The 71,896-nt window shown below is 42.8% G+C and overlaps 4 protein-coding genes across 5 annotated transcripts; 1 reads left to right on the top strand and 3 right to left on the bottom strand.

The window, feature by feature from the left end:
- Nucleotides 1–21,148: 21,148 nt before the first annotated feature.
- On the bottom strand, nt 21,149–33,997 carry jpt1a (Jupiter microtubule associated homolog 1a). 2 transcript variants are annotated; one of them, XM_060046963.1, is made up of 11 exons: nt 33,776–33,997; nt 31,753–31,895; nt 29,267–29,364; nt 28,870–28,897; nt 25,784–27,433; nt 24,995–25,085; nt 24,558–24,887; nt 24,138–24,236; nt 23,456–23,560; nt 22,507–22,551; nt 21,149–22,021 (listed from the first exon to the last, which is right to left on the bottom strand). In XM_060046963.1, exons 1-5 carry the CDS (start codon nt 33,829–33,831, stop codon nt 27,300–27,302), a joined length of 459 nt encoding a protein of 152 aa, XP_059902946.1. In that variant the 5' UTR covers nt 33,832–33,997; the 3' UTR covers nt 21,149–22,021; nt 22,507–22,551; nt 23,456–23,560; nt 24,138–24,236; nt 24,558–24,887; nt 24,995–25,085; nt 25,784–27,299. The 2 variants fall into 2 exon arrangements, with proteins under 2 accessions (XP_059902946.1, XP_059902948.1); XM_060046965.1 differs by lacking the exon at nt 28,870–28,897 and having other exon boundaries at nt 25,784–27,456; nt 29,262–29,364.
- A 337-nt stretch (nt 33,998–34,334) lies between these two features.
- Nucleotides 34,335–39,509, bottom strand: sumo2a (small ubiquitin like modifier 2a). Its single transcript, XM_060046966.1, has 4 exons — nt 39,368–39,509; nt 38,569–38,700; nt 38,298–38,369; nt 34,335–34,842 (listed from the first exon to the last, which is right to left on the bottom strand). The coding sequence occupies exons 1-4, from the start codon at nt 39,386–39,388 to the stop codon at nt 34,777–34,779; spliced, it is 291 nt and encodes a 96-aa protein (XP_059902949.1). The 5' UTR covers nt 39,389–39,509; the 3' UTR covers nt 34,335–34,776.
- Nucleotides 39,510–39,737: 228 nt separating this feature from the next.
- On the bottom strand, nt 39,738–50,050 carry LOC132453886 (ADP-ribosylation factor-binding protein GGA3-like). Its single transcript, XM_060046947.1, has 17 exons — nt 49,913–50,050; nt 49,083–49,167; nt 48,759–48,834; nt 48,330–48,428; nt 47,537–47,660; nt 47,294–47,397; nt 46,860–46,940; nt 45,350–45,487; nt 44,209–44,290; nt 43,967–44,071; nt 43,543–43,758; nt 43,341–43,423; nt 42,793–43,208; nt 42,345–42,592; nt 41,888–42,057; nt 41,665–41,775; nt 39,738–41,193 (listed from the first exon to the last, which is right to left on the bottom strand). The coding sequence occupies exons 1-17, from the start codon at nt 49,947–49,949 to the stop codon at nt 41,083–41,085; spliced, it is 2,286 nt and encodes a 761-aa protein (XP_059902930.1). The 5' UTR covers nt 49,950–50,050; the 3' UTR covers nt 39,738–41,082.
- A 14,492-nt stretch (nt 50,051–64,542) lies between these two features.
- Nucleotides 64,543–69,423, top strand: mchr1a (melanin-concentrating hormone receptor 1a). Its single transcript, XM_060046656.1, has 2 exons — nt 64,543–64,973; nt 66,108–69,423. Exons 1-2 carry the CDS (start codon nt 64,913–64,915, stop codon nt 67,175–67,177), a joined length of 1,131 nt encoding a protein of 376 aa, XP_059902639.1. The 5' UTR covers nt 64,543–64,912; the 3' UTR covers nt 67,178–69,423.
- The last annotated feature ends 2,473 nt before the right edge of the window (nt 69,424–71,896 follow it).

Here is a 71,896-nt window from a genome sequence, read left to right as displayed (position 1 = left end):
TGTTTAGCATTCAGAAATGTCAGCTGATTTGTTTTTACCTAAAGAACTAATTAACAGAAACTGATTTCACTGTGACATTGTGTTTGTGTTTTTGTTTAAAGACTGATATCACAATGTGAGTATTTACAATTAATATTATACAAATGTATTTAGTTTTAGTATTAAATATTTGTATAAGATAGTTAAGTTAGCAAGCCGTGTCAACACACCCTCGGGATGTGAGCAGTGCTATAAAGGCTGGACACTTTGAAATTAGTTAGTTGAGTAGAAGTCTCTTTGGATGCATGACTGATGAATTTAGTTTTGTTTTCAACATTCAACAGAAACTCTCACTCTAAGTTTGGCACAGTGCCTCAGACCTGGTTTGGTTGATGTTTGCTTGTAAAGAGCACATATATTAAATCACAACACACCCCAGCTCCACTCATAATCATCGATGGATTCCCAGTACCCTTCTCCTCCAAAGTCAAGAGCCTCGGTGTCATCCTGGACAACACCCTCTCATTCGCACCCCATATTCACAACATCACCCGGACTGCATTCTTCCACCTCTGCATCATCGCCAGACTCCGCCCATCACTGACCCAATCCAGCACTGAAATCCTAGTTCACTCATTTGTCACATCACGCATAGACTACTGCAACGCCCTCCTCACCGGACTCCCCACCAAACTCATCAACAGACTGCAGATCATTCAGAACTCAGCCGCCCGGATCATCACCCGCACCAAATCATCCGACCACATCACCCCTGTCCTCATCCAACTTCACTGGCTCCCAGTACACTACCGCATCCAATACAAAACCCTACTCCTCACCTACAAAGCTCTCCACAACCTAGCCCCCAGTTACCTCTGCGACCTCCTCCAAGAATACACTCCCTGCCGCTCCCTCGGCTCAACCTCTGCTGGACTACTATGTATCCCCACATCACGACTCACTACAATGGGTGCCCGGTCATTCAGCTGTTCAGCACCCAGGCTCTGGAACTCCCTCCCCCCACACATAAAACAGTCAGACACCATTACAACCTTCAAGTCACAACTCAAAACTCACCTGTTCAAACTCGCACACAACGTCTAACTGATCACTGTTTTGATTGTTTGTTTGTTTTGTTTTGTCTTGTTTTTGTTTTATTTATTTTTTATTTTTTATTTATTTATTATGTTTATTTATTTATTACTTTTTTTCCACAATGTCTTGTTTTTTTAAACGATTTATGATGACTATATGCTCTGTAAGGTGACCTTGGGTGTCTTGAAAGGCGCCTCTAAATTAAATGTATTTTTATTATTATATGTCAGAGCAAATATTCAATCATTAATCCTGTTTAGATGAACAAGGCAGCTAGTCTGGCTTTCTATGTTGTTAAGTAATATAAACCAATACTACCGGCAGTGATGCAATTCATCATCTCCCAAATGGCGGTTGATACCAGTTGGGTAGCATTCAGGCTAAACCACAGCCTCCCTTTTAGAACAATGCTATACTAACTGCACAATAGAATATTTTTTCCACTGCTGAAAGTGAATGACAGCATCTGCAGAAAGATTCGCCCATTGATCTGCCAAATCCATTGATTAAGAAGATAAGGTTGTTGTTTCTACAATAAATTATTTTATTGTTTGTACAATGACGTTTTTTATTGTTTGTGCCTCAATACTTCCAACCATCTGAGCTATATTGTATGCCTACTGTGCGTGACATGCGCTCATCTTGTATTGTATGAATGAAGTATTAGTGAGGTCTTTAAACACTATGTAATACACATGTAATACCCGGCAGCCAACAAGGAGCATTGGATTGTCTTTGCTACCACACAGCACAATTGAAAAAAACAAAAATAACTTTCTCTATCTCCTGTTTCTGTGATGAAGCACTTGGCTTATTCGAGGAATTGTATGTACTCGCATGATTCTGAACATTTTTGGGTAGTATCTTCATGGTTGAATGTACTTGTAGTGAATGTAACGTATATAACAATTCTCACATAATTCACTTATGTTGTTAAGTGTTGTTCTACACACTGTTGTATGCATATCGTTTACTGTCTTGGTTGTTCAAGGATTGCTGTCCCTTTAGACTGCAACGGACAATACAGGCTGTGGAGAGGATCATTGCAGCTGAACTTCCCACCATCGAGGACCTGTACCAGTCCAGGGTAAGGAAAAGGGAAGCAATAATCGCCCTAGATCCGTCACATCCTGGTCACAAACTGTTCAACCTCCTTCACTGATTTGCCAAAAACCAGCTTACACAAAGTCAGCTTCTTTCCCAAAGCATTGACTCTGTTGAACGCTCAGAAGTAGCCCCCACCCTTTCACTGAACAAGGGCTATCAACCCTGTTCTGCATCTACCTCATGCCCAATGCACTGAACTGCCTTGCACTATGTTTATATTTATATTGAAATCCTAAATCTTCTTCTCTTATATTGTTATTGCATAATTTATTTAGCAAATTAGTATATTATATTGTATTGTTATGCTGTATACTGTAAACAGTATATTTATATTTCGTACTGTTCTTTCTGTTTTGCGTTATCTTTTTTATATATTAACAGTTGGTTAAATGTTGAGTGTTGTACTTTGAGAGCAAAGGGTTACCCAAAGTCTAATTCCTTGTTTGTTGCGCAAACCTGGCCAATAAAGATTAATCTGTATCTGAATTTAAATGTTAGGAACATCTCATGACGACGTAGAGCCCCTTGCAGGGTTTGTTAACATGCAGCCTGTTTTCTCTTCCTGGTTTTCTAACTAAATAAACAAGTTACGCATTTGGTGTGCTCAACATGAGAAATGTTCTCTTTCCATTTAATGCAATTTCCAGATATAATTGAGTCTGTGTATTATCAGTATCATATGCAACGAAGAATCTGTTTACCAAATGCTAGGAAATTAGATTATAATAGTTTGTGTAAGAACAAGTATGAATTCTGTCCCAGGCGGCCCCTCATAGAGCGCTGCATGCAACACTCACCTAATGAATGCACAATATTTGTGAGAAATTTCAGTGACCCTTCAGATAATTGACCAGAACCCCCGTTACAGGTTTATAAAGATGTTTTGAAGACCCTTTATCAGGCATTACATAAAATGTACTCTGCCACGATTTTGAGTCTAACAAATTAATCACAGAAATAATCTCTGCATATATACCATAAAATCCAAATGACCCCTAACATGTCATAGAAGTAAATATTTTATGGCATAAATCTTTTGTTTTGGTAAACAACCCGCCTATCTGCTGTTATTGAGACTAGTCTCAATGCTTTTCTCATGGCAGACAACCAATAACAGGAACAAAGAACTTCTGCTTTGGCTCTGCAGTGTCGCCATACAGGTTTTTAAGGTTAATCAGCAGACAAAAGAATGTGTTCCTTGTTTTCCATTCCAACCCACAGATGCATTCCTCGATTTGGGTTTCATTTGTATTTTGCTTAGAAAGACAAATCGCAAATATATGCAAAGAATACAATACATGGCTCTAAAAAAAAAAATATATATAGCCACTATTAAGAGGAAATTTACTTGTTTCAAGCAAAATTATCTGCCAGTGGATCATGATAATTCCACTTGTTAAGTTTTCTTGAAACAAGAAAAAAATATCTGAGAAACAAGAAACCTAAAAATCTTATTATAAGCAGGAAATACTTATATTTAGTGTTCTTGTCAAGGTTTACTTGTCTTATTTTAAGATATGTGTTTGTTTTGGAGAATTATTGCTTAGAAACCAACTGGGTTAGACCCATGCTTGCTCAAAACTAGTCAGCAAGAAGATTAAAACTAGATGAATTATCTTGTATTGTTTTAAAAGTCAGAAATAGGTAGAAAACAAGAAGAATTTGCTTGTATCAAGTGCATTAAATATCACATAATAAGTAAAACCAATCTTAGATTAGGAAGTCTTGTTTTAAGAAATGGTCTAGTTTTAGGTATATTATACAAACACATTAATATATTTACTGCAAAATCTTGGCAAACCACAACCTTTGGCATCATCACAAAACACATCAGTAAGATCAATAACTGTTTATTTTATTGACAAACGTTCATCCTGTGCCAACTGTAATTCAGTCACAATTATCCCATACACAGGTCTCAGTGTGCGGTCAAACTGACTCGACACATTGTAACATACAGTTAGTTGCCTACAGGGCAGCACAAAGAGACCAACATAAAACAAAAGTGCAAAGAAAGGAAAGAAATTGCGCATCAACAACCCTACCCCCAACATGTCTCCCATCCCCTGCCCCCACTGCCCTAGAACCTTCTGCGCAAAGATTGGTCTCATCAGTCACCTGCGCACCCACCGCTAATCCCAGCTCCCCCTTATTCCTGTTGACTAAGTGGTCCTCATTACATGTGATGGACGAACAGATAAGATGGCACAACAAGCTGTTGGTATAACTTGACAAGAAAATCGCAAACAGTCTTTTAGTCTACTTTTGAAGAACATTAGTTTTGTTTGTCTGTGTGTGTTTATCTCTGTGTGTGTGTGTGTGCGCGTGCGTGCGTGCGTGCGTGCGTGCGTGCGTGCGTGCGTGCGTGCGTGCGTGCGTGCGTGCGTGCGTGCGTGCTGCTTCTGCTTGCTTCTTTCTGCTTTCAGCTACGGCCACCGGCTAGCCTCTGTTTGGGGTGAAAAGAGGAGCAGAGAGCGTAAGTCTCCTCCTGCCGGTACATAGCCTCTCCACCACCAAGACTCCTACAGTGCCTCCTCGTGGCCTCACACGGTAACTGGGTACCTCGTGGTCCCAGGCTAAACTGTAGGAGATCTCGCAGCAGCAGTGGGCCCCAGAGAGAAGGCGTGCAGGCCCACCGGTATGTGGACACGCCCTGGCACCTCTCAACCACTGCCCCAGCCTATGGGTAAATAGCATGGGCAGATGGGGCTCATAGCCATGGCAGGCAACCCATCTAGGAGAAGGCCACTCCGATCAAGAACCTGTGGAGATAACCCACATTAGGCAGTCACCAACAGACCGGTGTTCTGGCAGTCTTCTGCAACTCCCTTCCACTGAAGGTCGTCGTGCTTTGCATGCCACTGGAGTATGTCGGGGGGAGCCAAGACAGTGAGGTCAGAGACTGCGCACCACTGCCTTCACTATAATCTATTCTTCTGCGCAGGCCTGCTCCAAATACCCCACCCCACCCCATCCCCCATCCCCAAAAGAAGTCCTGCGGCGTTGGGGAAGGGCGGCAGGTACAGGTCAGGATGTGACTGGGAGTATCTAGCCCAACCCTGCACGCTAGGCGGCGTGAGAAAGATGGTCGCCGAGGAGTGGGATGGAACAGCGCTCCTCTCCGGCAGCTCCTCACGCGACTGAGCAGCTCCTCCCTGCTCACCCTGAGAGGGAAGGGCCTAGAAAAGGTGGCCTAAAAAAGGTCTGTTCCGTTTAACCCGGGCAGCCTGCCACAGCTGCCGGGTCATCCCTCCACGCGGTCGAAAATATAAGAATAAGAAAACCCACATGAAGCTCACCATTGCAACTTGGAACGTCCGCACACTTTTGGATTTGCCCGTTGACTGCTCTCGTCCCCAAAGAAGAACAGCGCTGGTTGCACACGAGCTGCAGAGATACAACATTGATATCGCAGCTCTTAGCGAAACCCGCTTCCATGGCGAGGATTCTATAACAGAGGTGGGAGAAGGCTACACCTTCTTCTGGAGGGGGCTTCCAGAAGGCTCCCGCCGCCTCCATGGTGTAGGTTTTGCTGTGCGGTCAAGCCTACTTCAGAGGATCCCAGAATCCCCAGTCGGCATCAGTGAAAGACTGATGACCTGGCGCATTCCCCTCACCAACAACCGTCATGCCACCCTCATCAGTGCATATGCCCCAACACTGGATGCTGACCCCGAGTGCAATGAACTCTTCTATGCCTCCCTGCACTCCGCCATAAATAAAACACCCTCCACCGACAAGCTCATTCTCCTCGGGGACTTTAACGCGAGAGTGGGCTCTGACGGTGTGTTATGGAAGGATGTGCTTGGGCAGCACGGTGTTGGTAAACTCAATGAAAATGGTCTTCGCCTCCTCACTCTCTGCTCTGAGTATCAGTTGGTCATCACCAACACCTTGTTCCAACTGAAGAACAAATTTAAGACCTCCTGGCAACACCCCCGCTCCAAACACTGGCACCTCCTTGATTACATCATTGTCCGCCAAGCTGACAGGAAGGAGGTGCAAGTTACCAGAGCCATGCGTGGAGCAGACTGTTGGACAGATCACTGCCTGATCAGAGCCAAATTCACCCTGGAACTCCGTCCACCACTGAGGAAAACACCACCCTGCAGGAAGCTCAACTGTGATGCATTGAAGTCCCCGCACTCAGTCAACCAGCTCAGGGAACAGATCGCCTTACAGCTGTCCAAGATCCCTGAAACACCAGCTGATCCGGACGTGAACACCACCTGGAGCACCCTACGCACCGCTATTCACCGGGCTGCAGTAGAGTCTGTAGGGTACACCAGACGGAGACACCAAGACTGGTTCGACAACAGTGCACCAGGTATCCACAACCTACTTCAGGCAAAACACAAGGCCCTTGCAGCTCACCTTTCCAACCCCCAATCCACCTCACTGAAGGCCCGCTTTAACAACATCCGGGCTGAAACACAGCGTACCCTCAGAGCCATGAAGAATGACAAAGAAAGCCCACGAGATACAGCATCACGCGGACACCAACAACTCCCACGCTTTCTATGACTCCATCAAGGCTATTTATGGCCCACAGAGGAAGAACATAACCCCGGTCAGATCAGCAGATGGTACCATCCTGCACAAGGACAAACAACAGATCCTGGACAGATGGGCTGAGCATTTCAACACCCTGCTGAACACCTCATATCCAACTAGGATGGACACACTTGCCGACCTCCCATGCCTGCCAACCGTCACTGATCTGGACTCCTCCCCCAGCTTTGCTGAGGTACGAAAAGCCATCGCTGGCCTGAAGAACAACAAGAGCCCAGGCCTTGATGGAGTCCCGGCAGAAATCCTGAAGCATGGCGGATACCTCCTCACCCGCAGATTACACCAACTGATCATTAACATTTGGTCATCTGAAGTCATCCCGCAAGATTGGAAGGATGCCAACATCATCACAATCTTTAAGCGCAAAGGAGACAAAGCAGAGTGCGGTAATAGCAGAGGCATTTCCCTCTTGTCAGTTGCCGGTAAGGTGCTCGCACGGATCATGCTACTTCGACTAGCATCTCATGCTACCAATAACATCCTACCGGAGACCCAGTGCGGCTTTAGGCAACAGCGAAGTACCGCAGACATGATCTTTGCTGCTAGACAGATACAGGAAAAATGCAGAGAACACTGCAAAGACCTGTACCTAGCTTTCATTGATCTGTCCAAGGCCTTCGACACGGTGAACCGGGAACTGCTGTGGGAAGTGCTGGGGAAGCTGGGGGTTCCACCAAAGTTCAGAAACATCTTGCGGCAGTTTCATGATGGGATGCAGGCCTGTGTGAGTGTTGGTGGCCAACAATCTCCATTCTTCAGTGTGGATGTGGGGGTCAAGCAAGGGTGTGTCCTAGCCCCAACCATCTTCAACATATTCCTCTCCACAGTCACCCTCCTCTCCCACAGACTCCTGGACCCTTCTGATGGGGTACAGATACAGTACAGACTGGATGGCAACCTCTTCAACATTAGGCGCCTCCAAGCCTTCACCAAAACCACCACCCAACACATCTTAGAGCTACAGTATGCAGATGACTGTGCTCTCCTCGCCCACTCACCAGAATCTCTACAGCGTGCGCTGAATGTGGTCGCATCCATCTACAGTGCCATTGGTCTCCAAATAAACATCAAGAAAACACAAATAGTTGCTCAGGAGTTCACCCCCCAAACGTGTGTGCCCACCTTCACCCTCGATGGTCATCCCCTTGCCATCGTCCCACACTTCACCTACCTAGGCAGTATTCTGTCCCCCTTCTGCAACATCGATGATGACATCCAGGTCCGCATCGGTCTGGCCTCCGCTGCCTTTGGCAGGCTTAGCGCCAGGGTTTTCCAGAACAGGAACCTCACCACCTCCACCAAAGCAGCTGTGTACAGGGCAGTCTGTCTTTCCACACTGCTGTATGGTTCGGAAACCTGGACACCCTACCAGAGGCATTTTCGAACCCTAGAGGCCTTCCACATCCGTTGCCTGCAAAGGATCCTGGGTGTGTCCTGGGAAGACAGGGTGCCCTATGCCGAGGTCTTTGACCAGACCCACACACAAAGCATCGCCCTGCTCCTTGCGCAGAAACACCTACGCTGGGTTGGGCATGTGATCCGTATGCCTGCCCACCGCCTGCCCAGGCAAATCCTCTATGGCCAACTTCTGGATGGCCAGAGATCTGCTGGGGGTCCGAAAAAGCGTTACAAGGATCACCTCAAAACCCTCCTGAAGCAGTGCAACATTCCACCTACTGCACTCGAGTCCCTGGCTGCTGATCGCAACACCTGGAGCTCCTCCTGCAACCAGGGAACTACTCACCTTCAGGAGCAAGCCACAGAGAGGAGGATACAGCGACGTGCACTGAGGCATCAGCGTGCTGCAGTGCCCACACCCTCCAGTGCCACATACCCTTGTCTCTCCTGTGGCTAAATCTGCGGATCCCGCATAGGCCTGCACAGCCACTTGGCTATGCATCGCCGCAACACACCCCAATAATTGTCCTTCCTTTCTATTTGGAGCAACGTCATCATCGTAATTTGATGGACTGCCATAACGTGTGTGTGTGTGTGTGTGTGTGTGTGTGTGTGTGTGTGTGTGTGTGTGTGTGTGTGTGTGTGTGTGTGTGTGTGTGTGTGTGTGTGTGTGTGTGTGTGTGTGTGTGTGTGTGTGTGTGAGTAGGGATGGGAATTGATAAGAATTTCACGATTCCGATTCCGATTCTGCTTATCGATCCGATTCCTTATCGATTCTCTTATCGATTCTCATTGGGTGAGAAAAAAAGTACAAATGTGTTTGTTTGTATTAAATCTCTTGAATATCTGATCAGAAGTGCGTCAAGTATTAGGAAATTGTATATTTTCAAATCAATTGGTCTAGACCAGGGGTCCCCAAACTTTTTTCGGCTGGGGCCACATCAACTTTCCTTTCTGTGATGGGGGCCGGGGTCAGTCTATAACAGGAAATGATATGGGCCAAAGTGACAACCAGTATTATGGTGGAGATTATAATGATAATTTTTTTGCAGCTGCCCTTCACTGAGAACTGAGTTAACAATAGTATAATAGTAATAATAGTAATTATTATGTCTAACAGATATGTTTACTAAGGCTACAGTGAAATAACATTAATACAGAATATTTTTAATGAACAGGTATATAAGGTGATCTGGTTTCGTATTTACATGACTCTTAGATTAGGTTTTTGTGCTGTGATAATGAGGATCCTGGCTCCAGGATGGGAGCGGTCAACCACAATCTCTCCTCCTGACTTCAGGGTGGTCCTGGAAGCATGCAGGCCCTTCAGGAATGGCAGATAAAAAACACAAGCAAAGAATCAGGAGATTACATCGGCTTGATATCGGGTCGGCTTAGCTCAGGAGGTAGAGCAGTGCCCTTGTAACCGAAAGGTTGCCAGTCGCATTGCATTGTTGACTCTGCCGTTGTAAGTCTCATTTGATAAAAGCGTCTGCTAAATGCCCTGTATGACATGCTGCAGTCTCATTTTGTCTGTGACATCAATGTTCAGGAAACATGTTGCCTATAAAAAGAGCACTACACTGACATTTTTTCATTTTCATAGATATTGAAATCAGCAGGCTTACCATATCAGTGTGAGATGTGGGCTTGCTTCTGACTGGTGAGGAGATTGATGTCAGGTTCCATTCCAGTTACAGCCAGTCTCAGAGACTGATGCAGGTGTTGATCTGAGAGTCTTGATCTCGTCTGATTTTTTATCAGCTTCATGCGTGAAAAAGTTTGCTCACAGATATATGTGCACCCAAAAACTGTGGACATCTTCATTGCGTGCTTTCTTATGTTGGGGAAGGTCTCGTTTGGGAGGGAAGCATAGTATTCTATGAGACAGTTGGGGTTGAATGCGTCTTTCAGCACATCGCAGGTCTGCAACTCAGCCAGTTCAAATTGAAGAGAAGGCAGGGTGTCATTAATGTCGGCAGCAAAAGGGTTCTGGAATATGCACATTTCTTTAACATGGGCACGATGCTCACAGAACCGCACACTGAACTCCGCTCTCAGCGTTTCCAGTGCGTCTTTGCACTTCTTGGTTGGAAACAGGACCGCTGGTTTCTCAGCTGAGAGGCTGAGAACTGCCTGTGTTTTGTCCGTTTGCTCTGATGAAGTTTATGCAAGACACAACCACCTTCATGACAGATTCCCACTTCAGAACTTTGCAGCACAGTGCTTGCTGTTGAATCAGGCAGTGGACTTGTAGTGGGGGGGTGAGGCCTCGTTCCTCCATTTCTCTTTTTATGCGCCCCACTAGCCCCCGCGACGCACCAACCATACTCGGAGCACCGTCCGTTGTGACGGACGGTGCAGCTTAGACCAGTCCAAACCCAACTCTTCCATCGTTTGGCGTACTTTAGAAAAAATATCCTCTCCTGTCGTAGTATCCGTGAGACTTTGTAGAGCTGCCAGCTCCTCGGACACTTCAAAATTTGAATTTACTCCCCGAATAAAAATCAGCAGTTGTGCCGTGTCCTGCACGTCATTGCTCTCATCCATTGCCAATGCAAAACACTCAAAATCTTTAGCTCTCTCTTTCAGCTGGACATGTACATTATGCCCCATTTCTTCAATTCGCCTGGTAATTGTAGATGCGGACAGACTCACCGCGTTCAGAGCATCTTTCCTGTCCGGACACACCTCCTCCGCGACAGCGTTCAAACACTTCTTAACGAACTCCCCATCACTGAACGACTTTCCACAGCTTGCAATCAGTTGAGCTACCTTGAAGCTGGCCCGAACGGATGACAGGTTGATCTTTGTTTGGCGTAGCATTGTACTCTGCTGGGCAGCAAATCCACTTTTTAGCGTAGCCACCTTGTCTCTCCTCACTTGGCCCAGCAAGCTAGCATACTGCCCGCCATGGCGGGTTTCATAGTGTCGGCGGATGTTAAATTCTTTGAACACCGCCACCGTCTCTTTGCAGATTAGACAAACTGCCTTTTCCTTGCACTGGACAAAAAGATAGTCATCTGTCCACTGCTGTTTAAAAACTCTGCACTCTGAATCTATTTTCCGTTTCCCCAACAGTTTAGACATTTTCTTGTCTTGCTTTCGCCCGCGCAAACTTGCCGCTCAATCGCCGCACGCACTTGCAGCTTGATCTCCCGCTTGCACTTGCAGCTTGATCGCCCGACATTGCGGCACGAACTTGGTGACGTCACGTTGCAATGCGCTATTTGACACCTCAAATATATGAAAAAGTACTATGTAAAAATTAACAATTGACTTGTATGGTATATTTAAATTTTCACTTCCCTCATAAAAAAGAAGAAATTAATTAAAAAATAAATAAAATTAAAGGCCCACTATGCAACTTTTTTAGCCAAAATTACATTAAGTATGCAGGTTGAGAGTTATGCTGATGGTTCTGCATCCATTTCTGGGTCGATTAGTGGGTGTGTCATTTACCCATGTCTCCTCTCCAGTGAAAAAGCGCATATGCAACTTGCTCTGTTCGAACCGACACAATCCGGATGTGACGCAGCGGAAGTATCCTCGGAAATGTAGTCAGATTGTAGTTTCGAAAATGCTTTACGGCACAGACACACACCCAAACATGGCACCGGCTAGATATAAACAGCCAGTTGCGAGGCAATTGTTGCATTCATCATGGATCAATCGACTGATAAGGGACCCAAGAGGCGACTGTCGGTGGAACAAAAGAAGAATGGACCAGAAAAGAGATCAGACACGAGTGAAAGGGGAACTATGCAACTTTTTTGGCATGATTTACCTTGATATAACAGGCTAAGAGTCATTGCGATGGTTCTATTATACATTTTTGTTCGATTGTTCGTTGTTTCGACTCACCCTTGCGCATCTTGGCGGAGAAAAGGAATATGTTCCTTTTCTGCCGGCGACCCGCCGCCCACTCTCGCGGGAGTCTCGGGTCTCGCGAAGTAACGAATTGCTTTACGGCACAGACCCCCAAACACGGAACCGGCTCGATATAAACACAAGTCACTAAGGGATTGTTATATTCATCATAGATCAGCCGACTAAAAAGAGACAGAGAAACCCAATGTCGGAGGAACAGAAGAAGAGAAAAGGGAGACAGGCAGAGAGGCCAGACACGAGTAAACGTTGGGCAAGCTTTTCAGGAATAGCGTGAACTGAAAGAAAAAGAAGACTGCAAATCAGACGCCGACTCGGCCGTGTTGCTTTTGAAATTGAAAGTACCCTTGGGTGGCCTTTGTCTTCGTGGTATTCTTCATGTTGATAGTCTCTGTACAAATGTGTTAGCTCAACCATTTTGTTGTGAGCCATGTAAAAATTGTTTTCTCGACCGTTTTGTTGTGAGCCCTGTATGTTTCTAGCTTGCTTGGTTGCAACCATATAAACACCTTTGTTTCCATGGGTGTTTTGCTGTTCGTCTGTCTCGTCCCCCAGATACAGACTGAATCCCCGAATCCAGGTTCTTGTTTATTTAGATTATTATGTTGGCCAAACCTCTTACACTGATTGTTCTGTTCAACCTAAGATAAAACAATTATAATCTAGGATATAAATTCTCCCCGTCAACTATAAAAAAGGATGGATTTATGTTTATTGCAATACAAATACACCCTTTTAAAAATGTATAACCTTGCCTACACTTTATGAACATCTACTTCGGGCATGGCTCCACGCATTCGCCGGCTTCTTTGAAAACAAATGCACATGGCTCGCGTAGAAGTGCATGGGGAAGGGTCGTCAACGAGTTGTTACGACAGTGTTGTGAAATATCTACTACAAAGCTGTAGGGGGCGCTGTGTAGAGAAATGTGCGTGCCAAAACCAAGAAAACAGCGAAGAAATGCCCGAAGTTGCATAGTGGGCCTTTAATAGGCCATGTTTAGAGGGATTGTTTGGGATCGTTAAGGGGGCCACTCCAGTTGTTAAGGCAGGCCGGATCCGGCCCGGGGGCCGTAGTTTGGGGACCCTTGATCTAGTAGAACAACCAACAACGATAAGCCTTGTGTAGGTTTTTTCAGTGAATCAATAGATTGTATTTGTGGTGTAGTTATACAATACAGACTGCGATTTTGGGTGACTTGAATCACAAATATGTTCCCGGCATGACTGTTGCCCTTTCTAACCATGCACCCTCCCTCCCACAGTGGGCAAGCCCACAGGGGTTCTGTGGCCGTTGCACTGTGTGCTTTGTGCAGTACACATACAGTCCAATACAATTGTTCCATGCAAATCAATGTCCTCTCCAGTCTTCTCAAGCAAACTGCTAGTTCGAAACAAACTAGTGGTAACTCAGGACTTGTTTGAGATGCATCGTACACCAGCCGCACGAGTTGCAAAGTGGAAAATCTCCCAGCTTTCTTGTGAAATTTCAGAGGCACGCCCACTTTTAACCTGTTCCACTCGTGCTCCAGAGAGTCCCAGGAGCACGCTACGGCCATCCGGAGGCGCACAGAGCTGTTGGCCGTGATATTATATCTACAATTATATACTATTATATATAGAGCTCCGGGAGTCGCAAACTGTAACAATCACTTTCTCCTCCATGCTGCAGTTCACCCCGGACTGCACTGCACTGAGTTTGACGGTTGAATGTTATTGGCTGTTACGTTACACATGTCACTCAGTTGTCACGCTGTTGAACGCTGATTGGCTGTCATCACGACAAAAACTCGTCGCCGGTTTTCTCTCGCGAAAAATTCACCCGATACGCGTCTCTGCGTTCACTTTGTATGGGATCTTGCGCCCCGTCGCGTTTGGTGTGAACGCACAATGCGCTTCTTCCTCGGCGGCGCCGTGTTTGCTGCGTTCTGAACGAAAACAAAAGCAGCGTGTGTGTGACGTCATGACGCATTTGCCGCGACCGGAACCGATAAGCGGAATCGTTAAGCAGGCTTGCTAATGATTCCAAGGAATCGGTTGACTCGGCACCGGTTCTGAACAAGAACCGGTTCTCGATTCCCATCCCTATGTGTGAGTGTGTGCGTGTCTGTGTGTGGGAATGTTTGTGATTTATACTGTTTCAGTAATCCTAAGAGCTTTTTAGAACGAGAAATAACAAATAATACCAAAGTTTGAGAGAGAGAGAGAGAGAGAGAGAGAGAGAGAGAGAGAGAGAGAGAGAGAGAGAGAGAGAGAGAGAGAGAGAGAGAGAGAGAGAGAGAGAGAGAGAGAGAGAGAGAGAGAGAGAGAGTGTGTGTGTGTGTGTTCCCTAGGGGAGACAGCATTTTACAAAGTTATGCAAGAAAGGCCTTACAATCAGTCCTTGCTCGTTTGAAAGCCGGTGTGGCATCCTTCTCATGGATAGTCCCCCAGGACCTCGGTTGGTATAATGGAAAGAACACAGGCCCCACATTTGGGGTAGGTCATATGTACTGCATAATAGTATGCAATTATATCCAATGCTGCGTCCCCTAAGTACCTTTTGGGCAATGGGATTGCTTCGGTTCCTAGGCAGAGAAAGGCGTCTGGGTTATCATCCACCAAAACAAGTGGTATGGTGAGTGGCCTTCTGTTTAGGAACGTCTCAGCGTCCTCTGTGGGCTGAACATAAAAACACAACATCAGTGGGAAAGCAATCCCATCCCTCCATTCCCTGCCCACAACAACATTGGACGGGAACAGAGCTGGCAGCACGGTCAAGAGGTTTATCTCTTGCTCCTCTAAAAAAGAGAGAAAATGAAAGATTTGTTTCTCAGTATACAGACACAAACATAAAGATACATATTACTTTAGTATTATGTCTGCTGTCCTTACCAGCTGAAAGTGACATTGGAGGTTTCATTGCCTTCTTGTAAACCACGTAGAAGCTTACTCTAGATTTGAATTCGAGCCACCGCTCCCTCAGCTCTTCCACGTAGTTGCAGTTGTTGTCTAGTATTCGTCTAAGTTCATCAAAAACCTTTGGTGGGGAAGACACACAGAAACATTTTATAGAAATAACCAACACATGAAAGTTTAGTTTAGTTCAAGCATCACTTTAATACCACATCTATACATAGCAAGGTATTCTGAAAAACTGTATTTTCCCCCTCCTCAATGTGTGGAAATAATTCCATTCACACTATCAGATATTCTAAATAAGGCAAATCATGTCATAATGCATAAATGCTGTTTTCCCTGTCTACATGCTGAAATAAAACCAGATTTTTCGTTTTCAGGGACAAAACCTCTGTTTTCGTATAAATGAAACGTCAAACCGCATGACAATACATAGGTTTTTCCCTACGTGTAAATGGGGTCTAAATTAGCTATTTCATGTGCTAAAGCAGTATGCTTCGAATGTTCAAAATAACACGTTCACTGTTGAACTGAACCGAAGTGTGAATTGTGATCATACTTACATGGTCAATATCTCTTACTGTACGTCCACACCAGAAGCGAATTGAGCTACCAAATCGCCGGAAGTCATTCACTTTCTATGGGCAACAGCGACCAAAGCGACCAACGCTACCAGCGGCCAAAGTTGAGCGACCAGAGCGTCCAAAAAAAGTTGAAACCTTTATGCAAATTACTATGACGCGTTTCAGCGGCAAAACACTGACAGCCAATCGGAATGTAGACGCTCTTCGCTTGCGTGGATCCCAGGGAACACCGGCAGGCACTTTTGAATTGTACGTCATGAGCGTCTTGAGCAACCAAAGCGAACAGAAATATTCGCAGCGAAACTTTATGAGCGACCAAGGCGTCTTTGGCGCTTTGGTCGCTTCTGGTGTGGACGTACAGTTAGGCATGGATATGCCTCCAATATTTTTGCCGGTCTGCCTTGTTCCCTTATTGTATCCGAATCAATGAAGGCCCTCCTGCCCTCGAACTCCAGGTCGAGAAGTTGTGCCACATCGTCTCTGTTCTGTTTGGTCTTGCGATATAGCCGAGTTGTCTAGTGTCTAGCGTGGTCCATCCGGCTGTCCTGTCTGCATTCAACTAAAAGGTTAAAGAGAGAAAATATTACAACACAGTTGTAAATAAATTGTTGACATTTCTAAACGAAAGCCGGAGACTCCATCATTAAATGCATTTGTTTTCGCGGTCATTCAGCTTCTTCTTCTCCTCCTCCAGAAAAACACGACCACATTGCATTGTGGTATACTGGAGTAACATGTAGGGTACATCGTATGTACACTCAAATTTGGGGTATTTTAACTGCACTATATATAGTGCATGAAATTAACCACAGAGAATTCGAACACCACTACAAATTGGCGAGCACCCTATATAGTGCACTATATCCGTGATAGGGCATGATTTCGAACACAGCTATTCTCCTTCGAAGGAGAACTCCGGCCGTTTTTCAACCCATAGCTCTGTTGATCGAAGTTACCGAGTTGTGCCAGTAGGAAAAAGGACGAGAAAATTTGGATAGTCAGACAGGCAGGGATCAGAGAACAGGCAGGATAGTCAGACAGACAGGGATTAGAGAACAGGCAGGATCTGGCAGGGAATGTTTGGAAGGAGAGGACTGATATAAGGGGGAGCACAGGTGAAGGTGGTTGGGTTAATTAGGAGAGATCAGGGTGTCAGGCAGGTGAATGGGAAAACCAGGGGCGGACCATGACAGCAGCTGAGAAACAATGTAAGTAGACCTATACATTGCACAGGTATAGGAAGTATGCAGGTGTGTCTTCTACGATTGCATACAGATAAATCTGTTGACTTTTCCAGCCTTAAATTGCGTGCACATAGTTGATTGACAGCCAGAGATGCTCACAAGTCTTTAAAGTCTCAAGTATTTGTGCATAAATCCAAGTCAAGTCTTGAATTCTCTTATGGCTGTAATGGAGTTGCACTGATCCCATATTATCAATACCAATAACGATTCTGAGCAACACATCCTCGAAAGGGTTGAAAGACGAGTTTCCATCTAATACCAATTTGGATTATTTTCTTTCATCAAAAAGCTCCATATTGGGCTAGCCTATTCCAAACTTTTTAAAATATGAATATATTAAATAGATATGCGAAACATGAAAGAATTGTACACAATCACTTAATATGAGCTAAATATTAGACTAGTCCATTTCCAAACGTTTTAAACTATGTGAGTCTGTTGAAGAATACAACCGTCCGATGTTACCCAATCCAGCCTAAGGCTGCTGGAGGCTATACCCCAATAAAGAGCAACCTTCAGAAATGTTACCTCTTCACTAAGATCCTACACAAATGTATTTTTTTCAATTTATATTTCTTTGTATATAAGTTGATTTGTTGTTATCATTATTTAATTAATCTGTTTATAGAAACCATATGCCTACGTTTCGGTCGGAAGAAGAGTGACAATAAAACCATCATCAGCAGACCCAAACCTGCTGTCTTGTTCTGACTGAACAGCCTGTTATGCAGAGCTTGCTTTAATGAAGTTTAATGATGTTTAATGATTGTAACGGGTTCACGGAGTCAGGACACAGTTCTTTGTGGAAATGGAGCGAACTCCCGTTTATTTCCACTTCGGGTTAAACAAACTCAAAGACACACGAACAAAAGGACAACGTTGCAATGTTCGATCCGTCCGTCTCCTAGTCTCACGACGCTCTCTCTGGCTCGCAGAGAGCGTCTTCCTCCTCTCTCTCCACCCCTCACTGAAAGACAAGCAGGCACATAAATAGACACTTCCTGATTGGGTCAGATTGCAGACACCTGTCCGCAATCAGACCCCATCACCCCAGCAGACCCGGTGCTCCATACTCCCCCTGCAGGCCAGACGCCCCCCCACCTCCACAATGATGTTTTCTACTCTAACCCTAACCCTACATTTGACAACCTCTACGCGCACACACCTCACCTGGGGTTTTATAAGAAAAACAAAGAAAAAAAGTTAAGAATCAGCTTAAGCAGGGGGAACGCAAACCAGAGAGCTCGTTGCCACGGCGTGTGTGCCATCAGGTCTACCCTCAACGGGGGGGGGGAGGTCCTGCGTGCTGAGAGAAAACCACCTTCCTGCAGGGGATGTTTTCTCTGGAAGCGAACAGGTCCATCTGAACCTCTGCCAGATCAGTCCGACAACGTCCGGATGTAACCGCCACTTGCCTCAGAAGGGACAGCCGCGAGTCAAGAGGTCTGCTCCGAGTTCTGAGGCTGAGCAGGTTCTGACGAGCCAAAAGCCAGAGCTACACCGCCGCCGCCGCTGACACGCTATCTGATCAGAACGCGGCGGTTGCAGATCTGGTCAAATAAATGCAAAAGCACTTTCTTCTTTCACCTTGGACAGCCTCAGCACATTTGTGCGTGCAGTGGGGGACGTTGGCCACTTGCCTCTGACCGACTGTGTTGTTCCAGGCCCAAACCCATCCAGAGGCATCCATGAAGAGTAAAAAAAAGAAGAAGTGGAGAAGCTTGGAGAACAGGAGCTGGGCGGCGGTAGCCCAAAGGAAAGAGCTTTTCAAATATGTTCTGACGTTCAGTCAAACAGACTTTAACATCTTTATTAGGGGGCAAAGAAAAGGAGGCAGGTCAGGTGCCAGCTTCCTCTGCGGAGGAGGATGAGGCAGAAGAAGACTGGTCATATGCCGCCGCGATGAGTTCCACTGGATTGGCGGGAACTGTGGGCACATGGTCTGCCATTGGCACAACGTCCAAGACTAGAATAGTCCATCCATCTCCTAGGGTACACTGGTCCATCTTTTACGAAAGGAAAGGAGACAGTGCCCTCCCACAATTCCTTGCAGCAGGAACATTTAAAGCAACGGACCATTCGGCAGTTGACTTACAGTTATTATCATACAATTATACTAATTTTCTGTCCATAAATACGAGTGGACAGGAGTGTGAGTGAGCGTGAGCAACCATTCACAATATGACAGGTACTTTGTTTCTCTTTTGTGACCGGAAGCCTTCATTAAATAATTGAATTCAATTCAAACCATGGTAATGAAGTGATATTTTTCACTGGTCTGTCCACGTTTGTGCAGCCTGCATGAAACAGCACATTAAAAACGCACTGGCAAAATATCCAAGATGCTCTTTTAGTAGTTCATCTTCTGAACATTGTAGTTTCATCACAGCAGTCCATAACATCCGTTGTTTGCATAATGACGTAGCCTAGTATAGGTGTAGTCGGATTCTCTCAGCACTGCTGTTGTCTGCTTCTTAGTCCTTAAAGGGGTAGTTTGGAATTTTGGACGTAGGACCTGATTCCCAAGTTAGCCTTGGTGTTCTTTATCATTGGAGACAGTTTTCAACACATTTCATTCAGTCCTTCTAGTTGCAGAGTTCGCTCATGCTAGGCTAGCCACGGCAATGGGCAATACTAGCCTGCTAATAAAAAATAAATAAACACAGGCTACTTTGGAGGCCAATTGTGATTCTGGATGTGGAGCTAAAAGAAAGTAAAGATTATGTTTTTAGTGACATGCTTTCGTTGTTCCACTCCTCTCATCAACAGTCTCGTAGATCAGGCAAACCATCTGGCAGGGAGAAGGCAAACGGGCAGTCAACGGGCAGGATTCAGGAAACCAGGACCCGCTAGAAAAATCCTGACACTTGATTTAAAAAACAAAGTCGAACTGGCATAGAGGAAGGGGAAAATGCTGACTAAATACACTAGGAATTTACTTGCAGAGAATAACCAATTTCCAGAGCTTATTCTGCTAATTCATTGTAATAGCAGAACAAAATTAGTGAATCTGAAGTCAGTCTCCAAAGTTAAGCAGAACATGTTTATGATTAGGGTTTCGTTTCCCTGGAGTATAAGCTCCTCCTTAAAAGGGGGCCATTGGTGTTCAACTCTTGCCCAAGTAAAATTTGGTTTCTAAAATCTTTATAATCTCTATCTCTATCACTAAGGATCTATGGACACTCTACTCATAGCAAATGGTTGGCTGCTTTGTATGTGTATGAAGAATGTGTCCTTGCAACCCTCACTCTATGTCCACTTGTTGTGTGAACTCTGGCTTAGACAATAGCCACGAGATATTGGTTAAAAGAGTGGCTCAGTTCCCCTTATATTAGGTTCTTGTGATGGCACAAAGGAAACTATATTTCACAAGCAGAAGAAACAGGATTACAAAATAACATTAACAAAACTACAAGTTTCCCAAGTTGTGTGTTTATGAAAGTACCCATGGACATTTTGGTGCATGTAGGATGTGCAAGTTTGCAGAAGTTAAAGCATATTCCTCTTGATAAATACGATCAAAGGGGTCTTTAGAACCAGCATCTCAAACTGATTTAACAAAGGTGTTCTGCATCCAAGACATGATCTAACTGATCCTGAAGAGCAAGTTGTAACCAGCATCTGTTTGTGAATGTAGCAGTGAATGTGCATCCTTGCAAGACGATCCCGATCTTGCAAGTTCAAATTCTGTTGCTCTCTGTGGATCGTTCTGGACTCGTTCCCATTCAAAGTCTTTTCCAAACTTTAAACTGTGTGGAAAAGGCTTGCACAAATCTCTTTGTTTGCCGATTGAAGACAGCTTTATGATGCACGAAACCACAGAATAGTTTATTAGGATGAAAATTGCTAAATAAATACTAATACATACTTTAAGAAGAAATATCCAACATCTGTTGAGCAGTTTTCCTGCTCAAAACTATTGTGCCTGGATGGAATATCACAAGTAAGAATATACTTTTATTTAAATGTATTAGTTTGAACAAACCATTAATTATTTAATAGTAACTGTCAGAGTAACGTAAATACCTGTGTTATGCAAGGATCACTCAATGATAATACATTGATTCGTGGCATAACTACCAATTAAAAATGACCAGACCCCATGGTTCTGGAGAAACGATGAAAGAGTAATTATCCTCTTGTATAGTATTCAGAAGGTTATCATTTCAGAGCAATCAAAACTCCTGGTCTTTAAGATGGTCCTCATCTTTCTGAGATAAACACAGCCTCTGCATCAAAGACCAGCAGCCGATGTACTTGGATTAGCTTTTATCTGGGATGGTTGGAATCTGTATTAATATAGTGTCGCAACATTTGGTAAAGTAATTACATGCAGTTAGAGGGAGGCACAGGCTCATAAACACATAAACCCAGTACACAAATATTTATATATATCTGTTTAATTAATTAGTGAAACATTCACAAAAGTCTCTTGATTTGTTTTTTTCCTGCACAACAAATTACCCTTGCAGAAACTGATTTCACATTCCATTCATTTTTTTCTGTTAAGCTATTGCATTTGTGGCAAATGGAGCATTGACATCTCTGTCCTTAAAGGTCATCACAATCTGTTCAGAAGCCAGTCAAACCAGGCTTTGAGCTTGCTACAAACGCTGGCATTTAAACATTGTTAAAATAGTGTCACAGTGATTCAAAAATAGCATCAAATGCTTCCTTTTACATCCAAACAAAATCCTTTAAAAAAATTACAACACAAGTGCTAATGTTTTTTTTACATAGACTGATGTTACGTTATACCAACTAAGTATTTACATTTAATATTATACAAACTTATTTATCTGGTGTTTTAGTATTAAAGATTTTTAGAAAGCAGTTCAGTAAAAATAATTATTCTGCTCATTTTAAGTGCAGATGTCATCATCAGTTAATTTATGTTGTATCTCTCCAATTCTTCATCGTAACATACATCCTTTTTAGCTTAAAGAGATAATTTTAGACTTAGCTTATTCATTTCATTCGAAGAGTTGGGACTGGTTTGGCGAAAAATTTGGTTGTCTTGTCTTATTGTGCTACCAAGCCGTGTCAACACACCCTTTGGATGTTATAAAGGCTGCACACTTAGTTACAATTAGTTAGTTAGAGAACTGAGGAATTTCTTTGGATGCTGCATGAAATTAGCATTGGTTGCAAAATTACATTAAATGTAACTCTTCCTCCAGGAACTCTCACTCGCTCTTTGTCTTCAATAGACAACAGTTTGGCACAGTCCCTCAGACCTGGTGTGGTTGATGTTCGCCTGTAAAGAGCACGTATATGTCAGAGCAAATCCTCAATCATTAATCCTGTTTGGATGAACTAGGCAGGAAGTGCGGCCATCTATGTTGTTAAGTAATATAAACCAGTACTACAAGCAGTGATGCAATTCACTTTCTGCCAAATGGCGGTTGAAACTGGTTGGACACCATTCAGGCTAAACCACAACTATTTAGAACATTGAAGAGCTAACTGCACAATAGCGTATTTTTTCCGCTGCTGAAGGTGAATGACATCATCTGCAGACAGATTTGCCCATTGATCTTCCTGATCCATTGATCTTATCTTCAAAGTTAAAGCTTTTCATTGTTGTCTTTGTGAAGTTATTGTTTGAAAACTTAAAAAACATGGTCTGTTATTTATTAAATGTGTGTATTATTACCATTATCATATGCAAATAAACATCGGTTCACCAAATATTAAGACATAAAGGTGATAGAAATAAATTATAATGAAAAATGAACACACCATTACATAGATCTTGGTTGTCTGTGGGAATTTCTTCATGTGTACCTATGAAAAAGGGAAGATACAGTAGGAATATATTTACAAAATATATTGTTATTATGCACCCATGGCGATAAATTGGCCGACATGTAAATTATTACCTCGATCAATGAATGCCCAATATTTGGGAGAAATTTCACAGTCAGTGACCCTTCAAATAATAGACCAAGAAGTGTTTTTTTTTTTCGATTTTATCAAACATAACATATATTCTATCACAGAAATTAATAACTGTAGGTTTTCATTTTACATACAAATTGGTTTAGTTTTCCTGGAGATGAAATCTGCACTTTATGTCAGTAGGAAGAGCAGAGTACTGTTAGAGCAGAAATGTATTCTGCTCTAAATATATTTTATTTCTTCTATTTTAATTCTAATCCTAGTCAGAAAGTAGCTATATTGGAAGTGGTATAGTGCTTAAGCATTAAAATGTTGAACCAATAGTGTAACATTTTCATGGAAATCCAATTATACTTGACCTCAGTCTCTCATTAATTCCCCCCCCACAAGCAATCTCATAAAAATTAGAAAAACACAAGACCATGAACATAGTCAACTCATGACACATGAACAGACATTCCTTTAAGATGTGCATCTTTACTTTTGGTTTCCGTGAACAACCCAACTATCCTGCTTGAAACTAGTCTCAAAGCTTTTCTCATGGCCGACATCCAACAATAACAGGACTTTTTTTTTGGCTGTGCAACAGGTTTTTACGGTATAATCCGTATTGTGTTCCTTGTTCCAACTCACACATTTATTCCCTAATTTTCATTTTTAATTTTGCTCCAAAGTCTAATCTATGCTTGATAGCTCTGAGTTTGTGTGGGACCGATAGCATGCAACATGACTCTTTGTACTCAAGCTGTTTATCCTGTTACTTCTGGGAAAGGCAAAGAAGAGTACTTACGTTTATTGCATTGTCTTTTCAGGAAGAACAGCAGTCCTATGATCAGTAAAACCACGACCACAGGGGGTACTACTTTGTAGGCCAATTGTGATTCTGGATGTGGATCTGAAAGAAAGTAAAGATTAAGATGTTTTTAGTGACATTTTTTGTGAATCTTTCGTTGTTCCACTCTCATCAACATCTTCAACCTGCAATGTGTAACTTTATCACCGCTACCACCACATTTGTTAGCACATCATTCATTTAAAATTATGAAGCATGAATCCTGCAAACAGTTGCATTAATTTCAGCCACCAGCTAATTCATGAACCACAACCATGAGTGTAATTGGTATCTGAGGGTAAACATAATGGCCTGAGGGTAAACATAATATTAGGGTAGAGAAGACTTCAGCGAGAAGGATACCTTCATAGTAAAGTGCAACGCTATAATGGGCTTCTCTTTCCCTGCCTCCACTGCTATTGTAGGCTCTGTGAAACTGTGTTCGAGGCTCACTCTGCTAGAGAGGAGACTGGTATTATATGCTTAAATACGTATTAGCAAAGACCCACACTATTGTGTGGGTCTTTGCTTTTAGAAGTCTCATCTGTATGAGACGCAAAAACTCATAAAGGAAAAGCAACGATAATTGCGGCCTGTTCGTCCCTGGGTGTCAAATCATGACTGTGTTCGTCAAACCAACCGATTATCCGATCCGGATGACAGACACCATCATTGCAGGAAAGAGTCGAAAACTTCTGGAGGCTTTCAGTCACTCCGATGGTCGGACTGCTATCGATGGCTGAAGAAAGAAAACATAATGGGGTGAATCCATGAATTTGATTCTTAGTCTGGTATGAATATCTCAACAACAAAATGTGTAGCACATTTCTAAAAGGGTATTTAATATACTCTTGCTCAAACAGAAACTATGCACTCAACCTTATGCTGTTTTCATTTTTCTATGGAGCTTTGATATGAAGGAGCTCCTCTCAAACAAACTAAAGACCTGAACGTTTTGTGGCATATTTTTATGAATGAATTCGTAATTCTGCTTTTCCTTTCAACTCACAGAGCTCGTTGTTCAAAAACTGAATATTTATATGTCAGTGATAAGACCCACCTGAGAGATCAAGGGTGATTGAGCTGCTACAAAAGCCTCGATTGGTCTTCACTAAGCACGTGTAGTCTCCAATGTCTGCTTTCATGGGGTTGTTCAAAAGCATCGAGACGTTCATGTTGGTCTCATTCCAACTTGGTTCGGCCAATGTAAAGCCTTGCGTATAATTTAAGTTGCCATCTTGGTATATTATTAAAGCGGTCGTTACATTAGGCCTACTCCAAATGATCTTTGTGATCTCGATTGGCACCGTTCCCTTCACAATGCACTCCAATAATGACTGCTGGCCTAACCATCCATGGCTGTGCTCGTTACACTCCAGTGCTACAAAACCTTCAAATTGGAACAGAGAATTATAAATCCATTATTAAAATGAAAATATTTGAAAACATATTTATTGAACATATTTAGAGTTATTTATTCTAAATATACCAACTTACTGCAATCAGATCCAGAAGTGATGCGGAAAAGGGTCAAGAACAGCAAGCATGTCCAAGAGGCCATGATCTCTGTTCAATAGAAGCAGTTTTCCTAGATTGAAACAAGAAATCTCAATAGGCATTTTTGGTTTTCCTCAACACAAACATTTTACCATCATTTGCAGACACATATAACTGTGACATTAGTAAAAAAAAAATTAGTGAAAATAAGGCCATGCTGGAAGACTTCAAGTTGGCATTGGAAAAAGGACAACAACAATAAAACGATATATCATGCAGGTAGATTGTTGTATGGATCTCATAAACGGATATTACGCAATCCCTACTCTGCATTGTGACACGAAGTGCATTTCTCCATTTCTACAAACAATCCACCAATCCAGACTCATGTGTTGTATATACATGCACATGTATAAATATCACGGAAATTCTGCAACAAAGGTATGCCTTCTGTGGGCAGATTCTCCATATCAATGAGTTATGACTACAGAGCAGTTTGTCAGCCAGCACAAAAGAAAGCAGGCTTTGAGAGCCGAAAGGCTAGTAATATTAACTACTACCAAACAGCATCAATGGGTAGACAGACGTATTTGGTTGTGAATGTGCAGTTTACCTTAGAATACAACCATTCCTTAATTTGCCGCTTAATATTGTGTGCCGGCCAAAGGTCCCATCATTAACCGTGCGCTCAGTACGTCTACGACTATACAAGTTTAAAGTTGCGCATAATAGTATTGCATGCAAAAGGCATTTGTAGTGGAGTTTGCATAGTATAACTATTAAACTCACCCGCAAGCAGCCGTTCGTGTTGAGACCGATGTTTACTGTAACGTTATATTTTTTTCGGTTTCGTTATGAATACGCGGTAGTACCAACCCCCATACAGCCTGCCCCCGTTACGGTCCTTAACCATTATGAAACAAAAAACTCCTTGAAGAAAGAAATGCTGATCAGAAATTACATTTATTTTTCAACGTGCCAATCTTTTTTTTTGTAATAATCACATCCAGCATTGAATTGACATAGGATGCAAAGAGTCCACAGTACTTTCCTTTACCTATGCCACATTTCATTTACCCCTCATTATTAACCTGTTGCGTCTCATGAATAACTGATGGCCCGTGACGGACTGACACAAGCTGGAATGAAAACGACCTCTGGTTTGTAAGCCTCAGGTAATGAAAAACCACAGATAATTTACCAAAGGAGTGTTGCACCAACAATGAGCTAGGGTTGGTGAGAAACAGAAGACCATTTTTGGAGCCGAGGGAAAACACTTAAAAAGGCTGAGCTGTCGTAAGGTCACTTGTCAAATCCGGGCTAAGTTTTCCAGAAACGTTCAGCCATTTCTGGCAGATTGTTACTTCAATTAATTGGGATGAAGGGACAAGCATTGTCATGGTGCTTTTGGGAAACCCAACACAGTTTTGATTTTGTAGCCTGTATCACACATCCTGGCACCAATTGTTATAGTTAGGGCACACCTATAAAAACACATGTCATTAACAACTGGCACTGAGGTTAAAATAGGCTATTCTAGGGGAAAGAGAAAATACAAAAGGCCAATTCCCTTTCCCCACTTTACATGGGCCCTAATAAACTGAGGACAGAATGACAGCTATTATGTCTTTTTTGCTACCGTGTGAACACACACCAGTAGAAAAGTCTCATTTAATGCAATGAAACCACATAAATGTACTATAAACAAAAAACAACAAAAGTTATCCAGCAGTTTAAATTAAATTGTCACCGTTTTTTCTTCTTCTACTTCTTCTTCTTCTTCTTCTTCTCATATTCATACACAACAGAACACACACACATGCAGGTTGGAACAAGTTTAAACATGGAGCAAAAAAACAGCAAAAAAGCAATGGACTTCGTGGTCGATTTTCTTCGCATTGAGCAGGTTGCCATGACTTTACTTGGCTCTTGTGCAGTAACTACAAATATATTGGGGTTCGTTTTTGGGGTTAGTTGGCAGAAGACACACGTAATGTAAACCCCATGCCCTGTCAAGTAGCTCTAACGCACCATGGGGACAGGCTTCAAACATCAAGATACATAAAGTGCTTCTGAAAAAGTATAAATAAATAATAACTAAATACTAAATAAAAATGTAGAAAGGAGGTATCAAAACATTGAGCATTGCGCATGGTTCTGGATGGGATCCGTGATCCGGCTAGAATCAGAGGGACACATGAGGGGTTGCAACATGTTCGTATCAAAACAAGCAGGCCATATACATATGAAATAAAGAGCGGCACGAGGGGTCTGAGACGAGGCCAGGCAGGGGGCGGGCTGAGGCTCAGCCCAGGATGAGGCTGGACTTCCCTCCTGGGGGGTTCCTGCGGCCGGAGGTGGCTCCAGCGGCGGGTGCTTCTGCCAGCGGGGGCTCCTCCTTGGGCGGCTCCGAGATGGCCTCAGGTTCTGTACTGTGGACTGCACACAAGCACAACAGGAACCTTAACCTGCAGCATGGGCCGTTTGTGATGGACTGAGGGCCGAGGTATTCTCTGGCCCAAACCGGCCGCTTTAGGGTTTTCAATGTTCTGATAACGCAATGAGCAGTCCTCGGGTAACTGCCAAATCATAACGTTAAGCAGATAATCATGTTTGTCCCACACGGCTACTTGATTACCAGGTTATTTTGTATGTTGTAAATGCCAGGTGTAAAGGGTGTTCACACTGTAAGCTCTCCTCAAAGAGATAAGAGCTCTTGACATATATTTGACCTGTGTACACGTGGACGCATTTATTAGTTTCCATTTAACCTTTGACATGGGAGCCAGGTGAGATGAGGATAGTCGGGTCTACGTCAGATTGGGATCAGATGTGCCAGGTCGCCTACAATGGTGGTCCCAGAACCTACAACCGGTGTGTTCGAGATGCATCGTACACCTCCTGCACGAGTTGCACTGGCTTGTAGCAATTATAGCGTTCCCGTTTGTCTTTGTGGGCATCGTTACACGATGAGTCGGTCATTGGCTAGTCATTGTTATCGTTAGCTATATTAGCCTCTTTAGGAAAACAAAAACAAAGAGCAAAACCTAAATAAAAAAAAAAAAAAAAAAATGTATTGCACGCACACCAAGACGGTGCAATGCATAAATTGGGGACCGGATTAAAGCACCAATGAACCAATCAAGTGTGTAAGAGGATTTAAAATCAACATTAAAATGACCAACGTGGCACAAATACTAAGAAAAAACATCTCATTATGGGCGCAGCCATCTTTGATTATCGAGTCGTACGGTCAACCTCACTGAACTCGGTCGACTCTCAGGAGCACGAGTGGAACAGGTTAAAAGTGGGCGTGCCTCTGAAATTTCACAAGAAAGCTGGGAGATTTTCCACTTTGCAACTCGTGCGGCTGGTGTACGGTGCATCTCAAACACATAAGTCCTGAGTTACCACTAGTTTGTTTCGAACTTGTTTCGGAAGTATGTAAAAAATAGGTTTCAGTTTTCATTTCTTTCTAATCTTAAAAATTATCTGCATCGAGACGGAATCGTTCTAGAGAATCGCGATGCATCGAAGAATCTATTATTTTTCCCAACCCTAATAATTAAATACTTATTTGATTTGGCCCATTATTTTTTACCTGCCAATTGCTAAGAAACATTTAATAACTAGCGTGAAGAACTGGTTTGATAGGTGCCACCCATTCTCGTTATGTAATGTGTATACCCTGACTTTGTAAGCGTTAAAACTTACTTTAACACTAGACTACGTTTGAACCTACTCCAGATAAGTAAAGACATTATTAAAAACATGCCCGATAGTCAAAGTCTACATAGGCTTAAACAAACGACCAGTGAAAACACTTCAAATTTTAATTAGGTAAAAATAAATAAAAATATAATAAAGAAATGTACCTGCATCACCAACGTTATTCTCCACATCCTAAAACAGAGACAATACTTATTTTCAGAGTAAATATAAACGTAAACATACAACATGCTCCCAGCCCTCACTAACTAAACATTGAAAGGTTCCATTTAACAGAGCAGATAGTTTAACCCAGATTTAAAGAATGCATATGTGATTGATGTCGAAGTATTTTAGCCCAGACATTTATAACAGAAGTAGCTTTGAAAAGCGGCTTCTGTTGGACCAACATGTGCTGTTTTAATTAAGTCCCACTCCAAGGCCTGAATGTGCATCATATTACAACAGATTTGGTCATTTTCACTTCCCCTCAGGGAAGGTCATCCCCATCCCCAGTGGTTCAACTCTACATTCACAAACAGCTACTTGTGTTCATAACCATACCGTGCTGGCTGGATCTGCAGAGTGGTTGGCGTTGTGGTTCAGTCCTCTTCTCAATGGGGCAGAGGACTCACCACACAGAACCCCTGTGGGCTTGCCCCCTGTGGGAGGGAGGGTGCATGGTTAGAAAGGGCAACAGTAATGCCGGGAACATATTTGTGATTCAAGTCACCCAAAATCGCAGTCTGTATTGTATAACTACACCACAAATACAATCTATTGATTCACTGAAAAAACCTACACAAGGCTTATCGTTGTTGGTTGTTCTACTAGATTGAATACTGGGGTACTCAGGGCTGATTGCATGCAATTGAAGTCATTGAAACTCATTGTGGGTGAAAGGTGTAGTTTCATTGTGCAATACGGACGTGCAAATTCCTTCTGAAATGCTGACTAATCTGACTAACAACTATAAACACAGAAGCATGTCTGCAAGCTAAGGAGCGATAAGCATTTAATTATTTGGACAACCGGTGCTTATGACATGATTTTACAATGTTGATGCTCTCAGCAGTCCGTCCTCTACTATAAACACCGACATGTTACATCATCACGGGGTTTCCAGTCATTGTTCACCTTCCAATGTACGTCATTTTTCGATAATGCCGCTTGGCAACGGCTAGCAGCTTTAATCTGCTCACCATTATCTATGGACCATTATGTGCTACCCTGAGCAAACAAGAACACCCCAAAAGCCTACATTTTAATTATGAAAGTAAATTCTAAAGTGTCATGTAAAAAGAAAATGGTGCAATGATACCGCTCAACACTGTTTTCTAAATTATTAGATTTGAATAACAGGTTTGCCAAAAATAGATGCATCAGAGAACACTGCATGACTTACTAATATCATTATGAACAGAAGCTGTTGTGTTCTTCCCGTTAACATCATGCGAATACATCAGTTCATTTCATACAGTGTGATTTTGACTCAAGGGACAAATACAGGTCCCTCTTCTGCCTGGATCAGACTACACAAAATTATTTTCTTTCACGATGGTCATTGTGGATTGTGTGTGGTGGATGGCTGGTTTAAACAGCTTCACCTGGCCCGCATCACACTGGTTGTACTCTGGGGATGGGTTAGGCTGCACACCTGTTGTGCATTGACAATGTGCACAGGTTAAACCAGCCATCAAAACACACTCAAAGAGAGCTCCTACATGGCAACAATACAGCTCATGTACCATCGTCTTTTAAACGGTACAATTTACCCCACCCCACTAAAAATAGAAAGGTGGATTTTGGCAGCTACCTAGGTGCAGTTTCGCAGCTGGCTAGGTTGTGTTTTGCATCTACCTATGTGGGGTTTGGCAGCTACCTAGGGGTCGCGGTCAGCACTGGCCATGTTACATTCCCCATGTCAGATCAGGCCATTGTAGTGCCTTAGATTATTGCTGCTTCTTGGCCGGGAGACCCTACAAGTATCACCCTGACCCAACATATGCTGCCTGTCACAACCTTTCCTAGGTCAGCGGGAAGGAGAACCAAGATATTGCCGTCAGAGGCACTACGTGCGAGTCTGGCAGCGTGATTCAAGATTGTGGACCTGTTTCTGGGGGTCACCAAGAGGGGTCCTTTCTTTGGTTTTGTTGCTCCACCTGACAGCATCCCTCTCTCTCTTCGCCATGTTAACATATGTGCACCAGAGAGCACTCGGCCATCCTAATGGTCAACATCAAGGAACACTTCATAGGTGTTTTCAAACTATGCAGGAATACCAAGGATTTGGCCCTGCTAGACTCTGCATCAGGGTATTCTTCAACTGTTCCACTATAAGGGGTAAGAACCCTGTTAGCCTTTCCCAACGTTGTATTCGGCCTTGACGCTGGACCTTTTTCCAAAACAAATCCGGCTGAAATTATGAAGTCTGATCCGAGCATTAAAGTTTGAGGCCACATTAGGGCCTCAAACTTCTATTGATCTTTTACCTGATCAATTGATTCATAATTAACTGTTAATCAGCCCAAGGGGGAACGTTTTTCCTTGAAAATGTTGACTTGCTAAATACTTCTTTCGTTATGCTACTTCTTCTCAATCCATTTCTCATAAACGCCTTCAGTTTCTAATTAATGACCAAGGAGAGGCTTGGGAACAATGAGGAAATTACAATCGCTGTAGACAATACGAACATTGGCAAAACCCAGAGGGGCTTCCTATTTCCTGGAAGTCTGTGGTGGATACGAGCCAGTGATTTCCTGCTGGGAGAGGGAATTGCGAAATGCAGGATGTGTTTTTTCTTATAATCTGTAACATCTGTTTGATAAAATGATTGTTTTAGTGAATATTATGTATCAGATTGTTGACTGAAAATATTTGAAATTACTAAAAAAGAATGCACTGGGTGTCTTTTATTTTGCTGATTATATTTTTGCTGATTATACTGTGAAATTGTACATGTATCTACCGGTAATCCCTCTTCTGGAACTCACTGAAGGACAGGGCCCATTAACAGACACACAAACGTCAGACACACGTAGAAGGGGTACCGGGAGGGTTGTTCCTTCGATGGGCATAGGGGTCCTCTGGCTCAGCAAACACATTGGAGGCCATCTTATTTTTCCGTACAGGGGGTTTGTCCTCATCTGTGCCGAAAGAAATGTTTGATGCGCCACCTGGAGGGTTTGAAACTCTGGAGATAGAGATAAGGAAACAATGAGAAAGGCACACAATGCATTAGGTTAAGCTTAGTTGAAGAAAAAAAAGTTGTCAATATTTATCAAGCAAATTTCGGTCCAACAAGTTCATTGTACAGTAGAAGCTTTAACCAATCAAATTTCTGTTTAGACATATTGGCCTAAGAATCGCAGGCTCCGTGCAGCACCTGCTGTTCAAATGCGGAACAACACTGCTGCTTAGACAGTAGCATATATTTTGTTTCTGGATGCCTGCCGTTATCCTTGTTCTTCTGGCCTTTCCAGAGCAGTGCTTCAGTGTCAGAAATTGTTTTTTCTATTATTTATTTACTTGCACTCATTTACTTTGGAATTGGTATTGTGTGAATATTTTATTGTTATCATTCCTGCACTACTACATTATCTTTGCTTCAGTCATAAAACAAAGCCAATGCATGCTTCTTTTTTTTTAAAAAATGTGTCATCATTGTGTGGTACATCATCTCAATGTACACATTGTCACATAGGGTGGGAGAAGAAGTAACTTTTTTATTTGTCAAAACTAATAGCTGCAGTGATTGAAAAGGTACATAGTGCAGGTTTGGCCTCATTATATTATTTGCATAACATGCAAATAATATAAGACAGCAAAATGATACCAAGGATAAACCACCTGTGGTTCCCAAGTGTAGACTCAAGTACACTGTCCCATCCCCAGAGAAACTGATCACACATTACAGGTCATTCATATGGACATAACCAAATCTTAAGACAACATTTAGTGGCAGGGATGTTATGTGTTACGTATTAATCATATAGAGCAACAGGAACGTGAGGGCCGGAGAAGTGCAGTATTTATAATGGTGATTTATAATGGTGATTGGTTGCTAGCTCAATTTTAATCTGGTGGTACACACAGCAGATCCAATCATTGAGAGCTGATCTTTAAATATTGGGACCACCAACAACTTAATGTTAAACAAAAATGTTTAGGCCGCTACTCTGTACTTTGGCATACATAAAGAGCCAAACCCTAGAACCTCAACCGAGGGGTCTGCCATTTTAGTGCACTTGATCTATTTGAATACAGTCACTGCAAATGCATCCTATGTACGGCTTTGAGGGGTTATACCTGGTCTGCATGTGAAGACAATTAAAAATGTACACGGATCCTTATTTCTCAGGAATGGATGACAGATCTACATTGAGCAGGTACAGGTACAACTTCCAGCCCAAACGACGCACGACAACCAATAATCAACCCAAACAAACGACAAGATATCCCAACGGGATGTTTACGTGAATTAATAAATTCACCTTATGTGTTGGTTTATGTTGCAAACAATGTATTGGGTGTAGATGATTATAATATGATTATTAATGTAATAGTGGTCTAGTAACGCGACACAAAAATTGATTTGAAATCCACAGGGGCCCCACCCAACAATACAATCAATCTTAGTAGGCGCTAGCTGCAGTCGTTACTACACATCTATAAGGATGATGAGAGGATGGAGATCACACACAATGTGACGATCACCAAAACATTGAAAGGTGCTCCATAGACATGTGATGTAGATGGCTTAATACGCGTTTGGCATGCGGACAGTTAGCAAACGCAAGCTAGCTGTGCAACTTCCATGTCCATGCCCCACAAAGAGGAGACCCGTCGCATGGAGGCGCGCTGGGCGAGACCAGTGGCCCGTCCGCGCTGAGAGAAGGTGCGGTGCAAGCTTTTATCCAGCATCCCGGACTGTAAACATTTAGCCATGCAGTTTTAGCTATAGCAACGGCCTTTAAGTCAGAAACGTTAAGTCCGAGAATACGTTTCAAAGCACAGCATGTTCACCTCGATGACTACCGTCTCAAACATGTCTGTGCCACAATAACGTTATACCTGGAGCTGCTTTTGGAACCGGCTTCCAACCCTTGAAATGTCGTGGTCGTCGTCATTCTGTCGTAATTTAATAGAGCTCTGAGACTGAAAGATAAAATAACCGTGATTTAAAATTTCATAACCCGCCTTTCATTATCTACACTGGCAGACGGCACTGAAAACGCATCAACCTGCTGCGTAGTCTGGCTTCTCAGGCAAAGCACAGCGTGGAGAGGGCGTTGCGTTCAGTCCCGCCCACGAGAACACGGTGAGGTGAGTTCATTGGACACTGCTGCCTCAAGCGTGGCTCTGATTGGATTGTTTATTTAGGGTCACAAAGGTCTAATGACAGTTTAGTGGCGAATGCGTTTAAACCCATATAGAAGAATCCTGACATCAAGGGACTGATGTACCATTTATAACAACATGGAAGGCAGGACAAATAATGTTGGTAGTATAAAAGACAATATTTAAGTAATTGAGAAATTACATAACTCAATTTAAGTTGAATGCAGTGTCATGCAGGATGAACAAGTAGGAAGCCTCAAGACTAAACATCTTAATAAACACAAACAAGTAATTTTATTAAAAAAAAATCAGTTTATTCCAATTGTACATTTTTTAAAACAACCACCAATGTGAGTAAATTGAAACACAGGCATATAGAACAGCAACACCATCATTAAATTTAACCAACAGCTATATGGCATGAGTAATAGTGTTAAAAAAAAAATCGATGTAAATGTCTGCTTTATGATGTCACCAAGAAATGTTTTTTTTTTTAGATGTTCAGCATATGACATTGAATGCAGCTTACAAGTTGTGCACTATCAACTATCATTACAAATATCACAATAATAAAAATGAATCCATCCCCGTGTTGCAGCCTATGAGCGTCTGACAGGATTCCAACACATGGTCATGGAAAAGCTGGTCATGGAGATTTAAAGACAAAAGGAAGAGGCATTAAAAAAGAAAGAAGAAATGCAGGCATGGGTGTTTGTTGAGGGGGGGGAAAGTCTTTAAGTAGAAGAGCCTCCCGTTTGCTGTTGGAATACATCAATTGTGTCCTCATCCTCCATTTCAAGCTGAAAGAAGAATTTGGAGTGTTTAGAAGAAGAATGATAGTTTCAAAGCAGTTGTAGAACAATGTTATTTGAACTAATCTTCAACGAGCAGAGACCACTTCTCTCTAGCAAACCTATCCAACTAAGGCCCCATTTACACGAGGACGCTTGCAGGTAAAAACGACCAACTATTTTATCGGAAGTGCCTTTCGTTTAGACGGTGACGGCGTTTTTGGGGCTTAAAACGCAAAAATCTGAAACCACCCTCCAGAGTGGAAAACTTGAATACGCTCCGCCGTAGCGTTTCCGTCTACACTGCCAAGACGCAAAACTCTGCTCAGATATGCTAACATGTTGGATTATTTCCATGCGTCGGACCATCAAGCTGCTCTGGCAGCTCTAATGAACTTACTGGAGTCTTTCCACGAAATGTATGTACAGATAGTATTACTGAACAGAGAAGGATCTGTAATTATGTTTTGGTTTTCGTGGCCCAGATAAGAGAAGGAGGAAGATTCTACGCATGCGCTCAGACATGGCGGTGTTGTGTGATAGTGCATCACAGCACCACCTAGCCATCTGACATGCATACCCAATCGAAATCCACACACTTTTGCGTCACCGTATACACGCAGATTTCCTCCCGAAAACGCTTGTCTAAACACGGAATAAAAAGTGAAGACGCGACGCCACTTTTACGTCTTCTGTTCAGACCGTCATCATGTACACCTAGCCTAAGACACACTTAACAGAAAAAACAATGGTGCCTTTGTACTAGTATTTGGTTGTATATTTACATCTAAAAGCAGTATGAGGAGTAAAAAGTAGTGTATAGTATAATTTCATTGATGCCAGTAGTCCGTGCTACTCTTTACTACAATCAAAGGTGGCGCTCCTAACACTTATTTTATGTCTGCTACTTTATACCAGGGAACAGGACTAACTAGTGCAAAGAATTCTGCTCCTCGTGCCCTGCTACATCGAAGTTACAGACCTATTGTGTCTTTGACTTACGTTTGGCATTGTAAAAACGGAGTAGAAACCGGACAGAGAAATTAATGTACTTTCTATAAGTCTCCCTGGATGCCACTGTAGCGCTGTCTAACGAGCTCAAGTTATCGAAATAAAGAAAACACATAAGACAAACTCGCCCGCTTGACTATTGGAATTTACTAAATTAAAGAGGAACCGAGCAAAGTACTTCTTCAGCATCTGGGCAAGCCTGCCCATTATAAAATAAACAGTACAAGATCACCAACCTAGCCAAACCACAACATTCATTACAAATTACAGGCCTGATAAGAGTTCAGGCGTGGTGCCTGAATTCAGGCTTAAGCTCGGCCATGCATGTTGTCAAGAAAATTTAAAATAGGTGAGTGGTGCCTTTTAAAACGTCTAGTCATTACATCAACCGACCTGACCTTTTGATTGACATGTCTGCCACCAACTAGGCGTAGTCTATATAAGGAAGTCTTTTACCTTTGTATGTTTGCACTGAGGATGGTCTGAATACGTTTTGCACGCACTTTGGGTAGCACTTTACACTTTTATGCAATAAAAACTTATTTTTGCATCGGCTACATGGTGTGCGAGTTCCGCTCCTTTAATGGTTGTCAAGAAAGGCAATTCTCTATGGAGTCCTCGAATGTATTCAGCCAATGACACTAACGGTTGCCCGCTTGCCCGGGGCAAGTAAAAAAAATGTTTGGGCAAGTTGAGAGATTTTTTCTGGTTGCCCGAACGGGCAAGTGGATTTTGTGTGGATGTTAATATAAAGGCTATTTATTCAAATATTTTTAGAAACTGCAGAACAACATTTTGTTCCGCAAAAATCACATAAATCAGAAGTATTTGCAATTGATCAGCACGCTGTCTCCTCTTCTCTCGGAAAGCGAGTTAACAGACACGCATCGCTTCAGTGCGAATATAGCCCCGCCTTCTTTCACTCACTCGCAGTGCGGTCTCTGGCAGTGATTCGAAGGCGTTAGCTAACACAGCTAGCATCTCAAGTGCAGCGCCTCCGCGAACGGTTTAGGTAGAAGGAAAATGGAGTAGTGATGGAGGAGTGCAGTTTGGAAGTACTTTGGATTGAGGCAAATTATCAAGAAAGTCATATCCAAGAACACGGTTTTGGGTTTCATAACTGTGCACATGCACAGCAATAGCGATCATTTTCACGAAATTGGACCCTCACAAACTACTATATATTACATGAAAGCTGAGCCTCCACTTATACCAACAGTCCAAACCATATCATTCTGTAACCAAAACTCGCAAATAACAACTAGAGAAGAAACGTCCCCTTTTCTTTTAACAACCAAAAATGCATTACCTTTGTGATTTTTGTCCACAAAGTTTATTCTGATCGAATAAAACCACCATAAAAACAGATTATCCAGTGTCTGGGCCAAATTTTGCAACTAATCATGGTGTTTTCAATCAATGAATAAGAGAAGGTTTCTTAGGAAATAGGTAAATTGCCTTCAATCAGAAAACATTCTTCAGTGCAATCTAGTGGCCATATATTTATTTGCGAGTGTTTGGCTTGGTGCATTCGATTATATTTGCCCTGAACTTTAAATAGAGGTGCCAAGTGTCAAAATTGTAAGATATCTACCTATATTTTTGTCTCATAGTAAGACAGCGCTCCCAACTGATAACGACCAACTGATAATTATTTCAGGTGGAAATGTTATCTTCCACTTATGCTGTGTTCCATGGCTTTATTCACTTTAACCAAGTATTATCCCCATTGAATATTTCACTTGCACAACAATCTTTCTTTTGGCACAAAGATGACATTATCGCCCTTGCAGTTGTGGAGATATACTCTTATTTACTTTGGGTATGTTCTTTCCTGAAAAAAACGTTTCCCCTGATATCGAAAATGGTATAGAATATCGATATTTTTCCAGGTATATTGTCGAAGTTATAAAATCCAGTATTGTGACTGACAACACTACTAGAAACGCGATTGTGATTATTCAGTTAGAGCTACAAGAAACTTGAAAGTTAAAAAAGACATATCTTTGCTACTACCTCTGACATTTAGTTATGTACATTTACATCAAATCATGCAGGTCCACATATAACTTGGCGATAGCTTTAATAGGTTGCAACGGTGGACTGAAATCACTTCATGGCACGATGTGACCGTCGATAAATAAGTAAACAAAGAGAAGTTTGTTATTTTTTTAAACACAACATGTGTGGAAGCTAACATTCAGCTTCAGTCTGAGCTAGGATGAGTTTTCTGAGCCCCACAAAACCAGGCCGGGTGCCTGGCAAAAAGAGGCCCGTTCACGATTCTGATTATAATTTGGGCAAGTGAACATCACATTCGGGCAAGTTGAACCTGACCTGTACTTGCCCGATGGGCAAGTGCTTTTGAAACCTTAGTGTCAACCCCTGGTATTTGATCATTTCAGGCACAGATAGTTTCACTTCCTATCAGCCCCATCACACAGTACACATACCTGTGAAGGTGTATCTGTCTCATTAATGGGCTGGCCATCAAATCGAAACCGTATTTGTCGCAATGACAGCCCCTGTATGGAAAAGAGAAATGCTGCGAATCAATATATTGACAGAAGCAAACTCCATGCGAATGACTTAAATTCAAACTTAATGGCCAGGAGCATAAAGTAAAACTTTAAACCAATGTGTAATCAAGTTACAAAAGCTAAAATGTGCAAATGCAACTCAATGGTTAATTGAACGATTTAGGATATAAACAGATCTTTATACCTGACGTTCACAATAAGCCTTCATCAGTTTATTTAAAGGCGTGTGCCTTTTGATCTTGAACTGAACCACAGAGCCGTCCTGTCCAGCTACTTTCAGGTTGATGTGCTCATTGTTCTCGGTCTTCACTCCCTCCTGCAAGGAACACAACATAGGTTTAAGGTTAGGCATGCGTGTTCTTAATTGCGAACAGAAGAAAGTGGGTGGTCTGAAGAAAATTAGTAAGTGAAAATTCCAAGCAGGACAAAGAATGAAGAAAGTGCATAACTGCAACCGAATAGATCAAATCTCAGCAAAAACACTAAATGGACCTTACAGTGAATGCAATGATCGCTCTCCAGACTGAGGATGGCAGCACACTGCCGGCCTTGTACTATTAGCCAGGTAGCATACGCTATAGCTTTCTAGCATTAGCCATGGCCTGGTATCATTCATTAGCCATTTCCTAATGCAGATTCATTCATTTTGACTGCGACTATAAGTGCCAACTGATACAATGAAACAGGCTGAACAAATTACCGCTGAATCAAGGGAGCTGAACTTCAGAAAAGTACCGTAGGAACTTAACCAGCACGCTGATCGGATAGTAGCAGCAATAGCTTAGCATGCTCACCCCTTCGGCAAACCCGCTTGCTAGTTAGCATCAGCTAGATCTGGCCACCAATGTTTTGCGATTTCCCCAAACCAAATTGTTGAAATTGAATCCATTGTCTTAAAACACCAATAAGCATACACACTCGATGCAATTCTTTAGGTCACCCAATCGAAAGCATTAACAATACTCAAAGGAAACTCTCCTCACCTTGGGCTTCTCGTCTGCCATGGTTGCTGTTGTGTTTGCGAGTGACCTGATGCGGCTGCGCTGTGGTGATGAGCGCCACTTTGCTTTCGGTGCAAGACTTGCACTGAAAGCATTTAATTGCGCCGACCTGCCCCGACTGAGCTTTTCACAACACCGATAAACCAATGTTTACATTGATGATAAAACTCTGTTAGATACGTACCAATTATAACAAATATTTAGACAAATAATTGTACAACCAATTTCCATGCATTTTAATTTCTAAAATATGTACATCACATATTAAATTGAGAAGTAGGCCTATGGAAATAAATAAAATAATAACTTAAATATTGCAATAACTTACCAACGCATGAAAGAAAAACACGAATGTCAGTGTTAACTTTAATTTTCAATTTACCAGGTCTGAAAGGAGAGCCACAACATGAAGAATTAACCCAGGTTATGACATGAGACCAAGGCCTATTCGCACAAAAAAGGACCTCTCCGACCGACAGATCAAACCTTTATATTAGAGAGGGTATAATATTGAATGAGGGCCATTTAGGATGACTTTATACAAATGATTTAGTTCTAGTTTAGGTCTGGCCAACCAGCCCTTTGCTGAACAAAAATGAAGTCAGGTAAACAGGTTGATTTGTATAATATGAAATAGTACTCATTGACCAGTTTGTTTACATTGAGCACCACCAGATCTGCCATGAGCATAATATTAAAAGCGACACAAGCATTTAGGTAAGAATTGAGCAAACAATACTATCAATAAAGAAAATAAAATTCATTTCACAATCCTCACACAAAACAAATAAATACTGGGTCTTCCGCTTCTCAACTCTCTAAATACATTTGTGCCATCATTGTTTAAAGGACAAAAGTCTCTAACAATCGGAGTCATACGGTAACAAGGTAAAAATTAATTCAAGCACAAGTTTATTAATGGGTGATAGTCCTCACTCCAAAACGATCAACATCCAGCCATCCTATCCCTACCATCCAACATTGCACGTCATGAGTCATATCAAAGTCCTGCTTCAGACTGCAGAAATCCAGGTTCCCCCGAAAGTCTAGTACTGGAATTAAGAATTGTACTGTTTCGGACCTACATTTTTTTAACGTTCATCTGAGTATGGTCAGTAAAAAATTACTTTGCATGCTTGAATCACAGTTTTTTTAAGTGACTTCTGATGTCAAAACAGTCAGTAGCAGAAACGAATTCAGTTTTCACATGTCATGCCTTTTCCCATACTTATGACCATTTCTTCTCCTACCAATTGGTTAAAAGAACCAAGATGCGCAAGATAGACCAAATGTTGGTCACAAAAAAGGGTATAAATGACCTGCAGTATGAATGATTGATGTCCTTTGAATGCAAGCCAAGTGAAAAATACAGTATACCTAATGGTAATGTAGCACGTTAAACTAAAGCCCGGCATGACTTTTTTTTCTGTGTGAAACCATCCATTTCCCAAAGTGGATCTTAACCACTGTAACTACTGCACTGGCACTGTGGTGACATCTGAATCAAGTCCACAGTAAGGACATAAAGCAGGTCCAAAACACTGCAATGATCTGCTTGAATGACCCTCCCAGAGGTGGAGGTGGACACTACCATGAGCCTATAAAGGTCTTGAACTTCAAAGCTTTGATTATAGTTCTGCTTTGCTCGGGTTTCAAGAATGTTACGGTTAATGCAGCCCTTCCAACACAGAGCCGGGCTATAGAGCACCCCACTTCTCGGCAGGGGGGAACTGCTCCACTTCTCCAATCTCTGAGCACGGCTGTTCCCCCAGCGTGAACGCCAACTTGTATCTCATCCGCACCTTCTCCTGCAAAAACAGAACCAAAAAGATGTGCACTATTGAGCATTCATTAACAAAAATGGGTGCTGTAGGTAGGATTTACAGTAAGTATTATCATTTAAAGGTGATTTAAAATAAATCAGGGGCCTTTCAGGACATCTATTCCCTGCCTGGTTCAGGGAATCCCAGGTGTGTGAATGCAACACTTCTCAATGGCGGGGGGACAAGGTGAAGGAGGGAAACGAGTAGTAGGGGCGTTTTCTGTTATCTATCTTAAATTTTTTTAAACTAGGCTTCTGCTTTCTCTTTTCATCTCTCGAAACGTACCTACAGCGTATTTAACTAAAGCCCCTTGAAGTTGGATAGTGTGTAGCGAGAATACGCTTAGCCTTGGTCATACAAAACAAATCTATCAATTGTTTATACATATACTATGACGAAAACCATTCGGGTGGAAGCTTATTCATGGGTGAAGCGATTGATGAAAGACTCCAGTACCTTGAGTGGATTGGCCAGCAAGATGACTTGGGTGATAGCAGCAGGGGGTAGAATGGGGTTGAATGCCGCCAGCTCTGTCCCGGATGGAGGCTGGAGTCTCAACCTCATAGACTAGAGAGGAGCAAACAAATCAAGGGACTGCTCACAGTACCAGCCACGTATTTGTCTATGTCTATTATTTTACCAATAATGAAATGTGGATGTGCACATCCTGTGTGTGTACCTTTGGGACTGCAGCCTGCATAACGATGTGGCTGACGGGCAGCGGGGCAGTGTTGAGCATGGAGGCCACCATAACCAGTACATCAGGTCTGTCTGGTGGGCAGTCGGAGGCAAAGTGGAGCAGAACTCGGATGCCGTATTTGTCATAAGCAGTTACCGGGCACACTTTGCCTGAAGGCCGAAATAACCAAAATCAAAGTCAGGCAAAGGACAAAATCCATTCTATTTAAATAATTGATTAAGTTTATAAGTTGATTCAAATACATTTATAAATGTATAAAAGCTCCTTCATAGTGCTTAGTGTTGTTGATATTCAATTGTAGTTGATGTACCAAAACCCAGAAATGGCTTCCCTCGTTCTCAACAAAACGTTGATTGAAGAGGAGAATGGTTCCACACAATGGTTGGAGAATGGTTACACCTCTTATCACTGAACAGAAACCCAAGACGTGACTCACTTGGTTTGATTGCCTCCAGAGAGACCTTGACACTGGACAGGGAGATCTCCTGGCCCTTCCCTGGACTGGGTTGACTCGGGGTGAGGACCGGCGACAGTGAGCGCAACAGCGGGCTGTCGTCTGCCTGACTCTTAGCGGGGGGGAGAACCAGAGGTCCTGCTGGCATCCCTCCCAGGAGATGGGGCATGGGGGAGGAGGACGTGGAAGCTGCTCCTAGGAACCCCGCGACATCCAGCATGCCAGTTGTACTGAGATCAGTGGAAGACAAGAAGAAGAATAATGAAATAATTAAAAAGCTTCAGGCTGGAACTCCTGCCCTAATGGCAAGGCAGCATTGGTGATTAACAGCCTAGCACTTTTGTACACATAACATCCACCTCTTGATGACAGCAACGGTTTATAAACGGTGCCATGATTTTTTTTTTTAAATACGTTTTATTTGGCTCACGTTTTGTGACTGCTGAGGTCGAGCAAGTCCAAATCCTGCAGAATGCCGTTACTTGAGCCTGGGGGAGACAGGGAAGTGCTTGCTGCATGAGGCGAAGGCACACTGGTGACCTGCGTTTGGAATGAAGTCGCTGAAGCATAGCTTGGGAGAGACGAGGTGCTGCTGTATGACTGGCGGCCAGCAGGGGAAAGGGTGGCGGCTGAGGAGGACTGCAGGCTGGGGACGGTGGTGGCTGACTGGTTGGTATAGGGGGACCCATAGAAGACAGCAGAGTGGTGTGAGGTGGAGGAGGGGCGGGGACACTGGGCCGGGGGAGGCCCTGGGGAGAGGTTGGTCGAAAACACTGGGAACGTGGAGAAGGAGGGCGGGGCGGGAAGTGAGACCGAGCCGAAAATATCAAAGTCCTGACTGGAGTCCTGGGAGAGAAACAAATGTAAATAAATGAATGCAACAACAGATAAGCAAAGAAAGGTAAGAACTTTTTTATTCCCCCGGAGGAGAAATTCCTTCAAAGAGAATATGGGCATTGAAAATAAACCTATACAAACCTGTAAGGATGTCAGCTGATGATCCAGGGGTTCAGGTCTAGTCACGATGGATTGACTTACAACCGGGGCAGGGTCACCGATACCTGCCAACAAAAACACACGCACCCATCCCATGATGCCAACGTAGAAAGCACCACAGTCCTTTTAGTGATGCCCAGTCTCTCTCAATGTGGTCAGCCAGTTGGGGTTCGGAGGTCCTCACCTAAGAACAACAGCTCCTCGTCGAGCAGCGTCAGCGAGGCTGCCGTGAAGGAGCCCTGAGGCCCAGGGGCGACGGCGGCGGCGGCGCACAGCAGGTCTGCAGGGACGGACAGGGAGGAGGGCGGGGCCTGGAGATGGCTGGAGGTGGCCGCCGCCGGGCCCTGGGGCTCCAGGCCCGCCAGATCAATGAGGACCTCTGACTGCTTTGCCTTGTGGCCTGGAACAGAGGACACAAGACTCAACATCAGGTTGTTTTTACGCACGCACGCAAGCACACATACAAACATGCGCGCACGTACGCACACACACACGCATATCTGCCGTAGATTCATGTACGTAAAATAATGTAGGTTGACAACAGCAATTTGTGCCATTCAATGGACCATCTTTCAGGTCATGTCAATTAGGACAGAAAATGGGCATACGAGTCAAATGTTCTTCTTTCTCTCCGTTGATGATCTGTCCTTCTACAATCCTCTTATAGGAGTTAATGACACGGGAGAGGTCATCGCTGGCCTGCAGGATGTTCCCTGATGGTGAAGGCAACAAGGTTAAGACAGGCGTGGGAGCCACCAAACACTCAGAGAAAACATTGTTACACACGTGCTGGACGTAATGACAATAGCCTCGTCCGATAAAAGGGGGCCCTATTTCCCCTATTCCTTACCCAAGTTATTGTCATTGTCCTCCGTTTCTGTGGCAAGCTTGAAAACTGTCTGCCTTAGCTTATCACAATCTCCATACAACTCCTGTTCAGAAGAAAGACCCCAAATCAGAAATGGATCAAAACTGGATAGAAATACTAATTTGAATATCTTACTACTATAATAGCAGGCCTGTCTCACCAGTTACACAAGTTAGTCATGTGCGCATGTGCCCAAATGTCTTGCGATATTGATTCCCCCCTGCAGACTGTTATAATTGTTTTATTTTTCTTACGTTTTGTGTGCATGCTATTTGTGACTGTAGGCTACTGCTGCCTGTCTTGGCCAGGACACTGGAAGAGATGTTTAATCTCAATGATGTTTATTATTTTCAACAAACCAATAGTAGTTATCTTGCATTTTTAAATGTCAATGCACTCTTCAGCTCTGAATAACAGTAAAAGCTATCTAATAATTGATTTGCATGCATAGTATACTAGACTTTCCATGAAACAATTACCCCGGTCACCATAAATTGACTCATTTTATAATGTAATCAAATGCTCACACACTAGCTGCTTTCAGACACACGTGTAAGTCCTGAGATTCACCTGATGGGCCGTATGTGTGAACAACATATCCTGACATTTGTGAGTAGAAAGACGGTATTACTCACACCACTTCAGTGAGCGTGTTGATGACGCTTCTGCATTTCATTGAGTGGCCCCCTAAATGATAATCAGCCTTTTGTTCGCTGAATGGTTAAAAAATATTTAAATGTTGGCACTGCTTTTAAGTCATTGGTGGTGAACGAATTTTATACTTTGTAACATTATATGCACAATTTTATTATATAATGCGCTCAGAAATTTGTTCGATTATCGACTGGGCATTCCACGTTATTTGTATGGGTTTAATTACAACTAGAGGTTGAGCGTGCGCAACGTGCGTGCGGAAACTCTAGTTCCATTAATATTAATGACTTCAAAGATCGTATCTGCCTGTGAAATGTGATGTGTATAAATTAGTTCATATGGGGTTTATATTTCACTACTATAGCTGTCTGTGAGCTTCCTCATTTTCAAACAATTTAAGCATTTTTGCTTTGTCAACAAATAATAATAAATACAGAAGAAGAGAAAATGAATCTATTTGAAGTCCAACCCTGATGATCTCTTTGTCCCCATCCGTGGAGACGTCTTCACTGAAGTGATTCAACATCTCATTGAGGAGTTTAACCCTGTGGTCCACCTCATCCAGGGTTCTGTTCGTCTTTGTAACTTTCTGGGCCCGTACATCGTCCTGTAACCAGAACCCACAGCAGACATGATTTAGTACTTCAACTTAGAGATACCCTTCATTCATCCATTCATTAATCTGCCTGTTTTTCTCATTTAAAAGGCAGTTAACTACTGCCAGACAGACACTCTATAGTAACATACAGTGTTTTCAATCACCTCATCTGGCATTTGTTTTGAGTTTGAAAATACACAGCAAAATCTTAAAGGTCCCATGGCATGACAATTTCACTTTGAGGTTTTCTAAAGTTAATATGAGTTCCCCTAGGCCGCCAATGTTCCCCTAGTAGTAGTACAAACAAATTTCTCCTACGGGGGATTAATAAAGTTATATCGTATCGTATCGTATCGTAGCTAGAAATGGCGTTAGGTGTAAAACGAGCACTAGCTATCCTGCTCTGCCTTTGAACAAAAAAAGCTCAGACGACATTTGGAATTTTCCCTGTATGTCGTCATACAGGGACATGTCACCTCCCCTTCTCTGCTTTGCCCAATGACCGTGTGAGCGCCACATGTGTGTGTATGTGTGAATACACACACTGTAATGCAAGTGTTTTCTTTGTTATTTGGATTACCGCTCTGCTGTTGGTGTTATGGCGCATAACCGTGTCGGGTACTCTGACGTTTCTGGTATTTCCACAACGAGACTCGTAGTGGGGATTATCTCAGCCATGGTTGAGAAGGAATTGGGGGGAACGGAAATTTGCCTTAGACTCCCTGAAGTACATGAGCCGTGGAGGAGAAAGGGATTGTTGCCTGTGATTGTTTCTTGCAATTGTTATGTGGAGGTCATCTTCCAAATCAATCTGATGTGGAAGTTCTCTGACGTCTCTGGAAGAACCAGAGACGTCGGAGAACCCGAGGCAGTCGTTTGAGGTTCATAATATCGTCTGGAGGCGCACAAAGCTCTTGGCAGTGATAATATATAGTATATGATATAGATATCTATGCATAATATGATATTATTTAGATATAGAGCCCCAGGAATCCCGCCGGGGTGTTCTAGAATATTTACAGAACACGGCCAAAGGCTGTGTGCGCCTCGCCATTGCGATGCATGCACTGTAAACAGAGCGCACGGTACCGTGGCCGCAAGCTGCTCAGGGCCACACCCCCACCCTCCTCTTTGACCCGCCTCTCTCCTCCTCATCTGAACTAAAGCTAGACACCTAAACGGCGCTTTTGGGGAAAGCTCAATGTGCGACTGGCTCGTAGTGGCTGTAATTCTGCACCACGGCTGAATTTCATGAACGTCTTCAAATACTGTGTTAGGGGCCAACTAATATCTATATAAAAGCATCCATAAAGTAGCATGCCATGGGACCTATAAGCAATCATGAGAAGAATTTTAATACCAGCTAGATGCCAGTGCTGACCTCTTTCACCATGTTTTTGATGATCCGGTTGGCCTCTTGCAGGTCCTCAGGCTTTTTGCTCTTAAGAAGTTCTGCTAATCTCTATAGAAAACAGAGAAATCAATCAAGCCACATCAAGTCGAGTTATCAAAGGTCAGGTCAGTCTCATGGCCTGTTTCTCACAGAAACTACGCCGGGCGAAATTCTGCCTCAAACGCCTTGAGAGAAAACAACCGATGAGCTATTCATCAACTTGATCCAACACTAACCCACCAACGGTCTGCCCTCTTTAGGTCAGGACATGCCAGTAACCGTAGCACAAATGATAACACGAGAGACTTTCCATCTACATAAATCTAAAACTACTCATTACTGCAGAGGGAAACACATGTAAATGTTTAAATATACAACTGGATCCATGTGTAATATGCACATGCATTTTAAATAATACCTACCCTGCTCTTCTCTTCGTTTTCAAAAACAGGATTCTTGGGCCGCAGGGAAGGTGAAGGTATTAGTGTGTTGTCGTGAGGGAGTTCTGGGTTAACTGAAACAATCCCTGAAATCAAAACACATCCTCATTCAGTTGAAGATTGAAAACAACAGGTCCATTTCCTCACACAATTTAAATATAATCAAAACACTCAAAACACAAGTTAATAATAATAATAATTAGTTAAAAGCGGTTTTATGCTTACCTTGCTTCTTTAGCATTTGATACGCTTCTGAGATCTTTGCTTCATCAGGTAGAGAGACAGTCCAACTGTATAAAATCTCAATGACCTTATTCTTCACTTTCTCCGATATTCTGTCACCAAAGTACTGAAAAAAACATAACAATTTGAAGGGTTAGAAATAGAACTATCAAAGGATGAGAAAGTGTCGCCAGCATTGTGCTTTGGACATCTATGAGTGTGCTTAACATGGAAATAAATAAAACTGTTATAAATAGCCTCAGGCAATTATTCCAGTGGCGTTGAAAACCTACTTTTAGTTATTTCTGTATGACTGAATCACTTAAGAAACTGTAACAAAAGTTTGTTTTGCCTTGTTTTTCAATTGATCAAGCACATGTATAACACATAGTCCGTTTTTCCACAGATATTTTTAAATCTTTGCATGATTGAGCAAACATGCCGGAGCTGATGTTGAGTCAAATAGCTATGGTCTTGCACATTGAAATCATGTCATTACCTCCTGCTTTTAGAGAAGTTGAGAATAAGTTGTCTGCTCTGCTAACATGATAAAAAACAATAAGCAATAACCATAGAAACCTGAATGAGTATTTTTCCCCTTTAAATTATAAACCGCTTTATAAAATGTTGTTTGCCAAGATTGAGCATGTCTTGCACAATGTCTTGCACAATTACAAATGAAAAATTGTCAACTTAAATTACATTTCCTTTTCTGAAAGGAGACAAACCCTTTTCACACAAAATGCTCTAGGCTTCGCTTTCTCATATTTAAAGAAAACTGAACAATGGGACTCACCTTGGGTGAAACTACCTTTATCAGTTCATTTAGAAAACGGAATTTTCCAACTTCGTTATGAAATCTTCCACCACAGTTCTTCATGCAAGCCTCTAGAACCTGCAGAATACCAGATGGTCGAAAGTATGAATTCATCAAATAACAACAACGTTGCATTAGACATCACACAAAAACAACATTTAATCATCAAATGTTGTTTTTAGCCTATCTTGGTATTTTGACCGTTAGGCCAAAGGTCAAATTACCAAGATATTTGACCTATGTGGTCATAATGACTCAATGATGATCTATTATCCTAAAAGCCACATTAGGGAATTGTCTAGAACAACTGTGTCCTTATTCCTGTCCCCATGCTAGCGCACCACTATAACATGACTGAGTGGCAGTGACCCAGAGAAGACCATGTGAGCGCAGTCAGGCTGTATATACCGTCAAGGTCTGCATGGCTTCCCATTCCTGTGGAGACTGGATCTTGTAAGCCAACAGCCTTGTAGCTATCTGTGGACTGACATACAAGGAGAACATATGTTGTTTTATAATGAGCCCATTACATTTTAGATCAGCTTCCAGCATAGCTACTGTAAAAAAAAATAGCATCTTCAACAACTTGTTACCTCGGGTAACATACACACAATTAATGGGAAATGTATAATAGAGTTGATTGAAATTCAAGTTTATTTCCCAAATGATTTCTCTTCTGGAACAAGAAGTATCTGCCACATTATTTATGAATAAAGTAAAAGATGCCCATACCCCTCAAGCTCTTTATTGATTTGGTCACAGAATCCCATAATATACTCCCAGTCTTCCTGTCGGTTAGCTGAGCTGGTGGCTTTGTCTGGAAATAATCAAACAGGGTTATTCATCATGTAGCTTTCATTTGACTTCGCCTTTCTTAATAAAAAGGAAAAACAATGGGCAAACAGTCAGACAGGAAACATATTGACTAAGAAAAGGTAATGCTCTAAAAATCACCCCTCATTCCTTGTCTCTCCCGCATGTACACTTACAGACACAGACTGTAATAGTTAAGATAAGTCATTAATAAAAGGCTCATACGCTGTCATTCCCTATAGATGGCCCTATAGCTCTTCAGCTTCACAGCGGTTGTTCTTTGTTCAGTGAAGGCCTACAGGCACCTCGTCTATGTTCATCAAGTCAACCCCGTTTCTGGTTCCTCCACATTTTATCCTAAACAAACGTCGGCTGATGCTCTTACTGTGAGCGTAAAACGGATTGCTTTGGTAGGATCACACTCCCATGTCAGCTAGATTAGCCCCACTTGCTTTCGCTAGCTGACATTTGCGAGCTGTAATGTAATATCTAAAATGGCAATAGGACCGGTAACGTGGACAATTACTTCGCATCGCCGGTTTTTGTTTTCGCAGAGAGGAGCTAGCCCACAGGTCCTAGCCCGCGTCTGACCCATTCTGACAAGTGATGGTAAACACTTGATCTGACCGTGACAGTCTTGAAGAGCCAGTCGAAGCGCTTTAAGATACTCTTATAAGCCAGGCAAATGAACACATTACTTTAAGTGTTCATGCAATAGGACACCGATATCATTATAGAGATATACTTACTGAGCCAAGACTCCAGCGACTCCCCGTCGCCCGCCATATTTGCACCCTTCTTCTGTTGTGGGCGCAAACACCGCGTGACCTGTGACGACACATCCCCACGCCCTCCTCGTGCGATTTATTATGGAAAGTGATGGGATGAAGGAAGGAACATTCATGGATTAGACAGTGTGTGTGTGTGTGTGTGTGTGTGTGTGTGTGTGTGTGTGTGTGTGTGTGTGTGTGTGTGTGTGTGTGTGTGTGTGTGTGTGTGTGTGCACGCGCGCGCGCGCGTGTGTTAGGTCTGATGCTACTTAAATACATTCCAAATATTATCCATTGCGATGTAAGTTAACGTCGTATTATAATGCGCAAGCCCTAAATAGAAAATTAACCGCTTTTTATAGGTAATTGGATCTAGTTTCCACCACTGCACCATAAAAAATATGACACTTTAATTAAACTTAAAATTCCGAAAAATATTAGGCTTACTCAATGTTCACGTTGACCTGATCTACTTGTAACTCCTTCTGTAATATTATATTCAGTCAGCAGAACACCACTGAGCAGAATAATTGGCTGAGCATTGACTAAACTAACTAAAAACAGAAGGCCAATCATCAGGTTAAAGGTTGGGCATGGAATTCTCTTTTTTGGCAATTTTTGAAAGATTACTTGAAATCCTTATCATAACCCACTTACAGCCACTGAGTTAGAAGTAGGCCTACTGACATGAAAATTAAACAAGTCAATCATCTGTGGAACGGAAAAGTTGAAAAATGTTCAACTTTTTCGGCAGCGACGGATCCGTCATCCAATCAGATCACGTATGCAAATTTAAGCACTGTGACGCGACTCGGGCTCTGACGATACTGGAAAGCGGGAAAGTGGGTCATCTTGCATCGCAACAAGCAGGAAGAAGCGGGAAGAACCCGGCGAAGCGATTTGATTGGCTGACGGATGCCTCTGCAAAGACTACTCCCCCATCCGTCAGCCACGCCTTACCACGTCCGTTGACTGACGGTGCAGTGGGCATGTAGGGTGACGCCTCGTGCCCACTACCTCTGTCCGTTGACTGATCCCCATTGACTTTGAATGGGGACGGACGCGCAATGCATTGTGGATCCGTCCGTTCCGTTGGAGCCTTTGGCTCCGTCAAAAAGTTGAAAAATTGTCAACTTTTTCGGCAGCGACGGATCCGTCATCCAATCAGATCGCGTATGCAAATTTAAGCACTGTGACGCGACTCGGGCTCTGACGATACTGGAAAGCGGATCATCTTGCATAGCAACAAGCAGGAAGAACCCGGCGAAGCGATTTGATTGGCTGACGGATGCCTCTGCAAAGACTACTCCCCCATCCGTCAGCCACGCCTTCCCACGTCCGTTGACTGACGGTGCAGTGGGCACGAAGCATAAGTACGTCATTCAAACGGTCGTACTGCACTCCCCCTCCCCCTCCCCTGCTCCCCGCGCATGACCCATTCGTGCACGTACTTAAAGCTTGTGACCCAGAGCAAGCTTCTGTTTGTTGTTATCCTGCGGTAGCTACTGGCTAGCTAACTAGCTAATCCACATTTGGACCTAGCACTAGAAGACAACCCAACCTCCAACCTAGCTAGCCTGGCTCGCTCTCGCGCGTCTGTGTTCGCGCTCGTGCATGATTGCGCGTCCATGTACTTGGAATGGGTGGAGTCAGAGTCAGCGTTGAAGGAGAGGGGGTAGGACCATTTGAGTTGTGTATTTTCAAAATCTGCTGGCGTTTTCGCAAATCCCGAGATAACACAATTTGTGTCAGATGTTGAGAAAAGTAGATAAACATCATGTGGAGGACATTTTTAAAGATTATGCATAATTAGGAAACAACATGACATAAATCCAGAAATAACATGCTCATTAAATGACATCCGATTCGACTAATGCAACAATGGTACTATCCAGGTCCCTGCTCAACAAACAAACCCCACACAGAGGCCAGTCACTGCTGTTCCCCTGCATAGCCTAAATGCAATACAAGTGTAATGCAAACAACATTCTAGTAGTTCAACATTGCTAGAATGCAGTTAACAAAAACTGGCGTACCTGAGGGGTTAACAGGAGAGGGCAAACCTGTCTCTCTCCTGTCAGCTGTCCTCATTAGTGCTTGGCACTAAGTTATGAACATCCTAACTGTTCCAACAGTGATATATTGTATATTGATATATTGACAGATGTACTTATTGTAAGTCGCTTTGGATAAAAGCATCTGCTAAATCCCCTACGTGCAGTGCTTAATTTGTCAAGTGGGAGCTCCCGGAGCGCTGAGGACGAGTAGAAAAAAAGCGGCGGGGGGGGGCGCTTTCGAACAACCCACACTTATTTAGTCAACATCGCAAGAAATTAGCCAGAAAAAATAGTAAACATATGTTAGGTTGGAGAGACACACAGCCACACGTTATAAAGTTTACCGTTGTTTACTAACAGTTGAGGAATAATGTCATGCACTCGCAGGTGCGTCATTGAGTCATTGTATTCTCAACACAACAAAATACACCAAGTCCTTGAAAATGGATCTCCGTCGCATCAAAAGATGAAAACAAATAGATAGGCTACCTCATAGATTATAGTAGGCCTAGTTAGAACAACAATCTGGCATGACAACTTGGCCACGTTAACAAATAGATACATATTATTAACCAGAACAATACCAGAATACCACAAAAACCATAATAATAATAAAGTTCATTTTGGCCTTCTTGCCCCTCTTCTCCGCAGCCACTTTCGCTAACTCCTCGCAGATTTATCACACATCACTCAACCGACTCGCGTCACTCCAAGTCCAACCTCTCTTGCTGCACATCTGAACAAAACACACACATGCACACAGTATTAGCCACACACACACACACACACACACACACACACACACACACACACACACACACACACACACACACACACACACACACACACACACACACACACACACACACACACACACACACACACACTCCAGATCCAGCTGGCGGAGCGCACGTCAGAGCTTCCGGAGCGCGCTCCCCCTTGCTCCCCCTCAAATTAAGCACTGCCTACGTGTAAATGTAAATGTCCTGACCTGTTCTACCTTACAACGCTTGTGGTCCCCTACACAAACACTGCTCGCAACCAACAGGGTTATAAAAGACACGACACAACAAAGTTTATATTCAAATCCACCGTGGGACCAATAGACTCCAATTGGACCAGATGCATGCACACACAGTTCAGAGGTCAGGGACTCAGGTCAGGTGGGAAGTCGAGAGCTCTCAAATGAAAGCCGACCTTACCTGGGGAGGCTAATGCCATCTCTGAAAAGTTTTCAGTGAATCCTAACTTAACATATCTGATAAGCAAAGACATAAGGCTGTGAATCGGCCTCTGTGTTTGGAGTCAAAATGCATAATCTAAGCTTTGTTCGAGTAAATTACATCCAACTTTGTTGAATGCACATTTTACTTCAAGACCATGTTGAAAAAAATGCTGAAACCCAGAATTAATGGAAAAAAGTTGCTGTTCGAGACCAAATCAAAAGAGAAGACTACATACATATCAGCATGGATTTTTTTCATCCTTGGACCACTAAAGAGTTACATTTTGTAGCTCGTTCCCCATGGCCCTTCTGACAGATGGTTCTGCAAAATGTTTATTCCCTTACTTTCAAAAGTGTTTCATTTAACCTGCTGTAGATGAAGGTCATTTGCTTTCTGATTCCTTTGAAAAGGCTAGCTACAAAATAACAGGATGCCTATTCCTTTTCTGCCCTCCGTCACTCAGATCGAGTTTTGAAACCCAAGCATCGACATTTGGTAATGAACATTGGTGAATCTGGCTGGTCACAGTAAGGATAAGTGCTTAGGGATGGGAATCGAGAACCGGTTCTTGTTCAGAACCGGTTCCGAGTCAACCGATTCCTTGGAATCGTTAGCAAGCCTGCTTAACGATTCCGCTTATCGGTTCCGGTCGCGGCAAATGCGTCGTGACGTCACACACACACGCTGCTTTGATTTGGTTCAGAACGCAGCAAACATGTCGCCGCCGAGGAAGAATCGCATTGTGCGTTCACACCAAACGCGACGGGGCGACAAGATCCCATACAAAGTGAACGTATGCCGCTTTTCTATGAAGGTATTATTGTAGCAAAAGTCTTTAGCACCTGTAACTGCAGAATTTGAATGCGTACACTAAAGTCACAGTAAATTTGAAGTCGCATATATTTATTTTGCATGTGTACTCTAAAGTCACAAATGTGTAACAGTACATTTGTAGTCGTAAAAAAAATATAAATATTTTTTATACCATTGTAAACACAAAATAGGGTCTACGAGTACGCTAATCTGTGTTACAGGTGCACAAATCCTTTTGCTACAATTATTGCAGCGCAGTTGGTGCAAAACACATTCGCACACCCGTGTTTCATAATCTGAGAACATGCCCAAAAGGTGTGCATTCGTAAACCCAAATTTGAACAAATGCATCAGAAGTTGCACATCTGTGAACGCTATGTTAATTCAGCATTTTAATGAGCGAGCACAAAACCATTTTACAACTGCTCGAATCTGCTCCTGCAAGTCTCAGCTGTGGGGTTTTTTGCAGGTTGTTTTGCAACACCCCTAGGTGGTAAATGTGTAGCAAAAGTATTCGTATCCGTAGATGACAGAGCGTCCGTGAGCGGGACAAAATAGTCCCGCCCATAATTTCCTAATCCAATGAAAATCGCCGGCAGGGATGCATTTCTCAAATTACAGTGACGGCTGGTGGTGATTTTGGGTGGGTGGGCTAAAGAATGCATTACATTTATCAATACTTCACAGGGGTCCAGACGCCATGAGGTCACCTTTATATCTCTGTTCATAACTTTCATATAATGTGAATGATTTTTAAACAAGATTAAGGTGTAGAGAAAGGCATTTCTTTATTTGAAGCACAATTATTAATAAAAAGAAAAATAAGGTGCTTCACTGAGCTGAAATTGAACATTTCGAACTAAACCATTAAGCAAAATAAAACTTTTTTTGTGCTTAAAGTATTACACAATTAAAATGTTGACTGGTCTCCCTTTGCGCAAAATGCGGCTGTAGACGATCACACACTCTTTGGTAGAGACGTCTGTGTCGCCGTCAATCATGAAGGACATGTAGGGGTCCTTTTACATTATGTCATTTTACATTAGGCCTATGTAAAATGAAATGACTTAGTTCAAGGGAATTCTCCCCAAAGTATTGCATTAACATTTCTGAATTTATGTTATGGCGACCATTAAAATACATTCAAGGACATTTGCGGCATGTTAATGAAATACTTTGGGGGGAATTCACTTGAACTGAGTCATTTCATTTAACATAATGTAGGATACCCATCTCCGTTCAGTAGGACGCCCTCTTCACTTCTCCAGAAATAAACGTATCCCGTGCTGAGTATGCTGCGATCTTTATAGCTCCATGGCTGGCACGGGGTGGGTCCCAGTGTAATTTGAGAAATGCATCCCTGCCGGCGATTTTCATTGGATTAGGAAATTATGGGCGGGACTATTTTGTCCCGCTCACGGACGCTCTGTCATCTACGGATACGAATACTTTTGCTACACATTTACCACCTAGGGGTGTTGCAAAACAACCTGCAAAAAAACCCACAGCTGAGACTTGCAGGAGCAGATTCGAGCAGTTGTAAAATGGTTTTGTGCTCGCTCATTAAAATGCTGAATTAACATAGCGTTCACAGATGTGCAACTTCTGATGCATTTGTTCAAATTTGGGTTTACGAATGCACACCTTTTGGGCATGTTCTCAGATTATGAAACACGGGTGTGCGAATGTGTTTTGCACCAACTGCGCTGCAATAATTGTAGCAAAAGGATTTGTGCACCTGTAACACAGATTAGCGTACTCCTAGACCCTATTTTGTGTTTACAATGGTATAAAAAATATTTATATTTTTTTTACGACTACAAATGTACTGTTACACATTTGTGACTTTAGAGTACACATGCAAAATAAATATATGCGACTTCAAATTTACTGTGACTTTAGTGTACGCATTCAAATTCTGCAGTTACAGGTGCTAAAGACTTTTGCTACAATAATACCTTCATACTTTTCCACCGCACATGTAGCTCGACTCGACACGACACGACTCGACACGGTAGCAGCGCGGGTCCTTTTCCACCGCAAATAGTACCTCTGGGACGTGGGCGGGGTCGGCTACGCGAAAGGGCCGTGACGTATTTTTCTACGCGACGCAAACAACACCTACGTAACCCACACATGGACAGAACCCACATAACAACAATGGAGAACATCGATGCGATGGTATTCGTGTTCGTATTATTAGCTGGCATGTTGAAGAAGTGGAATATGTTGGCTGCGGCGCTGCTATGGCTGTAACTTACCAGCATGGTTGCCATGTCGCTCTCGTGCCTTCGTCACACTCTCTGGCCAATCAGTGGCCGGCCGTCTGCCGACGTCACCTTTTAGCATCGGCTCAGCTCGCTTGGAACCTAGAGCGAGGCGGTACTAGAAAAAGCAGCCACTTCAGGTACCAGATACCATGTTTTCGCGGTGGAAACGCAAAAAATGCGAGCTGAGTCGAGTCGTGTCGAGCTGGTACCATGCAGTGGAAAAGCGGCAGTAGAGACGCGTATAAGGGCGAGTTTTTCGCGGGAGAAAACCGGCGACAAGTTTTTGTCGTGATGACAGCCAATCAGCGTTCAACAGCGTGATAACTGAGTGACATGTGTAACGTAACAGCCAATCAGCGTTCAGCCGTCAAACTCAGTGCAGTGCAGTCCGGGTGAACCGCGGAATGGAGGAGAAAGTGATTGTTGCAGTTTGCGACTCCCGGAGCTCTATATATAATAGTATATAATATATTATATACTATATTATAATTGTATATATAATATCACGGCCAACAGCTCTGTCGCCTCCGGATGGCCGTAGCGTGGGGAGCTCTCATAGGGATTGGGCTTCTCGGGGTTTGTTTACCGGCATTGCTATGGTTTCCGGTCTTGTGTGTTCCAACGGTTTATTAGGTAGGCCCATCTAATAAATCTCTGTCTAATCAATGCTTCATTTTGTTTATGTCAGTTTAATTTTGTTACAAGTTGAATGCAAATGAGCACTGTTAGAATTCCAAAAGGCACAAGCTCTTACTTGGCTGTTTTCAGTCTGTGTTTTTAGTTGTATGGCACATAATGATGGCATTTGGGCTTAAAAAGCAAAACATATATTTTTTCGTCTAGACCAATTGATTTGAAAATGTACAATTTCCTAATACTAGAAGCACTTCTGATCAGATATTAAAGAGATGTAATGCAAACAAACACATTTATACTTATTTTCTCACCCAATGAGAATCGATAAGAGAATCGATAAGGAATCGGATCGATAAGCAGAATCGGAATCGTGAAATTCTTATCAATTCCCATCCCCCACTTGCCCAGCAATTTGGAGCAGATGAAACCTATTATAGTGTTATTAGGGCTAATGTTATTATTAGATATTAGCTTTATATACTTTTTATAAATCAGAAACAAAACTTTCAGAAACAAAACTTTGTGGCCTGAATAAAGATTGTCGTGACATGTAAAACTTTTCTCATCTCATATGACATATCTCCTTCGTTTGTAGAAAAATGTTATGAACTTAGCAAAGCACAGAATAGGGCTTGGTGGATATACAAATGGACCATTAGGTGTGTTCCAGACAGATCCTTATAACAACACTCTAATCTAGACAATTATGAATATTTAGAACTGTCCTACTACTGGGCTACAGAAAACTTGTGTTTTATGCATACAATTGAATAGGTACCAATAACAGGCAATGTCAAGTATTATATACAAATATGTTGAATTGTATTCTATCTTACTATATATGCTTATGATTTAATTGAACAGGAAACGGGTTGTATGAACGATTGTTTGGTAATGGCCGGGTGCTTTCAGAAGATAAGCAACTTTCACTACCCGAGTTTGGAGAATAAGGCAATCATTAATATAGTGTTTCCATGGTGACAGAAAACACATGAGATGGCTGACTGAATGAACACCACCTAATACCTATTCAGCCACTCTTTATGTGGCTGAATAGGGGTTATCCAGTAACTGGCAAAGCGGAAGAATGAATTGTTTACAAAAAACCTTGACACATAGCCTCTCCTATCGGTCTAGTCACCATTCACTGAGCTATCCACACAGCCTTGGGAGTGTTGCTCAATGTGCCATTATGGGTTCACACTGTTGAGTTATAACATCGGAAGAATCATTTGTTTCTGCTATTATAGGATGGCCTCAGTCTGTCTTCAACACAAGATCCCTCCACAATAAAAGCCTCATTCTCAACAGATTTCTCACCGACAAGCAACTTGACCTCCTCTGTATAAATGAAACTTGGCAAAACCCCCTGGACTACTTTGAACTCAAACAAACTACCCCTGTTGGATATTCTTACCTGGACAACCCATGCTCTAAGGGCAGAGGAGGGGGTATTGCTTACCATCAAAACCTCCAACCCCACCCACTCTCCATCCATGTTGCCCCATCATTTGAACACCTGGCTTTCAAACTACCCGGCCCCAAACCTCTCATCATTTCAATCATCTACCGCCCCCCCAAACCCAACCCATCATTCCTACCAGATCTCTCTGAATTCATCACTGCACTATCTTCAATCTCGCCTTCTGTTTTACTCTTCGGCGATTTCAACCTCCACATTGACTCTCCGGAATGTAAAAACGCTGTGGACTTCCTGGACCTACTCAACTGCTTTAGCTTCACCCAACACATCAACTTTCCCAACCACAACCTTGGGCACATCCTAGACCAGGTTTGCTCCACTGCCCTCCACATCCACAATGTCTCTAGCACCGACCTCTCCATCTCTGACCACGTGGCCATCACACTTGTTATTGACATTCCCGCCCCCGAACCCAAACAGGACCGCAAAATCTCCTTCCGCAACCGTATATCCATCTGTGCAGTTTCTCTCTCCACCTGCATATCAAACACTCTCTCCGGCCTCAACCTTCCTGTAAATCCAGCCCCCATGGACCTCGTCAACATCTACAACAACACACTGTCTACCTCCCTCAACAAACTGCCCCCCCTGAAAACTAAAACTGTCACGTTCACTCACTCGGCCCCCTGGTTCACCCCGGAACTTCACAAACTAAAAAAACAACTTAGACAACTAGAACGACTACACAAGAAAACCGGTCTCACAGTACATGCCCTCGCATACAAAGAGCAAATGCACCTCTACAAATCAGCACTCAGCAAAGCCCGTTCTGTCTTCTGATCTGGCATCATTCATTCTGGATCCTCCATCCCACGCACTCTTTTTTCCACCATAAATAAACTCCAGGATGACATCTCATCCTCATTCACCCCGGAGAAATGCAATAACTCCTATCATTGTTCCACTCCAAGATAGAAGTCATCCACAACCAGCTTGCCACCTCCTCTGCCACAAGCCTTGACTCAGAACCTCCACTTCCTTCAACCCCTGACCACCGGCTTTCCATCTTCTCACCCATAACCACAGCAGACCTCTCCAAAATACCCTCCACCATGAAATCTTCCACCTCCCCCTGGACCCCATGCCTTCTGAACTCGTCAAAACCTCTCTCGCCCCACTTATCACAGACACCATCAACTCCTCCCTAAACTCCCCCAAACTTCCCCCACCTCTTAAGCTTGCTGCCGTCACCCCCCTCCTTAAAACCCTGGCCTTGACTCCGACGACCCCGACAACTTCAGACCCATCTCCAACCTCACATTCCTCTCAAAATGACTGGAAAGAGCCGTCGCAACACAACTCAAGCAATACCTCCTCTCCAATAATCTGTACAAAACACCCCAATCCGGCTTCCGAACCCACCACAGTACTGAAACAGCCCTACTTAAAGTCACCAACGACCTCCTACTCTCCTCTGACTCCGGCTCCCTCACCATTCTCCTCCTCCTCGACCTCAGTGCTGCCTTCGACACCGTCAATCACTCCATCCCCCTCAGCCGTCTGCAATCCATTGGCATCACTGACTCCGCCCTCTCCTGGTTCACCTCCTACCTGTCTGAAAGATTCCAATACATCTCCATCAACAAACACAAATCCCACACCATCCCTGTCTAACACGGAGTCCCCCAAGGCTCAGTGCTTGGCCCCATCCTCTTCATCCTCTACATCAGGCATCTCCAAACGGTGGACCGCGGTGCGGGTCCGGACCAAGTGACGGTCCTATCCGGACCCATGACCAATTTAAAATAATAATAATAAAATGATTTCACTATACAAAGCATGATTATGTTAGTAAAATCATTTCTCACTGAAATACAAATTGAAAGGCAGAATAGATAGATAGATAGATAGATAGATAGATAGATAGATAGATAGATAGATAGATAGATAGATAGATAGATAGATAGATAGATAGATAGATAGATAGATAGATAGATAAATACTTTAATAATCCCAGAGGGAAATTATTTTTGTCACGAACTCCAGATATACATACACAAATAAATAAATAAATATTAAGAATAAAATATAATATAAAATATAACATATATATATCCATATCCATATCCATATATATACATATACATACACACACACATATACATACAACATAAATACACATACATACACAAAAGATAAAAGATACAACCTAAGAAAAACAAATAACAAATTTAAGGACAATATAAATATATATACAACACCATATATACATACATATATATATATACATATACACACATACATACATATATAAATACACATATATATATACATATATGGTATATACATACACATACACATACATACATAAAAGACAGCACTGTACAAAAATAATTGTACAGTATTGTGCAAAAGGTGCAAGAATTATAGTCCTTGTTATAGTCCAGAGATTACAGAGAGGGACAGTGTCTGACATTCTAAGGGAGGTGTTGTAAAGTTTAATGGCCACAGGCAGGAAAGATTTCCTGTGGCGCTCTGTGGTGCATCTGGGTGAGAGGAATCTCCTGCTGAAGGTGCTCCTCTGCAGGGCCAGTGTGTCGTAGAGAGGGTGTGAGACATTGTCCAAGATGGACTGAAGCCTGGACAGCATCCTCCTCTCTGCCACGGTCATCAGGGTGTCCAGTTCCTCCCCCACAATAGAATAGTCTGTAGTACAGCTTAAAAACAGCAAAAAGCAATGATCTTCACAGAGCGAAGATCATGCACTCACCGAACTCCCCCCCTCCCTCCGTCTGTCATGGCATATGCGTAATAGCGTCACTCAAAAAATAGCCAATCAAAATTTTTGTTAACCGGAAGAGCGATTTGGAATGAGAAAATGGCTTGCTCGAAAATAAGGAAATTTGACCCCTAAAACAGACATTTTAAAGATGAATGGACTGACCAATACATGTTCATTCTCCCGCAAGGCAGTACAAAACCTTTGTTGTGTCTTTTATGTGTTGAAACAGTGGCGCTGATAAAAAGTGGGAATATTAAGCGGCATTACTAATCCAAACACAGATCCTTTGAGGAAAAGTATCCCCAGAAGTCAGAAGTAAGAGCGTGGAAAATATCCGAGCTGAGAGCTCAGTATGAGAGGTCTACGCGTGTCTTCACACACTGATTTACAGGCCAGCAACGTGCAAATGAATGCTCACTTAAGATTGGATGGATTTTGGGGCAACATAAAAAAACTTTCAGTGACACGACTGTTTTGAAGGAGTGCTTGAACGCCGCTGCCGAGACGTTACTTGAAGGTAAACAAAGGGATGAATTGTGTGAAAAAATAAAGCAAATCCCAATGTGAGCTGCAACGACAACCAGAAAATCCGAAATGTTATCAGATGACACACTGTCACAGCTTCATGCGGCTGTTCAGAGTGCCCCATCCTTAGCCATTGATGAGTCTTCAGATGTAACGGATATGCCCAGCTTTTGGTTGTGCGATTGTTTTATCAAGACAAGAAAGAGATATGTGAGGACCTGTTGGGTCTAACATCACTTGAGACACTGTTTTGCTTACTTGAAATGAAGGCCTAATGCTCTTTTTTGTGTTTATTTGAAATGTAGGCCTGGTGTACCTGTTTTGCTTGCTTGAAATGTAGGCCTAATGCACTTTGTGTTTATTTGAAGTGTAGGCCTAGTGTTCCTGTTCTGCTTACTTCACATGTAGGCCTTATGCACTTTTTATGTTTACTTGAATTGTGGGCCTAATGTACCTGTTTTGTTTACTTGAAATGTTAATATGCGTTACTTTGCCTTGCTAGTTTTTCATGGTTAAAAGTAAGCTTTTTGGAAATTGAAAATAAATTCATCTGAAATGATAAGGTAATATGCCGTGTTGATTGTATTTGACAAAAGAAGGCTATTAGGACGTGGTAGGTTCGGACCTTTCTTGGAAGGAATTTTTAGTAACTGGACCTTGTTCAATTTTAATTGAAGACCCCTGCTCTACATGCTCCCACTAGGTCCCATCATCCGCCGCCATGGTGTTCAATTTCACTGTTGCGCCAACGATACCCAACTATACATCACCACCACAGCCATTAATCCTGCCATCCTATCCACTCTCACCAACTGTCTCACTGACATCAAAACCTGGATGGACCACAACTTCCTCAAACTCAGGGGCAATAAAACTGAAATGATCATCTTCGGCCCAAAAAAATCCCCACCTCCCAGAACTTCTCACTTTGCAACGATGGCCACTCTGTCACTCCCTCCCCCCTGGTCAGAAACCTTGGCATCATCATGGACCCCACGCTCTCGGTCAAGTCACACATAAACAGCGTCAGAAAAGCATCCTTCCTCCTCCGCAACATTGCAAACCTTCGACCCACTCTTTCATCCTCAGCTGCCGAAACGCTAATCCACGTCTTCATCACTTGCAGACTCGACTATTGCAATGGCATTCTGTATGGCCTCCCATCCACTATAATCCACTACTGCTTACTTACTCCCCCTCCAGAGAACACATTACTCCCATCCTCCGTCAACTTCATTGGCTTCCAATAAAACGACGCATCAATTTCAAGATCCTCCTCACCACCTACAAAGCGCTAAACAACTTTGCACCCTCGTACATAACAGGTCTCCTCCATCGCCACTCCCCCACTCAGGGGCGCCGAAAAGGGGGGGGTAAAGGAGACGGATTCTAGGGGCCCATGATGGAGGGGGGCCCAGAGAGGCCCCTAATGATGATGAAATTATAATACAGAAAAAATAATGACACTAAGTAAAGATCATTTTCATGGGGCCCAAAATCCCTAGCGGCGCCCAGCGGAGCGTAGGCGGCGCCCACTCGCCGCCTACGCTCCGCTGATGCCAACCGTCTCACCTCCATCACCAGGACCGAGTACCGCACCCTGGGGGACAGAGCCTTCGCCATCGCCGCCCCTACCCTCTGGAACTCCCTCCCTCTGGCCATCCGAAACTCTGATACACTCTGTTCATTCGAAAGTCAACTTAAAACCTATCTCTTCAGGACCACCTACAACATTTGACAAATCATCCTCCGCCATCTTCCACTCTCACTCTCCGCTCTCTTAATGTGTTGCCTTGTGGTGTTGTTTATTTTTTCCCTTTTGTTTGAGTGTCTGTACTGTCTGTATGTATTCCTTTCTTATTTGTAAAGCGTCTTTGAGTATTTAGAAAAGCGGTATAAAAAACAGATCAATTATTATTATTATTATTATTATTATTATTATTATTATTATATTGTCTCTCTCTCCGGTGCTTATGTCAGGCTGAATGACATGCCCATGGCCAACGGTGTGTTTATGTGCTCCTGTAGGGCATGAGGCCTCAAACATCATATGCTCTGGCCTTCTTTTCACCTCTAGTCAATACTCTTTTCACTCGCTACCTTCTTTCTCATTTCTTCATCCCTGTACCCCATTCAACATTTCTCTCTTTCTCTCTCTCTCTCAAACACACACACACAGATATTAACAAGCTGCTTATTGCAGCAAAAGTATCTAAATATCTGCAAATATATTATGTCTGCTGAATGAGGTCATTTGTGAGTCAAATTAATTGTGAATTTAGTTAAATTACATATTAATATTACATTTAAATTACAAATTAAATTTCATTACAATTCAGTTTTCAGTTTTTTTTTTTTAAAAAACGTTGGCAGAGGCCTGGGCCGACCAACAGAAATGCAACAGGTCCCTTGCATCCCGAGCAAGAGTTATTCAATAAAAAACATGTTTCGGTTCCTACACTTGATTTCGAGGGGAAGTGAAGAAGGATCGACGATAAGGGGGATTTTTTTTAGGTGGAAATACGGTTCGATGTGATGCCTTTACGCATAGGTTTCGATGTGCCAAGTTAAGTTTTGTTAAAGAATCAGTAAATTAATGACTCAAAGACGAGCAGAGCAGTCTGTCTCGCTCAGCCCGGTTGAATATGATCGCAGGGAACAATGAGGTGCGTGTGTAGACATGAAGGGCATGAAGGCCACCTAGTGGCGGAGCGCGGTAACGCACTTGATGGAAGTCCTTCAAACGCGCTGTAATCCGCAGCCAGGAGAGAGATCGCCACATAGGATGAGATGTGAGCATAGATCACTAGATCATGTGCTTAATATTATAGTTGAATGAAGGGTTTATGTTCTGTCTTCTTCACATGTAGCCTAGGCCACATCCGAAGAAGTAGCAAATGAAAACAACGTTGTACAAGTGCAAGTGGTCTAGAAATAACCGAATTTGACATTTTCAGGCAGTGCCAAAGAAACCCTGGAGTTTGTATAAAGCGCAGACTCAACCGTTCTCTTTCATTCTGAGTACGATTCTGAGTGGACGAGATTGTCACCTCAGCAACATTGGTGCCAAATTGAGATGGATGCCCCTCGCCACAGATCCGTAGAAACTTCATTAATGGGTTCTTCGACCTAAATAACTTTATTCCGAAGAGGGAAAGATTGAAACATTTTCTTCAAACACCGTTTTTTGGGGCAACTGGTTGATATAGTTTCCTTTGCTGTCTTGGAAAATTGGCTGGAAATACTGATGGATTTCTTCAACGATTCTTCGGTTAATATTTCTTACCGATATTCTAATTTGACCACAGGTAGGATATGTTCTAGTCAAGCAAGTCTCTCTCGATTTCTGCATTCAATTAGATCTATATCATATACATCAATATGTTTTTATTCCGTTTGATTATTTCATTACTCAGGAGGTATCCTTGAGCAATACTCTTTGTGCCATGTGTGCTGTTGGAGAGACGCATCTGCATCTGCTCTTGAATGTATTTTACTCACAGCAGCAACGCCATCCATTCTACGAGAATGCTTTTAAATAAGCACTCATCGTCTCAATTTATCTTTATATTGCTAACCATGTCCTAACCTTCACAATATTTCTAATAAGTCATACATGGTTAAGACTCTGTTTTTGACACACACACACACACACACACACACACACACACACACACACACACACACACACACACACACACACACACACACACACACACACACACACACACACACACACACACACACACACACACACACACACACACACACACACACACACACACACACACACACACACACACACACACACACACACACACACACACACACACACACACACACACACACACACACACACACACACACACACACACACGCGGCCTGAAATACCACGCCTCGCAGTCATGGACCTATAAAGAAAGTCGTAGTCGTACCATGCGTGTTTAGCGCAACATTGAAAAGGGTCCCGTCTGAAACAGTGTCGCGCAGCGCTGCGTTCCGAACGTTGTGCAATCAAATACACCGGTATGGCGCTATATACAAAAATCATATCCTAACGAAAATACACACCGTTATTCAGTGTCAACCGGGATACTGCCCAGCACTAGGGGGCGTTAAAAAACGGCAGGCACCGTTATGAGGAACCGAAATGTGCGTTCTTATTCGATCTCGTTACAACCGTTTACGTCGGAACCGGTTCCCTACTGGAACCGAGTTTCGGTGCTCAACCCTACTAACGCACCATAAAGCTGGCTCCTTGAGGCAACCCATAAAGCACAGAGAATAAAACACCTGACTCATATGGCACTGGATTTTGAACTTCGTTTGTAGAATAATAAAGGATGAAGGATACATTGATAAATAAAAAAGAAAAGATAAATTCATACCTCGTGACTTTGGACATTGGAAAATCAGATTCCACTCATAGTCAATTTAATAAGCCGTTTATCATTTGACCTTCAATCTGACCTTTGACCTTTTGTATCTAGTTGTAAAATCGACCCTGCAGTGCAGTGCCATCCTCCCGACCATTTACGGCATCATCTGCTTCCTTGGCATCCTGGGGAACTGCATGGTGATCTACACCATCCTGAAGAAGACCAAATGCCGCGCCAAGCAGACCGTCCCCGACATCTTCATCTTCAACCTGTCCATTGTGGACCTGCTCTTCCTCCTGGGCATGCCCTTCCTGATCCACCAGCTGCTGGGCAACGGCGCCTGGCACTTCGGGGCCACCATGTGCACCGTCATCACGGTGCTAGACTCAAACAGTCAGATCGTCAGCACGTACATCCTGACCACCATGACCCTGGACCGCTATCTCGCCACCGTGCATCCCATCCGCTTCAACCACGTCCGCACGCCGTGCGCGGCCTCCCTGGCCATCGGGCTGGTGTGGGCGCTGTCCCTGGTCACCATCATCCCCGTGTGGATGTACGTGGGCCTGATGCCGCTTCCCGGCGGGCTGGCGGGCTGCGCCCTGTTGCTGCCCAACCCCGCCACCGCCACCTACTGGTTCACGCTCTATCAGTTCTTCTTGGCCTTTGCGCTGCCGTTGGCTATCATCTGCCTGGTGTTCTTCAAGATCCTGCACCACATGGCCACCAGCGTGGCTCCCCTGCCCCCCCGGAGCCTCAGGGTGAGAACCCGGAAGGTGACCCGCATGGCTGTGGCCATCTGCCTGGCGTTCTTCACCTGCTGGGCTCCGTACTACATCCTGCAGCTGGTGCACCTGGGGGTGCAGAAGCCCAGTGCTGCCTTCGCCTACGCCTATAACATCGCTATCAGCATGGGCTACGCCAACAGCTGCATCAACCCCTTCCTGTACCTCACCCTCAGCGAGACCTTCAAGAGGCAGTTCCTGAGGGCCGTGAAGCCGCTGAACAGGGAGTTTAGGGTGGTTAACCTGAGCACCACAAACGGGGGCAACGTCAGCCTGAGACTGGTGCCCGGGGGGGCCCAGCCCCCGGCCGGCCAACCCCACAACGAGGCCACCGGAGACGGACTGTGATGAACACCAAGAGCCGTGCGTTGTGTCTGAGTGATCAGGCCCTCCTGGATCCAATGTAAGGCAACAGGTAGCTAAAAATAAGAAGAAACATACAAGATGGTACCATTTTATAAGCTATATTTGCATGCATTTATTCAAAGCACGCATTCACATTCACATGCTTAAAAACTGTTATTGGCTGCAATTAGGCCTAATATTGTAGCTTAGAGCAGAAAATACATTGTGTTTATTTGCAATGGCAATATTTTTTTTGTGTTGATGCATCATATCAAGCAAACCTTAAAGCTGCAGTAAGTAAGTTCTAATGTTTTACAGCTAAGACCCCCTCCTTCTAACCAATCAGAGAAACCTAAAGAGAAAGAGCATAACCCCTTGCTTTCAAAAAAACGCTCACTAGCAGTATTAGTTGGATGGAAGTAACTTCTTTGTGTGATAACCGTGGTGGAGAAAAAGGGAGTCTCACTGGGAAATGTTAGTATAGAATATCTCTGTAGTGCTGCTAGACTGGTCAATAAAACTCACTCACAGTGGGTCTATAATCGTTAAGATGTGTTTTGGAGCAAAATCATAACAAAAACAGAACCTACAGCCATTACCGTGGAAAGTGCAAGAAAGCACGAATGTGTCATACCACTCACGATCAAAAAAACGAAAACGCTCTCCGTCCCTGTCTATTATGCCTACTGTAAATATGCCGTTTTTTGAAAATGTAGGTAATGTGCAAGCCTGTGCATTTAGGATGTTTTATAGCATTTGTTGTATCTGTGTGATATGTGGATCAGTTTAATGTAGCCTATGAACTTTGAGTTGTGAATGATGTTTTTGGTAAATGTGTTTAAAATGCTGTGCGGTAGTGTTCTGTCCGGAGGGTAACATCCTGTAGCCTGTTTTGACGCCCATGTCAGCAACGTCAATAATTATGTTTTATTTTATTTATTTGGGTGTCCAAAAGTTTTATATTTTACGTGTTTATTTTTACTATGAAGAAGAAAAACCAAGACAATCTATTTTGATCCAAGGCTACAGCTAAGTTTTACATTTTGCTACCTTGCTAGCAGTTTGTTTGCTTTGTATCAATCTGTGTGCAGTTGCAACATTTTGTGTCTATAACTATTAGTGTAGCCATCATCTCTTGGCGGTGATAGTGTATGCCTGTGCTGGGTGCTATGCAATGCCAGTATGCTGTCCTGTAACAGAGAAAGCAGTTTCAATAAAATAAGATCCATTTTGCACCATTTCAATAAAGCCTGTTTGTATGGGTTCCTGGCGAGTTACATGCCCCCACTACATTTCCCCATACCAAAACTGACCTCCCACGGTCCCGCCTACGGCAGCTTTAATATGCAGGAAATAAGTATGTGCTCCTCTTGAAAAGTGTTACTTCTTTCTTTGCACTTCATTTGAACAAGTCACAAAGTCTCTCATGGCTACATTTAATTACACAAGAGAAATAAATGCAAATTTGTATTTGTATTGATAATAGCCTTTAACATTAATTTATAGATGTGACAAAAATAGGGAAGAAAAGGATACAATAAAAAGCTGAGCTACATTTCAGAAGTGTGAGTCAGTAAGTTGATCACAGGTGAAATTATAGTTATTTTTATTTTTTATTATAGTTAACTGCAGAGCTACACCTGTGTTTGCCCCTGTGCTAAAGAACTCCTGGAATGTTTAACCACAAGGCTCTGTAGTCCCTCTTTATTCATTTGGTCAGTGTGGAGAAAATAAAAAGACTTGAAAGATAATGAAATCAAAAGATACGAATAACACCATGTTAATTCTGCATCTACAGACCTTTTGACTTGTCATTTGAAGGATTTATGCTATTAAGTTGATAGAAAAATGTGCAATGTATAAACCATTTAACCCTCTGAAGATCTTTGTTGTAAAAAAAATGGTGTAAATGATATTTGTTTTTCTTCGGTAGTGTCTTCGGAGGTAAATAAAACAAAAAGTAGAACATTCTCCTAATCCTTTTGTGCTGTTGATTCTAATTTATAAGAAAGTGAACACAGTTTTTGTGTATGCTATTAATACTGTATTTTGTAAGTAATTATTTATGTATAATTTATAAATGAAAACGTAATCATTTTTAAGTGTGCACAACATGTTTACATGTCAGCCCCACTACCTTGTTTTGTTTTACCTTGTTTTGTTTATATCTCCCTTGCATTGCTTTACAATTTTAAATGTTACTATAATTACATTATATTACATAAGTGTGATAAGCTTTGCTGTACTTGCTTCCCAACTATGCTTTCTAAATATAGTATTACAATTATGTGATGTAATAGAAATGTATATATTTTATTTAATAAGGCAATAATATATAAGACAATAAGACAACACTATTAAATATTATTTTGGAAAGTGTTGCCCATTTTTGCCCCTAAGAGAACCACCCACCCAATGTTAGTATGACCTTATTCTTGACACAATGAAATTATCCAGCAATTCTGTCATTCTACATTGTCCTACCAATCTAATAAAAGCATTGCATGGTTTGGTTTGGTTTCCATTCTAGGATAATGATAGTGCTTACTGACAGTTGGGCTTCATTTGTCAGCTTGCACTTCTCCCGAGTTGATGCAAGTATGATGTACCCACTTTCCCAATTAAGATGGAAATCTTTTTCCTCTCGATAGAATCCAACCATTCAATGTACTGTAATAATATACTGTGTACAGCCACTCAAAAGAGTAAACATAGTTATAATGATATCATGATATCATATCAGACAAAATAAAGTAATAACACTCTTAGTGAAGCCATTTATAATTACTAGAACATAGGAAATTAATAATTTTTTCACATCTTCTGAAATTGTTACTCAATGAACAATTATCACTCACAGAAAAAAACAACCTTTAAATGTTGCTTTACATATTGCAGTAATATTCTTTACATTGCAACGTACTGAAAATACTGCCAATCATTTTGTTTAATTGCAGTACCTTATTAATACAACTTTGTAGGGTGGCACCCTGTCATCCTGGTTGAGAAAATGGCATGCATAAAGGAGATTCAGCCTTCTTTGAGTTCCTAAAATACGTGAAAAAAACATTTGAGTACAAAATCGGTCTGTCTGTCTGTCTGTCTTTCTGAATGTCTGTCTGTCTGTCTGTCTGTCTGTCTGTCTGTCTGTCTGTCTGTCTGTCTGTCTGTCTGTCTGTCTGTCTGTCTGTCTGTCTGTCTGTCTGTCTGTCTGTCTGTCTGTCTGTCTGTCTGTCTGTCTGTCTGTCTGTCTGTCTGTCTGTCTGTCTGTCCGTCTCTCTATCTATCTATCTATCTATCCTTGAACACAGCCTATGAATCATTTCTGTGCAACAAGCCTGTAGGAAAAGGTTAACAATTATAAATAGTGGTGAACTAAGTTATGTCTTGTCACCTTGGCACAAAGTGGAATTTAACTTTTCTTGCATGTCACACCATTATCTATGTGCTTAACTTTATTCCTACATGTTTGTCGCATAAAGAGTGTGTGTGATGATAGCTGGTTTAACCTGTGCCCATTGGTGGTGAACCTGGTAGAGTAGTGAACCTGGTAGAGTGGTGAATCCGGTAGAGTGGTAGAGTAGTGAACCTGGTAGAGTAGTGAACCTGGTAGAGTAGTGAACCTGGAAGAGTAGTAAACCTGGAAGAGATGTGAACCTGGTAGTGTAGTGAACCTGGTAGAGTGGTAGATTAGTGAACCTGGTAGAGTAGTGAACCTGGTAGAGTAGTGAACCTGGTAGAGTAGTGAACCTGGTAGAGTAGTTAACCTGGTAGAGTAGTGAACCTGGTAGAGTAGTGAACCTGGTAGAGTAGTGAACCTGGAAGAGTAGTAAACCTGGAAGAGATGTGAACCTGGTAGTGTAGTGAACCTGGTAGAGTGGTGAATCCGGTAGAGTGGTAGAGTAGTGAACCTGGTAGAGTAGTGAACCTGGTAGAGTAGTGAACCTGGTAGAGTAGTGAACCTGGAAGAGTAGTAAACCTGGAAGAGATGTGAACCTGGTAGTGTAGTGAACCTGGTAGAGTGGTAGATTAGTGAACCTGGTAGAGTAGTGAACCTGGTAGAGTAGTGAACCTGGTAGAGCGGTAGAGTAGTGAACTTGGTAGAGTGGTGAACCTGGTAGAGTAGTTAACCTGGTAGAGTAGTGAACCTGGTAGAGCGGTAGAGTAGTGAACTTGGTAGAGTGGTGAACTTGGTAGAGTGGTGAACATGGTAGAGTAGTTAACCTGGTAGAGTAGTGAACCTGGTAGAGTGGTAGATTAGTGAACCTGGTAGAGTAGTGAACTTGGTAGAGTGGTGAACATGGTAGAGTAGTGAACCTGGTGGAGTGGTAGAGTAGTGAACCTGGTAGAGTAGTGAATCTGGTAGAGTAGTGAACCTGGTAGAGGGTTGAACCTGGTGGAGTGGTAGTGAACCTGTTAGAGTAGTGAACCTGGTAGAGTAGTGAACCTGGTGTAGTGGTGAACCTGGTAGAGTGGTGAACCTGATAGAGTGGTGAACCTGGTAGAGTAGTGAACCTGGTAGAGTAGTAAACCTGAAGAGTAGTGAACCTGGTAGAGTTGTGAACCTGGTAGTGTAGTGAACCTGATGGAGGAGTGAACTTGTTTGAGTAGTGAACCTGTTACGCCCGTGCCCACTACCTCCGTCCGTTGACTGATCCCCATTGACTTTGAATGGGGACGAACGCGCAATGCATTGTGGATCCGTCCGTTCCGTTGGAGCCT

Source organism: Gadus macrocephalus, chromosome 3 (genome assembly GCF_031168955.1).
Source record: "Gadus macrocephalus chromosome 3, ASM3116895v1".
Lineage (NCBI taxonomy): Eukaryota > Metazoa > Chordata > Actinopteri > Gadiformes > Gadidae > Gadus > Gadus macrocephalus.
This window is presented reverse-complemented; position numbering and strand designations above follow the sequence as displayed.

Bases quoted from the DNA above. Each gene is read 5' to 3' on its own strand.
- jpt1a (XM_060046965.1), bottom strand. From the start codon at position 33,831: ATGACGACGACCACGACATTTCAAGGGTTGGAAGCCGGTTCCAAAAGC. The intron at 31,896-33,775 runs GTATAACGTTAT...CTCTATCTCCAG, and splicing joins GGTTCCAAAAGCAGCTCCAG to AGTTTCAAACCCTCCAGGTG. The intron at 27,457-29,261 runs GTTATGAACACA...CTGCAGGTTAAG, and splicing joins GATCCAGCCAGCACGGTATG to GTTCCTGTTGTGCTTGTGTG.
- sumo2a (XM_060046966.1), bottom strand. From the start codon at position 39,388: ATGGCAGACGAGAAGCCCAAG. The intron at 38,701-39,367 runs GTGAGGAGAGTT...TGTTCCTTGCAG, and splicing joins TGGCAGACGAGAAGCCCAAG to GAGGGAGTGAAGACCGAGAA. The intron at 38,370-38,568 runs GTATAAAGATCT...TTTTCCATACAG, and splicing joins AGGCTTATTGTGAACGTCAG to GGGCTGTCATTGCGACAAAT.
- LOC132453886 (XM_060046947.1), bottom strand. From the start codon at position 49,949: ATGGCGGGCGACGGGGAGTCGCTGGAGTCTTGGCTCA. The intron at 44,072-44,208 runs GTAAGGAATAGG...CTTCACCATCAG, and splicing joins GGACAATGACAATAACTTGG to GGAACATCCTGCAGGCCAGC. The intron at 42,593-42,792 runs GTGAGCCAAATA...CACTGATCTCAG, and splicing joins GACCTCAGCAGTCACAAAAC to TACAACTGGCATGCTGGATG.
- mchr1a (XM_060046656.1), top strand. From the start codon at position 64,913: ATGGATTTCTTCAACGATTCTTCGGTTAATATTTCTTACCGATATTCT. The intron at 64,974-66,107 runs GTAGGATATGTT...CAATTTAATAAG, and splicing joins ATATTCTAATTTGACCACAG to CCGTTTATCATTTGACCTTC.